Consider the following 72,089-nt stretch of genomic DNA (forward strand, 5'->3'; position numbering starts at 1 on the left):
ATACGTCGCTAAGTAGTGACGATATAACTCCGTCGCTAAATTCCGTCGCTAATCAACTGTTTTTTTGTAGTGGATCCGACTAATCGGAATTGTATGTGGTATTGCTCTTTTCCCATCCAACTGCAACTCCAAGTGTGAATCTAGATTGGATTCATTAAGGCTTATCCGAACAGAGTCCAACCCATTTGCATCCCTATGATCCTGTAACCAATCGGTTGGGCACAAGTAAAAAGAGACCCTTTAGGCCAACAAACGTACCCTAAACAGAAAACCAAGAAACTGACCCTTAGGTGTGTATGCTAGGCCTGTAACGAACAATCAGTTGGGCACAAGTCAGGCTGAGTCCATTAGCTCATTATGTCAACATGAGTTTTGGGTCTGCAAAAGAAAGCAGAAGCAAAAAATGTAATGAAACTAACCTTTAGTTGAATACAGCTCAAGTAAAGGCGAAATAGATAAGCATAAATGCAGTGGAACTGATAGTCAGTTGAGCATAACTCAGACTGAGTGCATTTATCTAATTATATCAAAATGAGGTTTTAGGTATGCCATTTGATTATATAAGTGAAAATGAAATGAAACTAACTTTCAGTTGAGTACAACCATAGTGACAAATCTTGCGAGATTTACGAAAATTTTGCAAAATTATCGTGAAAAATTACCTGAAAGTTAGAAACGGCAATTTCTCACTTTTTTAATCAGAAACATAAATATCACATTTTAAACACAGTATTTATGTTTTAATTGGCTATTTATCATAAAAAATCACATTTGTTATTTTCATTTATTTATAAGATTTTTTTTATATTTTTATTGCCAAGATTATGCCAAAGAATGCAAGATTTACAATTTTTTTTTAATATTTTTCACGAGTTTTTTGGCTGCCGAAATTTTGCCATTTTTTACTTGTCACTATGAGTACAACTCAAGCTCATGATACTTAGCGCATTATATATCCAATAAAGCCATAAGTTTGCCAGTTTAGTGAAACTTACTGTCAGTTGAGAGCATATAGCTAGTGCATTTAGCTCATTATATATCAATTAGTGGTGGCTTTTTATCTCTGCTACTTAAGTAGACAAGCTTAAATGCAGCACCAGACCCAGTTTAGCAGATAAGCATAATGAATAGGGATGGCAGTGGACTCGGGCCCAGCACATATATGTACCAACAAAAAAAAAAAAAACACCGAAAATCCAATAGCATGTTTCATTTTCCCCCGTCCAAGACATCTACTTGTCCCTAAACAAATTAATTTGCAGATATTAAGCTTAACTGGCTGTACCAACCTTAAGGACAACTGTGAATAAAGAAATCAAGGGAGATCAACCGTCCATCTCGACATGGAAGGACATGGTTGTCATGGGGGACTAAAAAGAAAAAAAAATAATGGAAAATTAAAATGGCCCTACTACCATGTGCTCTATACTTGTGACCAATAAAAAAAAGTGTTCACATTATATGAAGTGTTACAGCATGGTGGGCATGCAGCAACCTGCCTACATTCATCCATCTTGGCATTTCTCGAGATGAGAGCAGTTTTCACCTCGAAAAATGTTGAGATGGATGGTCACCAAGTAGTGGAGCTGCATGTGGCCGCTGCATAAAAAATGACCTCGTACAAAAATTAGGAACATAGGAACAAGGAATTGATACCAAGTACAACCAATTATATATTTTTTGAACTTCTTTAACCGACAAATTGCCATTATATATTTAAGTTAGCACTATAAGTTGGTTGAATCTGACCTGTGTCTGACCAGGTGGAACCAGCTTGAACAGGCCCAGTAGGTCCAATAAGCTTTTTTTTTTTTAATGTGTAAATAATGATTCGAAGGATTTATCTGGTTCAGTAAGATGCATGCAATGTTTCACAAGGATCCGAAACTCTGACCCACATCTGACCTATTTGGATCATTGCATTAGAGCTACTAGCTGTTCAGGTCGGCCCATATAATATTTGGGTTGGCATTTTTTGTGTCCATATCTGAAAATTTGGATTCAGGTGAGGTAGGTACCTGACAGATCTGACCCATTGACAGCTCCTATACTGCAGCATGATCTCAAGTTGACAACAAATCTTACTATTTGTCTTAGGAAAAGGCAATCTGCTGATAATTTATAGTCTGAGGGAGACTTTAGTTGATAGATCATCTCATTCTTGACTTCATACCCAAAGAATCCAATGCAGTGATGTCCCCACAATGATGCAATAAAAGCTTTAAAAATATTATTTTTTGGCATTGGATGCCAAATAAACCAAATCTCATGTGGGAATGGGCAAATTTTGTTTTCACCACCAACGGCTTTTTTTTTTTATATAAACGAGGAAATTATCTTGCCTACTCACAAGCGCATTAGTGTAAACCTCAGGTCCCTCTTGCCCAGCTTCCACCTCAAGGGTTTTACCAACAGGAGGCCACCAAATGTGTGGTCGGTGATGGGGGCTTTTTCCCTATCTCCTCCAAAAAAAGAGTACACTCAGCTTCTACCTCGCAAAGGAACTGTTACAATACCATATCCGGATCCTCTATCTCGGTCCAGATCTGGTACCGAGAAGATTCAAGATCATGCTCAACAAGAAATCCGGGTTTTACCAACCGGAGGCCACCAAATGTGTGGTCGGTGATGGGGGCTTTTTCCCTATCTCCAAAAAAAGAGTACACTCAGCTTCTACCTCGCAAAGGAACTGTTACAATACCATATCCGGATCCTCTATCTCGGTCCAGATCTGGTACCGAGAAGATTCAAGATCATGCTCAACAAGAAATCCTCGCCATCAACAAGTCCAAGGAGTTTAGGAAAAGCACCAAAGACCAAGATTATGTCAAAGAAGAAACTATGAGACTCACATAAGGAAGGTCTCTCACATAAGAAAACGTCTTAATGGGACTTTCAAAAAGGTACGTTCATATGCCCGATGTAAGATCATTCAAATCAGAACCACGTTAAAAATTGTGTTCATTATACGTTCATATTTTCATGCTCGTTTATCAACATATGCCCGTGAATGTCCCTTTAGTTTAGTAACATTTATGAGTCACCCTTACCAGATGAGTAAAGCCCTTGTGGGCCACAAGAACTGCTGTTAGCTTTCAAGAAAATGCAATATTCATAAGATTCAAGGGCATGCTGGAGATTTTCAAATGTAGGCAGAGATTTTAACTATTGAAACCTCTTATAGAGGTACCAGGTTTATTGAAACTTTTGTGAAACTTCACCCAAGAAATGCTTTGTTCTCATAATCTGAAGCAACACGTTCCATGATCCATGTTCATACTATGACTTCTACAATTAAAATTCTAAATTGAATCTACATAGAGCAGGAAACTTTCTGGTTTGGGTGAGAACCTTTTCTCCTTCTAAAGTACACAAGTGTGAGAAAACAAGCTGGTTTCAAATAGGGATGCAAATGGGTTAGATGCATGATGGAGTTTTTGAAATTTTTTTGCTGTTCCAGATCTTATTCCGCTCAGATCCCCATACAGTTTGCATCCCTATTTTCAAATTTGTGATGTTCCTTTAATTTAGTAATGTTCATAAGTTGTCTATAATCAGATGATCTGGTCCTATATATATATATATATATATATATATATATATATATATATATAGAGAGAGAGAGAGAGAGAGAGAGAGAGAGAGAGAGAGAGAGAGGGTTCAACCATAAAATGATCTCATGTGAGCTTTTCACCAACGGACTCGGAATCCGATTTCAAATCTGTTTAGCCAACATTCAATTTGTTGATGAGTACACAAATATCTTATGGGCATTTCAGGCATGCACGAGGCCTACTCTTATTGTCCGACCAACCTCATATACCTTAGCTAGCGAGGGGCTCAACAGTGCATGTCAAGCGACGGTGAGTTCTCTTGGTTAGAAAGTTTCACTGCATCACACTTGCAACTAATTTTCACTGGGGGCCGAAAGGTCTTCTTCAACGTAGCAGAGGGTTTCTCATGGGTTGCACTCTGCGTTCTGTGAGACCCGCATGTCTCAAAATCAATATGCTACTCGTTTGGTGCTTCTTGAGAACTAGATGCTCACTTCAATATTTGTGCAAAATCAATATGCTTATTCGAACACATAGATGACTGTAAGACTCTTGATTTTCACAGAAAGGCAACACACATCTTTTGTTGGCTTGGATACTCATATGCCAAAGACTTTGTCTTCACCCCCATACTATCGACCTGTAAGCAAAGAGCTAGTGATGGCCAAAATGGAATATCATATTTAGTATTTTCTCGGATACAAAGCTCTTGACTTGGATGGATTGAGGAATGAGTGACCTTCCGCTTAAACGCTCGACATGCAGTTTCGTGGAAATGCCCGGCAAAAGAAAGGGCGGTAGGTGATGGCATGCTTATTCTACTTCTTATCTAGAGAGGGGTGCAAAGTAGAAATCATTTCTTCCTGGGTTGCTGGTATAGATGGCTAAAGGTAGTTCATTGGAACAGGACCCTGTTTGAGATATCAGTTGTCTTCATGTGCCTGCCTGTTAGGTCAAGTGTAGACTACTTGACAAGCTTCTCCTGCACCTATGACTTTTTCAAACTCCCTATACATAAGTGATACACGATAAACAACCTCCTACAATAAAGAGGGAAACTTTTGATCTGATTATATACACTACAAAAAAAATGTTATTTAGCGACGAAAATTTACGACGGAAATAATCCGTCGCAACATTGCGGTGGATTAGCGAGAGAAAACTATCCGTCCCTAAAATTAGAATTAGTTGAGAAATTTATGATAAAAAAATTCTGTCGCCAATGCTGTTGCTAATTTACGACGGATTAGTGACGTACAAATTTAGTCTCACACTCCGTCACAACTTCGTGACACCATTTTTTCATCGCTACTCCATCGTAAATTTGCGACGACATTTGCGATGAAAATTTTTCATCGCTAATCTGTCGCTAAATTTCCTATAAAACCTTAATGCGAGTCCCTTTCTTTTCTCGTTTTGTTTCATTTTGTCACCTGTCGCCCACCGCTCGTCGGCCGTCACCCGTCGCCCATCACCCGCCGCTCGCCGCCCTCTCCTTCACCTCCTCTTTCTTCCCTCACTCCATCTCTCACCGCCGCGTGCTGCCCCCGATGACCCCCGAGCACCGACGCTGCCGTGTGCCGTGTGTCGATGACCTCCAAACACCTTGATTCGTTGACAACACCTCATGGTGCGACAGGGTTCAGACACGACTGGGCTCTCACCCTCTCCAGCACCCCCTTCCAAGGGACTTGGGTCCAGTCTGTCGGTGAAGACACTTCTATAGACTACAATTCGGTAGGCGAAGCCTACTGACTCTCAAGCTGAGCTATTCCCACTTCGCTGGCCGTTACTAGGAGAATCCTTGTAAGTTTCTTTTCCTCCGCTTATTGACATGCTTAAACTCAGCAGGTGGCCTCACCTGACATGGGGTCGCTAAGCTGAGATGAGTAATCGCCTTTAGAGTTCCAGCAAATTCTGATGCTTCATGCGACCTGCAACAATCCACCGCACACAGAGTGCATGACTATGGTAATCCCCCGCTTGCCTCACCACATCGTGCCGTGAGCCTACATTTCAACCAATGACACATTGATAAAAAAGGCACCACAGGCCAATCCTCCATTTGTACATTTGTGCTTTGCAGGTGCGTAGCTGAGCTAATTGCTTGATGCTTAGTACTAAGCATCGCATGCGGCTAAAAATGCCATGAAAAAAGAAATAAGAAAAATGCAAAAGCAAAAGCATGCAAATCGGGTAAATACTCGGGGTGAGTAAGTGATGCAGGCGCATCACAAGTTATTTAATTTCTTGGATGCAACACTTTTCTGTTTATACACGCACTTAGTTGTGGATATCTAGGACTGCTTTGATGGAATTCAGAGATCATGCGGAGCATGCTTTGAATATATGAAAATAGAAGTGCTATTATTTTTGGAGTTCGGATTCCATACTAGTCATGGTAGTAGTTAGCGGGATATTGAAGTGTGTTTGCTGCAGGTACATGTTTGACATTACTTTGATATGAATGATTTGAATGCATTGTAATGTTTGATGTGACTGTATCCATGCTTGCATGAAGTTATTTTCAATTTGATTATACCTTTCATGTAAAATTGTATCATGAAAAATGCTTCAAATGAATGTATCGTATTGATGAATGTGATTTCATGATTCTAAATATCTTTGTGATGAGTATAAATATGATGTGATGGTTTTGCACATGAAAATATTAAGTTATCAACGTTTTCATCATAGTCCTTGTGATTAAATGACATTATATTTATGTATATATATGATTGTGTGTGTGATATATATATTAAATCTTTACATCCACCATCAATGCATCATAAATTAGATATTTTCTTCAACATAGCATTCTTATGATTCTCTTTTAACTGGTTAGGATAATATCCGTAACATCATAAGACAAAATGGTTGCAAACCGTGAATGAATGTATCGTAGGATAGTTGACAATAAGGTATCGCTTAAATATATAGATGGTGTTGACAGTTTTATTGAATTTGCAATGGCAAATGTCAGTATAGTGGATCCCACTGATCGGATCAGGTGTCTCTGCACGATGTATAAGAACAATCAATTTGTAGAACCTCATGGCGTTAGGCATCACCTATACAGGAAGAGTTTTGTGGGTGATTATCAGAATTGGATGCTTCATGGTGAAGAATTTTAGAATAATTTTGATGCACAGGTGGATGTGGTGCACAATAATTCATATGTGAATTTGATATGTGATGTCGCAAGATTAAAACTGGGTTCTGCTATAGGTCATAGTGATGTACCAACTTGGGTAGAGGAAAAAGTAGCAAACGATGCAACTAGTAGATTTTATAACTTACTTAGAGATGCTGATAAGCTACTTTGGAATGGTTGTGAGAGTCACACTATCTTGTCTACAGTTCTTCAACTATTGAATTTGAAGTCCGAGTATAATTTGAGTCAATCATGTTTTGACAGTTTGTGCTCTATTGCGAAGAGTATGTTGCCCAAAGATGAGAAATTGTCACAAAATTTTTATCGTGTCAAGGTTATGGTCAACACTCTAAGTATGGGGTATCAAAAGATATATGCTTGTCCAAATCACTGTATGTTGTATTTCAAAGTACATGCTTGGACCAGATCAAGTAAATCAGGTATGTCAATGGTTGAGACAATTGAGATTTTCAGATAGAAACGTCTTTAACATTGCTCGGGCTGTGAAGATAGATGAGAGATAATTATATGGGTTGAAGAACCATAATTGTTATGTCATTATGCAACAATTGATTCTCCTAGCATTCCATGATATGTTAGACAAACCTATATGGGGGGTATTATCTGAGTTGAGTAAATTTTTTAGAACATTGTGCGCATCGGAAGTTGTAGTAACTGGGGTAAAGAATCTCAAGGATTCTGTCATCAATACTATTTGTCAGTTAGAGAAGATATTTTCATCAGCATTTTTTGATGTTATGGAACATGTGATCATACATTTGCCATATTTAAACCACTTGGGCATGCCCTTGGTAGTTGCTGGTCAAGACTCTTGGAAGATCGAGAGCAAGACGCAACATAAATCTATATCCTTTTTAATTGCTCAGCGATCGACCCCTACATCGAGTAAGTATACTTAATATGTTACACTAAGTTCTCTACATACACACATGGTTCATTAATATAATTATTTGTTAAGTGCAGACGATTTGATCTAGAGTTGCGAAGGGAACTTCCACATCTCACTGATTCAGAAGTACAAAAACAACGTGAAAATAAGTTTGTGGCATGGTTGAAAGAGTTTGTAAGAGCGATGACATACATTCTTTTTGTGTAAACAACAATAAGTTACTTAATTGGTCGTGATCACAGTCATTGTTTATGCTTGTAGGTCCGCCATGATGATGTTAATGAACAAGGAATATCTGATTTACAAAATGGTCCAACCAAAGTTGTGCAATGTTACAACAAATACATCGTAAATGGTTATCGATTCTGTACAAAAGACTACAGTGTAAACAAGTCAATGATAAATAGTGGCGTGTATGTCAAGGGTAGCAGCTACAATGAAAATGAACATGACTACTACGATGTTATAGAAGAAATAAGGGAGTTGACTTACTTAGACATAAATAACAGGGTAACTTTATTCAAGTATCATTGGTTTGATCCCACAACAACAAGAGTCGACAAAGCCTCAGGCATTGTGGAGGTGAATCATAAATCAAGGTTTGAAACATATAAACCATTCATGTTAGCCTCACAAGCTCAACACGTTTACTATACTTCATATGTGAATACAAGAAAGTCAGATAGAAATGAATGGTAGGCAGTTTGCAAGGTGAAGTCTAAACTATACCCCAAGTATGATAAGTTACATGAAGACAAGATTGTTGAAGATGGTGATTACTATCAATCAGATGATATGTATGAGTTCTCTTATGATCACGATGTTGCATATGGTATGTATGTCATATCTCCATTGTCTGATGGTACACGTATGAAAGAATGTGATTCAAATGATATACCAAGTAGATGGGCGCCCAAAGAAAAAGAAGACGAAGCAGACAAAGAGGAGGAGGGGGAAGAAGAAGAATATGAAAGTCAAACAAGTGACGAGGAAGCATACTCGAGCTAGTGAACTACATCTTATAATACATACCACATCACTTTCTCATATGCTCTTATGTTTGTATTTCGGAGACTATGCTATTCATGGTTATAGTTAGCGAGATATTGGAGTGTGCTGTAGGTATATGTTTGACATTATTTTGATATGAATGATTTGAATGTATTGCAATATTTAATGTGACTGTATGCATGCTTACATAAAGTTATTTTTGATTTGATTATGTATCCATGAAGATATAGAGTTGTGTAACTGATCCAAATAAAATTTTTATTTATTAGAATATGGTTTGTGGATGTCACAATGGTCGAGCACCTAGTGGTAGTCAGTCTCAACCTTCATCTTCACAGGCTGCTTTGATAGGTATATCATTTAACTAATTGTATACTTGATTAGTTTAAATGTGCATTATATGAATTTCTAACTCATTTTTCTATAGATGATGTTTCGCCTGCACATGACCCACCTACACCAGCTATTCATACACGTCATAAGATAATGTCGGATGTAGTGTCTTCTCAGTCTGATACACGATGACTCATTCAAATAGTGTACATCGATAGTCGACCATAAGTATTTTGTTTTCACTTATCCAATACTTATCTTATAAATAGTATATATCGATAGTTGATTGTTAATGTATACCAATTCATGTACAACATGAGGTTCGAGCCACAAGAAGTAATACGAGAAATTAGGCAGTCACTAGTTCAACATCTTCCAAGATCGGTCGCTCAATGAAAAGAGTACCCGAAGGAGGTGTTAGACAGATTGTGGTCCTCATTCATGGTATATAATTATTTATCATAGCTAATATATTTCATATTTAATTTTTTGTTATAGTCATGTGTACTAACTTTCTAAAATTATTTATAGGCTTCAAATTTCTTCACGACTGCGAAAAAGAAGCATGATACAAGGCGGGTGTGGCAGAAGGTGACTGCCAGTCGATTTACAGACATGCTGCATAATATGAAGACTGCAACAATAAAAGTATCTGGTGGGATAGATGATCCACTGCAGTGGAAGGGTCATGACCTTCCTACTATCAGGTCAGATTATTGGGATGCAATGTGCAACAAGTGGGCGGGCCATGAATTTCAAAACCGCTAAGCAAAGACTGCATAAAATCGAGCGAAGATGCCCGATGCCCATCTATATATAGGTGAATTTAGGACTTTTAAGAGCCACTTGAAGACAATGGCAGCTCATCAATATATATTATCAAATTTATAAGTATTGTTATATACTTTTTATTTGATTTTTTTATCATTTAACCTCACAGAAAGCAGAAAAAGAAGATATTGTACCTTACAAGAATGTGTTTGTTGAAACACATAAACGTAAGAGCATGAGAGAGTTCGTATCAGAGAAGGCGAGAGCGACAATGGTATGCATTTATTATATTAATAAACATTGTAATAGACAAGTTACCATGAATATTGTAATTCTTAATTATTAATCTATACTGTAATCATTACTTTGTAGGAGTCATACGAGCAACAGATGATATAGTGATATGACGATGACTCCATTCAGCATCCGTCTTTTGATCCTGCAGCATGGGTGATTGCAACCGGTGAACCAAAAAAGGGTCGTGTGTTCGGGTTTGAGAGTAATATGAACACCACACCAGTCATTGCCTCCTCCAGCTAAGGCTCTCAGAGTTCTCCCGCCAACATCAACTTTCAGTGTCTGATTGACCCTGCTAATTCTTAGGATGGTGTCCGCCAGCTTATTAAGGACACAGTGTGTGACTATTTACATGAAGACATTTTTGACGTTGTCCGTAATGAGTTGTGCAACTTTTTTCGGGACATGAGAACTTTGTCTGCAAGTGTCAGTCAGGTATGAAAGTTTCATGTCATTTGTTTCATGTCGTTAGATTTCAAGCTAGTATATGCATGATTTCATCACATATGAGCATGATTTCATTATTATGAAAGTTTTTTGATTGCCTTATAACACATATATGCATGATTGAATCACTATAAAAGTTTTTTGACAACCTTAGAACACATATTAGCATGATTTCATCATTATAAAAGTTTTTTGACTGCCTTAGAACACAAGTATGCATGCTTGAATCACTATAAAAGCTTTTTGACAACCTTAGAACACATATATGCATGAATTCATCACTATGAAAGTTTTTTGACTGCGTTATAACACATATATGCATGATTGAATCACTATGAAAGTTTTTTGACAACCTTAGAACACATATATGCATGATTGAATCACTATGAGAGTTTTTTGACAACATTAGAACACATATAAGCATGATTTCATCACTATAAAAGTTTTTTAACTGCCTTATAATACATATATGCATGATTGAATCACTATGAAAGTTTCTTGATAACATTAGAACACATATAATCATGATTTCATTACTATGAAAGTTTTTGTTTGTCTTATAACACATATATGCATGATTGAATCACTATGAAAGTTTTTTGACAACCTTAGAACACATATATAAGCATGACTTCATCACTATGAAAGTTTTTTGACAACCGTAGAACATATATATAAGCATGATTTCATCACTATGAAATTGTTTGACTGTCTTATAATACAAGTATGCATGATTGAATCATTATGAAAGTTTTTTGACAACCTTAGAACACATATCTGCATGATTGAATCACTATGATTTTTTTTACTACCTTATAACACATATATGCATGATTGTAATACAAAACACATTTATTTGACAACCTTATAAACCATATATGCATGCTTGAATCACTATGACATTTTTTTGACAACCTTAGAACACATATCTGCATGATTGAACTATGAATTTTTTTTGTCAGCCTTAGAACACATATCTGAATTCTGTTAATGTCCTTCACTTTATTGCTAGCTAGTCTACATGTAATTCATTCATGTTATTTTGATTGCCTTAGATTGGGTGCATTGCATATAATTTGTTTCATTATATTTTGTTTATCAATACTAACCTTTCGGTTCTCTTGTAGGATGCTAGAGATAATCAACATAGAGGAGTTGATGGAGGCATGAATGAAGGGGCAAATCGAGACAATGAAGATGATGATGCTCAGAATCTTGGCGATGATTAGATTCATGTGTTGAATTTGTTGCACCTTCTTATTGTTTCAAAAGAAACTCTTTGTATATGTTCACTTGTAAATAATTAGAACTTGGCGAGGATTATAGTGAATCGATATTTTTTTTCACCTTGTATCTTATGTTAAATTTATTTCACCTGCTTTGTATATGTATTTTTTATGTGTACTTTATTTTTTATACACAGGATATATAAATTGTATAATGAAATTTTTTTTCTCAATATTTATATTTCATTTTTTTTTTGCGATGGATAATATCAATTGTTAATTAGTATCGGCCTCCAATTTAGTGACGGATTAGGGACGAATATTTATCCATCGCAAAACTGAATCGGCCAATGTTTTGCAACAGATTGTAATCCGTCGTAATTCCGTCGCTACAATAGCGATGGAATTAGCGACGGATGTGTATTTGTTTCAAAACTAAATCTCTACGGATTAACGACGGCCTCACGATGAATCATGGCATTCGCTAATCCGTCGTAAATTAGCGATATATATATTCTGTCGCTAATTAGCGACTAAAAAATTATGATGAAAGTTATTCGTTGCTAATCCATCGCTAAATTATTTAGCGACAAATTTGTGATGAATTATGACCGTCATTAATCCACAGATTTTTTGTAGTGATAGTTATTGCTGGCTTCAAAACTTCAATTTGGTGATGGACACAAGTTCTAATTAATTTAATATTCTGGTTAAAGACCAACATGCAACATGAGAGAGGTCACCCAAGTGGCAGCCAGCTTGATAAGAAGGTGCTGTCATCCCATGTTCGATTCCTACTGTGTACGGGTGTCCGATGGGCTGAGTAAGGGCTTGGGTGTTGGTGACCTGAGATTTACCTTACAGGAGAGCATGCCCATTAAGTGACTCTTTTTTGATAAGGGTTCATCGTCAACAAAACATAAAAAAACAAGAGAGAGAAGGAGATTGGTAAATCCTTTATAATCGAAGGAAAAAAAAAAGGATTAAAATAATATCCTGGTTCAACAGCTGAGCAACAACATGCAGATGCATCATGTTTCCATTATTAAAAGAGATTTTTCACTGGCAATATTCATTCAGTCCGGGTCCTCCAAAGCACAGGCTCTCCTCATCATACCCATAGCCATCTACAGCGTAACACTTGGGGTTGGTCACAGTGCCCGTACCTGGAACAAACTTGGTGGAGCCATCACCATTGATGTAGCGAGGGTTCCACACGCAGGCCGTCCTCTGGTAGTTGCTGCTCTCACCTCGAGGGAAATTGCCGTTGCCCATTTGGGTTGTAGTATGGCGACCATCAGGAAATGTGTTAAAGACCTCCCCGCCATACATTGTGGCATTGGCCCAATAACTCAAGTACCTGAACAGTCTGTTGGGCCAATACCCCACTGGTTCATCGTCCAACTTCAGCCACCAGTCCCCACTCTTCTGGTCCTGAACAAGGTTTTAAGCATAGTCACAAATCTCATTCTCTTAAAAATCTTGCCATACTTTAAAAAAATATTGGTTTTCCTTGAAAAATCTCCTGAAAATGTTGGCATCAATGTCATCAGTATCGTCGGGAATCGGCATATTAGTAACGTATCACCGGAAAATCGATACAAAACTGACCTGAGCAGGCTTGTTTTTCAAATAAATCTTAAAAATAATCAAAACTATTTTTTCATATTTACACAAAGAAACGACTCCCGAGATCAGAGACGCTCTCCTGTCTGCATAAAACTCTGTGGGCTTACCCTCTTGTCCCCAAAGAATCACTACACTTTGGCTTGCACAAGGCACCAAGGGGTGACCCTCATGGAATTTGAACCTAGACAACCTGCCTGGCAGCCTTGGCCTCTTTCCACTGCTTCAAACCCCTTTGGGCCGGTGAAAAATATTTTTTAAAATATTTTTGTGACCATGTACCTTTTGTGGTTAAAAGTTGGCCGATTCAGTCCTGAATCTGAATCGCTTGATTTAGGGAATCGATTTGAAAAAGATTCAGGGTCCGATTCTTACAACATTGGTTGGCATATGTAAAATAAATAATAAAATACATAAAAATATAAGTAATATTAAAAACCCCAAAAAATTAGTGATATTTTTCAAAATAAGCGATTTTGAAAATATCAGTTTTTTCTCAGCATTACTTTGACCTCCCACGATCTCATGATAAAATCACGATATTTTAAAAAGTATGCTGATATTTGTGCTATGATTTAAAGACGATAATGTGAACATAAACTCAGTATGAAACACCGAATATTCGTTAAAAACAGTGATACATGATTAATTAAAAATTAATGCATGAGGGTGTAGTTCTGTTTTCAATTTATAGGACGAGAACCCCCCCCCCCCCAAAAAAGGAACATGTCTATGAGCTTTCAACACAAATATGCACTATTTTATTAATCAGGATTGGTCTGCTAGGAAGCACTAGTTAACTTAACCATAGTAAGAAATCTGGTTCCAAATGTTTGTGTCAGCAAATCTAAATTGAACATAATTGGAGAGAATATTGTGAAAATCTCAGGACCTTTACAGTTAAAGAAATATAAGAAGTATAATAATAATATGGAAAAAAGTAAATTAAAAGTACAGAAATCACGATCTCATCTTGCATTGGGATATTTTCAAAATCTCAATGATGTTTATGACTAGGTAATGCTTTAATGATAATTAAAATTATGGCTAATAATGGTGCACAAGATGCAGTAAGAAATATGTTAGGGAATGACTCAACACCCTATCTATAGGTCACACTATTGATATATCAAATACACAAAAAACTAAAAGAAGCTAATGAAATCAATCACACAAAGAACAAGAATTTTACGTGGTTCAACAAGAGTTGCCTATGTCCACTGCCGCCTTGAGGTCCACTGTTGAGATTGAGATACATACATTTACAAAAGATGAATTGCCCTCTTTAAATATAAGGAGTCTAGAACCTATTTAGGGTAAAATTCTAAAACTACTTTTCAACAATTTTAAAAAATAAAAAATTTATATCAAAGTAGAAATCAAGCTTCCACACTCTAACAAAAAAACATCATTAAATACCATATTCACAAATATCAATCTCAAGATATTCTTGGCAAGGGAAAACCTTGTGATAATTTTGGTACTAAAACTATTGAAAAAATCCCAACTAGCTGCAAAAGTTCAGGAAAATAATATCTAATAATATACAAAATTAAAAAACAAAAATCATGATAACATCAAAACAAGATAAATCATGATAACATCACAACAAGATAAACATGAGTATGATTTTGGAAATTCTCGCAGCATTGCCAGGACTTTTCAGAGCTTTTAAGTAGCTGGAGATGCAATATATTCAAAATTCCAATGATAGTTACAACCAAGGTTAACACTATGTTTTTTTTATAATAAAGCAAAACCCTCACCTAGAATCGGGTCACTTAAATGGGCCTGCCTCCTTGTGAGGTAAAACCAAAGCTACTGGACTCTTCTTAGGTAGGTGAGAATCACACTTCTCAAAAACTCGCTTTGAAAGCATGATACTCTTCATTTTCAAAACTTCATGGGAATCTCGATTCTCCATGCTTCTTTTATGCTTCACATTGTTCATGCTTCTTATATGTTTTTCTCACATTTCTTTTCAAGTTTTTCATGTGCTTCTTTTCATGTTTTCACACACTTCCCATGTGCTTTCTTTAAATTGGTAACCATCATCTTTAGATTTTAACAAAACTTTAAATTTTTTATTGAAAAATCATAAAATATAAGAAAATTCAATTTTATTTTACTTTTAATTTGCTTCTTGTTCAATTCCTATTTAGTTCTCATATTGCTTTTTTTTATTCTTGTTTTACTTGCAAATTGATACTTCGCTTCTTGCTTCCTATAAATTTTAAAATATCCTGCTTGGCACTTTTGCTTCACACTTTTGCTTCTCGTATTATTTCTCATTTTCACTTTCTAATCGGACAACCTAAGGTAAAAATCCATTGAGGATACAACCACCGAGCCTTACGTGCCCCAACCTTGAACTATGGTTAACAACAGCATAGCATTTTCATAAAAACATGATGCACAAGCAGGAAGAAAGAGAAGGGTAAGTATGGCTGATCACCTTAAACAATTGGAAGCGAATCCGAGACTCTGTTTTATCAAATACTGAACCAGGCAGTACTTGACCAAGGACAAACTTGGTGCTTACTTGCATGAAGCCTGGGCATTGGGTGTTGTAGCACTTCTGGTTATTAGCTCCCTGAGGAACACCAAATTGTACCAATTAAACCATAAACAGAATCCAATACCTTTGATGGGAGGACAATTATGGGTCTGATTAAACGGTATGGATTAGGTTTGTACTCAGGCGTTACTGAATCCAACTGGATCGTGTCTTGCCGAATTGGATTCCGATATAGATTTAAATAAGAAAAAGTAATTCCTAATTCGGATCCAACTGGCCAACTAATCAGTTAGAATCATCCAGTCAATTCAGATTTGGATGTAAAACTGCATAGAGAGCCCAAATCTGACAATGGAACCAGATTTGGTGAATATCCGAATGTATATATATATATATATATATATATATATATATATATATATATATATATATATATATATATATATATATATATATATTGAGAGAGAGAGAGAGAGAGAGCCGAAAGTAGTTCAACATTACCACTCATGAAGATCAACAAAATGTTGAACCCATGAACTGAACAAGAACAAAAGCCAAAACAAATAAAGAAAGCACAAGAGAAAAGAGAGAGAGAGAGAGAGAGAGAGAGAGAGAGAGAGAGAGAGAGAGAGAGAGGGATGCTTACAGCCCAGAAAGTATAAAGTCTGGTTTGGTAATCACCAAATAAATCTTTGTGGACCTGTAGAAATCAGAATGTATACAGATGGTAAATACAACCTCCAGTTAGGGATCACAATGGATTAGATTTTATCTGATATCTGACCAAAACCAACTCTTTTTAGTCAGACTTGGTAAGCTAGAACCATATCTGATTATAATAGTATGTGGATACGGTTTTGATCTTTTGCTACTGAATCGGATGGATATCCAGATTTGGTGGATTTCCGAATCCAGTTACATGTAAAAAATGGGATATGGTATGATATTTTCACCGTTGGAATTCAAATCTGAATCTGAATCCGTTTAGCCAATATCTGATTATCTGACCACATCCAACCGGAACCCGAACAATTTACATCACTACTTCCAGTAGTGCATCAAGATGGACTGGAAATGAGTTCTAAGGAACCTTGAACAGAAAAATGGGTTAAAAAAACTGGACCTACTGGAATAAACACTAGACACAAGAATGAACACCCAAGACCTACAAGAATAACTGCCCCTCCTGTAAGATAGGATCCACCAGTCTTTTCAATGCTGTTCAAGCTTTTGATGAACAGCACGAACAGCAAAATTGGCAGCCACAAATTCACTCAGACAAGAGGGTTTTTTGGGTGTAGTCAATACACACACATATATATATATATATATATATATATATATATATATATATATATATTAGTAATGATATGGTGCTCCGGAGTACCTACTGCCACCTAATAGAAGCTTCGATTTCTAAATTTTTGAGTTTTTTTGTTGATAAGACCTTATAGATATGATCTAAGAAAACAAGTTTTGGATCATGTGATTATGGCATACACGTAGGTTTTTTAAGATATTCAAAATCGATGACTCATAATGTACCAAAATTTTATCACTTATAAAGACTTATTTTTACATAAAAAAAACATGATTCTTATCAAATAATCTATGTTGAATACATCTATAAGGTCTGATTGAGAAGATGTTTATTTTATTTTTGAAAGACAAGCTGGGGTTAGGCAGACCCCTACCAGTTATACAACTATAACATTGGGATTTGAACCTACAACGTTCCAACACAAGATGACATGCACTAGCTGCTCCTATCAGACAAACAGAGCACCCGTTGGTACATTCCAGACCATTTATCTTACAGACCGCCCAGGCAAGTTTAAAAAACATGCTTGTATGTGTTTTTTTGCTTTAATCCAAACCTTTAGATGTGTTTATCATTGTTTATTCACAAAGAAATGCTTTTGATTGAATCAATTTAACAGGGATTTATGATATATATATATATATATATATATATATATATATATATATATATATATATATATATATATATATATATATATATATATATATATATATATATATATATATATATATATATATATATATATAAACCTAGTGCGCAGCACCATAAGTTATGGGGTATCACGAAAATTACTGTTTTTCTTATGCTTCAAAACATGGTTGTTTTAAAAGTAGTTCTGGATAAGGTGTTTTCCAACGTGTAGACAGACTTATCGAGGGCTTAAAAAAAATCATTGGCCAACGAAAGAGAACTTCATTGCCTAAAAAAATCACATTTTTATACTTGAAAAAACATGAAACAAGGTGCACCCCTTTGGCAAACAAACCATGCTCACCACACCTATGCAGTCAAATGGAGTTAATATAGCTTACACCTTTGATTGTAATTGAAATGGTGGCGAGTGAGAGAGAGAGAGGAGAGAGATGGGTTTTTAGGATAGGGGTGTGCGCAGTGAGGTAGGAGAAACCAGAGAAAATTGAGAGAGAAGGGTTTTTTGTAAATGGCCTGCTTCAAGGGGGGTGTGTACTATGGCTGGGGCATAAATAGCCCTCCCCTGGGTTGCCTATTTTTCAGCCTTTAATGGGATATTTCATATCATCCGTTTTTGTGTGAGTTACAAGCCCACCATCGTGCAGCTCCATGGATTCTTTTGTGAGCCCATATGATTACATTGGATCCATTACCTTGGTCCAACAAGAGAGAGAGAGAGAGAGAGAGAGAGAGAGAGAGAGCACGTACAATCCATCCAGCTTCAATACTTTCATATTCTTTGTTTGCATCACCGCTCAAAACTGCTATCTTGCTTGCACTGAACTCCTGAGGAACTTGTGCTACTTGAGGATTCCAAACGGATAGATCTCCAACAGCCCCAAACACTCCATAATCTCGTTTGAATGTAGAAGTTAGCATTACAAACTGTTTTCACATAAAAACAAAATCAATCCATTATCTTCATATATGTTTTTTTTTACCCCACCGAACCGGGACAGAACCCAGCTGACCCAGGCCGTACAGTTTTAGGTGAACCCAATCAAGATCTCCCTGACTAAACTCAGTTCGTGGCACCTTGTAGTCAGCCTCAAATGGATCCAAACGGTCCTGACCCAGTCCATTATCAGCCCTACTTACTACTGCTACTAAGACTATTCCTAAACCAAATCTAAATACTTTGAAAGAAATTTCTTTTTTGATATGCTAAACTAAATCTAAAACAAAATGTCATATTCAACAAAAACAGATTCCTTTCTCTTTTTGCATATCAAGCCTTCTCTTATATCCAAAATCTTTTTTCTTTTTGATATTTACACGGAGAAACCACACCAAGAATCAGAGACCTAGCACGCTGCTCCCAGGGATTCCTTGTAGTCGCTGTTCTGGCAACACAAAACTCCATGGGCTTACCCCTTGCTCCCAGGGAGTCGCCACACTTTGGCTTGCACAATGAGTAACACCCATGGGATTTGAACCTAGACCACCTGCATAGTGGCCTAGATCCCATCACTCTACGCCAAACCCGTTTGGGGCATAGATCAAAATCTCGATTCTAATTTTTCTTGGTGGGGTTCAATTTTCAAGCCAATCTTCATCAATTTGGATCTAGTGGGCTGGATCCAAAACAAAAGGCAGCAAATCAGCCAAGATATGGTTAATTACCTCATGAGTAGGAGCACGGGCATCCACATGGAAACCAGCAATTGCATATGGAGATGGGTGTGAAATGGTTTGGGGGTCTTGAGGTGGTGTCCTTAGAATAGGAACAGTTCCATCTGGACATCCCCCACTCTTGAGCCATGCATATTGAACCTGTGTCTCTGCTGGAGAAGCCATTCTTTTCAGACCTTTTGGGATACCACTGGGCCTCATCTGTAACCATTTTTATCATGTAAGAAAGATGAAACGGTTCGCAAGGGCATGCACACACACACACACACGCACACACACACATACAAAAAGAGGAACCATGTTTCATAAACATTATTCGTGCTGCATGGGAGGTGCGCCAGTAAAAGGGTTATTTCTTGTAGTGACAGATGGGTAGGGCTAGGAAACTGAATGAGTCGAGCTTGAAGCATTCAATCCTGGCTCATTCTTGTTGCAAACCAAGCTCAGTGTAAGGTCATAATCAACCCCATCTAAATGAGCTGAGCTCTAACTGGCTTGTTTACAAAAAAAATAGTATATTGTTTTAGAGTTGGAAGTAATAGGATTGCAAAAAACAGTACATTATTTCAGAGCTGGAGGTAATATGATTTTACCTGTAAACCTATTGCTTGCAAATGGAATACTTCAATAATTTGTTCTACACTATATCATATGGTGTAAAATATACTTAAAATATATTTATTACCATTTAACTAGCCTAGATGAGACGAGCTCAGGTGACCACCCATTGTTCATGTTTGGCTTATGATGCAAATGGATTGCCCGATTTGCGAACATAATACACTACTGTTTATGCTTATACTGCCAAACTACCAGAGAAAAGGGTTTATAGAGAAAGGGAAAAGGTAATCAATCAAGTTTAGAATAATCAGTCATCACACCTAATTACAAAACCTCAAAATAAAGTATTTATACTAACACACAAAATCCTAGTCATACAATGGATCCTGAATAGTTCTGATATCCAAAGTAAAATCCAACTAAAACAAAAAATAAACAGGCCTAATTTAAATTCAAATGGAACTCAGATCTAGTACTCCTATCCGAATCTGACCTCGCCTGTGCATTAGCTTACCAAGCCTATTTTACAAGTTCAAACCAGATCTTTATGATCTGAACCATGAGCAGCTCGGCTTGTTTCCCAGCCTTAGTGATGGAAAACAGATTAAAGAAACAAAAAAAACCTGGATTTTGTGATCTTTAAGCACAGGATGATCAAAAGCTGGCTGACTGTAGATATCTACACAATCCATCACATCCCCGTCTTCGCTCTGCAAAAACCAAACATGATGGTGAATGATGATGATGGTTTTGACCATAATGATGAGATTATGATGTGATTGCATTTTTAATCTAAAAAAAGAAAAGATGATGGTAAACCTGAATGGTCTTTACTGGAGTCTCTTTAGGCACCACAGACCTGTCCAAACTTGTCAGTGTTGTCCTTCCTTGTGCTACATGACATAAAACCAATGAAATCACTGTGAAAATGGACAACCTCAAGCCTTCTTCCATGACCATTGAACTGTCTCAAGCTACCAATCTATGGAGAAGGGAAGCAAGACTGTATATATAACAAGTCTGGCAGCATTTTCTTTTTTATCCTTGCTCATGTTTCTAGAAGAGGAAATGAGGTATTTCCTTTTCTAGAAAAGGAAATGATTTATTTCTCTCAAAAAATAACAAGAAAAGGGAGTGATTTATGCAAGACGATTTCAAAGGAAACGGTCATGAATTTTGTTGAATAATGATTTATTCCTGCAAATGCACGCTGTCTTCGTGTGGGACACCTTTCCTTCCAAAATAACACTTAATGATTTTATTGATGTACTAATATTAGCATTTTAATAAGTTCTTCTTACCTGTCTTGGGGAGAAGGTGCTGATCCCTTCGTCCCAAGATCGACTCCCACCGGGTATGCATGGTGTCAACTGGTCAGGTTTGGTTTGGACCCAAGTGAAACCATACTTGGACTCGATTATCTGGTATGATATCGGGGTTTAATCGGGTCCATTATAAGAAAAACCATACTTGGACCCGATAAGAACTACATGAACCAGACCCGGTAAAACCATTTTTTTTAATCATTTTTACATTGAAAAATTGCGGGTCTTAATCGGAACTCAGGTCTGGTACGAATCTGGTATAAAATTTCACAAACTATACCCGGGTCCATCTATTAATCGGACCTTCGGATCTGGACCCGGGTCTTAATCATGTTTTATTACTTATCACCATACCCGGACCCTATAGGGTTTGGTTTGAGTCGGGTCCGAGTAAACCTCACCCATTGACACCCCTAGGTATGCAGGTGCCTTTACCTGGTGGGTTCAGTAAGGGCTTGGGTGCCAATTATCCCACCCCAGGGTTTACCTCACAGGGGATGGGCTTGGTTCTTGATGAGGGTTCCTCGTCATAAAAAAAGAAGAAATACTGTACAATGAGCAAACCGCTTCCCTATGGACCATGCTCTGATTTTTTCGAAATTGTATCATGAAAAATATTCTAATTTTAGAAATTCTGATAAAATCATGATAGGTTTAAAATATCATTTACTTTAAGCACATTTTGAATAATTTTAAATCATATATGAGACATTTTATCATAGCATGATATACAGAGAAAGTCCCTCTATGAGATGTGTAATCATGCTACTAAAGCAAAAACTACAAAATAAAATGGTAATTCCTTTATTTTTGTTTTAAAGTGCAATTCCTTAAAAAAATAAGAAACAGGATAAAACTACGAGCTCATGAGGAACATCAGCTATATATGAATGATTTTAAAGCAGCCACCTCCATTCCCAAAATAGGCTAACCTGATTTATGAGACTTTGAGTCTGGGAGGATGGAAGTAGTACTGGATTTTGATGGCCCAAGCCTATTCATGAGTGCACCATTTTTTGATGACGAGGAACCCTCATTGAGGACTGGGTCACCCCCCCCCCCCCCCCCCCACACACACACACACATCCTCGAGGCAGATCACTAGTGGGATCACGATTCACGGACACCCAAGCCCTTATGGAACCCACCAGTTAAAGGCACCCACATATTTGGTGAAAGTCGAACCTGGGACAAATAAAGGGGAGTGCACCATTTGGTGAGCTCACAAAACTAACTCACTATATTGGTCAAGTCAGACTTAGATGATTGGCTTCAACTTGAGGATCAGGTGACTTTTGACTGGCTCAACCTGGCCCCTAAAGATTGGGACAGCTTGGTGAAACTTTCAACAGGTCTGGCTCAGTTAGAGTTTTGGATCTGGAGTTAGAATGTATGAGAATACAAAGAGTATTAGGAGTCTTTGAAAGAGGGGAACTTTGGGAAACCCACTTCCAAAATTTGGGAAACTCGATTCTCTTTAGGGGGCAAGTTCGCTTCCTCTTCGTTTTTCAAATCGATTTTCTTTCATTTCCTTATCGTTTCTCTCTCGCATCTTATCACTTTCCATTGGCTTCCCCCTCACTTCCTAGTTTCTTATGTTTCACCCTAAAACATCCAGTTGCTAAATTATTTTGAAAACCGAGATTAAGGCACCATTGGATTCTTTGATTTGGGTGGGCCCACCAAGAGGAGATCACAGGACCTCTTAAGAAAATAGGTTTCACTTATCCCTTATGTCATCCCTATCTCCATACCCACATTGGGATTACATTGAAGTACATTGAAGCCAATTGTTTTGATCAAATCTGATGCCATAGATGTGACCTACATATTTAGGGAATATTGACATCTAAATCGCCTAAACCCAACTTCTATGCAGGACTTTTTGGCGATTGAAAAATCAACGGTTGACAAAACACAAAAAAAAAACAATTAAAAATCATATTTTTTATTAAAGAAATATGACCCAATGATCGTTTCAAGTGGGCCATGCTGAATCCATCTGTAAGGTCAGATTGACTTGGGCCGTAAGATTTAATAGGGGAACCGAACTGATCTCTTAGTATTCCTTATGTGCCTTAAACCAATCATGTGACGGCATTTCATAGGCCCAACAGAAACATAATGCAGGCTCTACTCAAAATGCAGTCAGTGATTGGTTGTAGCACATAAGGGATCACTTAAGAGATTCTTGGATCCCAAATTGGTCCCGCAAGGTAACCAACCCACCTCGCCAACCATGATTGGCTTAATTTTGGCAAGCTCAGGAGATGCATTGGATTGATTGATGTTAAAAAGTAGGGGTGGCAATCGGGTTGGGTTGGCGGGTCGGGTCCGCAGGTTGGTGGGTCAGCATACCTCAACACAAACCCGACCCGTTTATTAAACGGGTCGGCTGTGGCAAACACGAACCCGACCCATTTATTAAACAGGTAACCCGACATGACACGGTTAACCTGTTTAATAAACGGGTCGGGTCAGGTAAACGGGTTGACAGACGGGTTGGCGGGTCAGGTTCGGGTAAACGGGTTGGCGGGTTGGGTTCGAGTAAATGGGTAAACGGGTTGGCAGGCGGGTCGGGGTCGGGTAAATGGGTTGGGTTTGGGTAAACGGGTTGACCCACCCGCCTAACCCATTTATTAAACGGGTCAGCCAAGTTGGCATACCCCTAACATGAACCCAACCCGTTTAATAAACGGGTTAGGTGGCCGGTCGACCCGTTTATGACATGAACCCGTTTAAGCCAAACCCGAACCCGGCTAAGAAGTGGGTTGGCGGGTTGTGTTAGATTTTGCCACCCGAAAGTAGTGATTGGTAAAGCGCTCACCCAACTGCATAAGTTCACTGCTCTTCACTTCTCGAAGAATTTCTCGTGCCTCAACCTTTGAGAGGGTTTAGATTGGTCTCTTGCCACTCTAAATGTGAATCTCAATTGGAGGAGGATCAGGTGCAATGTGATTGCACACTTTTAGTGTGCTGCTGCACTCTATCACCCTTCATCTTTGGAATACAACTCGGGGCCCAAGTAATGATGGAGGGTGATCAGGTGCGGCAGCACAATAAATTTTGCAATTACATTGCACATGGTCCTCCCTCATCCCAAGTAGCAAAAATTACTTTCCAAAGATGGAGGGTAATCAGGTGTAGCAACAAACTAAAAGTGTCCTCAGTGAAACCATTTACTTGCCCTCCTATTAAGCTTGTGCCCGAGAGTTTGAGAGACATGTAGGCCAAGACCCTAACCCTATAGGGTCAGGGTTTGGTGATAAATAAGGTCAGATTAGAATTTGGGTCGGACCCAAAGAGTCCAATTAATATATAGAGTCCGGTATGGTTTGTGAAATTTCATATACCAGACCCGGGCCAAACACTAGTACGGACTAAGATCCCAAAATTTTAAATGTAAAAATGATAAAAAATATTATTTTACCAGGTATGGTCAGGGTCTGATTCATGTAATCTTTATAGGATCCAGGTATGGTTTTTATTATATATAGTGGACCAGATTAGACTCGGGTCTGGAGCTGGTACTAGCATCTCAAATCAGGTCAAACCCGACCCTTTTAACACCCCTAAAGAGAAGTCTCTTTTATGGGAAGGGCACATATTTCTAAAAAAATGCTAAAGCCTCCATCAATAAACTTCATTTTTTTCCTAAACTAGGATGCATGCTTTTGCAATGCAAGATGATTATTGGATTTTTTTCCAGCTTGCTGTGATTGCAAAGCAATTATAAGTATTTTTTCAAGTTTAAGAAACATGAGAAAGTGCGAGCGCTGTGATTGTGATTTCTAACTTGAGGAATACTCGCTCTCTTAAAGCGTGTGAAAATTGATCACAAGACCGACCTTATAAATCTTGTGATTGCTCATCCCACTTGTGACCAAAGCAAAGAAGAGAGACACCACCTCCGAGCTGGTATCCCATGTGGTAAGCGGGGTCCTGTGTCAAGCTGAAGGCCCAGGATTGAATCCCTCTCCCACTTGGGGCGGCTGTTGTTCTAGTAGGAGTCCTCCTAACCCGAGTTTGTCTTTCAAAAAAACAAAACAAAACAAGTAGAGAGACAACAAGGGAAATCAAAAGGAGAATTGGGAAAGGAATCCTCAAGTATCTTCCATATATGTTATTTATCTGCTTTGGACTCTATTCCCAATCCACAAAAAACACTATCTTCCTTCTCCTCATGATCAATGAATTCCATTTTATTGTTCCAAAATCTGCAGCTGGTTTGTCCCCTATCATCCCAAATTACCTTTGCAATCATGTAGAGGATTTTATACTTTTTCTCTCATGTCTCTTGTTTATGCCACAGTACTCCTTTTCTGACCCTTTTTCCTTGTATTCTCTCATTTGATCAAGTCCATGTGTGGCCTGTTTGATTGTTTGTCCAAGCTTGGATAGAACAGACAAAACACATGTTTGGTCTAGAACTGTGTTAACAACTTCAATAATTTGAATAATGGATCAGATAACTTCGTTGATCGCATGACCAAATCCATCATATCATATGAAGGTTTTAACGTGTTTATTATGGCTTTTAACTCCATATATGGATCTCGCATTGGATCTAGATACTAAAAAATGTTTAAAATTTGAGTAACTTGAGAAAAAATAAGAATTACTATTTTTTATATATAAATGCTTCGGTATCATATTAGATCTAATTATGAAAGTTTGTCAAAAAATTATGGATTTTAACCTTGAATATGAATATCAAACTAGGTCCAAGTACAAAAAATTGTTTAGATTTTGGGTAATTTGAGAAAAAAATAAGAATTCATATTTTTTGACATACAAAAGCAAAAACCATAAGAAAACCATAAAACCCTAAACCAAAAGAAAATAAATCATAAAATCAAAGAAACTATCAATAAAAAGAAAAATAAAACTCAAAGAAACCATAAAATTAAAGAAAAATAAACATAAATAAACCATAAAACCCTAAAATGCAAAAAAAGTAAACCATAAATCTTGTAGATACACAATTCATGCATAAATCAACCATAAAGAAACCAAGATTGCAAGACATGTAGATTAACATAAAATTAAAGTTATAGTTTTATGGTTTATTAGATTATTTATAGAAAAATAAACCATAATTTCTCACAAGACATGTAGATTAACATAAATCTTGTTTACAAGAAAACAATTCTCGGTTGAGTTCTCCCACTTCTACATTAAGTTTTCTCGGTTGCTTTTAGTTGTCCAAAGGTCCCAAACAATTCTAGACACAAGTCTCCCCCCTTTTAGTAACTGAACATAACCTCGAGCGTCCTCATTAGCTACAGTTTCAAAAACATACATGAAGATGAAGATCAAATGCTGAAATCTATGAACAAGGGCTATATTGAACCACCAGGAGAAAAGAAAAAGGATGAGGCTGGATTGTGGTGTTTCATTTCCTTTTTTTTTAATCAGTGGGGGTGAGAGGTAGCTTCCTGATGGATTAACTAAATAGTCAAAGTTCAAAAACATAACCAGCCAAGTATGATGTCACTAGATTAGGGTGGTGAAGAGGTAACAAAGAGAGATGGATGAAGCTGGCGGAATGCGCTAGGACAGATTAAACAGTTTCAATGGAAAAATCTGAATAAAAGATTAGAGACATGGATGAAACAAGCTCTACTTAGGAATGCGATCAGGGAAGCTTAAGGGGCATGTGAAGGATCGGTAATTTCAATGCCAATTTCACAGAAAGTGTTAGATATGATACCTCATGTAATCAGAGATACATGGGAAGTAGGAGGAGGATCACAACGTTAGTATAAGTTTCATGATAAACAAATTTGTTGCAAGATTCTACTGTCATGTACCTTTGTTTTGTTTGATGTAGTTTACCTGTGTTGGTTTTCACACGTGATGAGTCTTTGCCACTTGTTTTTGACATTGTAATACAGTATTTTGGTCTAATTTTTGATGTTTACTTACAAAAATGTTGCACATCATGAAATTAATAATTGCAATATATTCTTATTTTTTTTCTTGTTTACTTTAAACTTTAAATGACATCAATTTAGCACAACGGCTAATTGCTTATTGGGGATCTTGACGTCATAATTGTGTTATACCATATCTCACTAAACACATTTCTTTTGCTCTCTTGATGGTTCAATAATCACAATAAATTATCATAATATCTTCTACTGTTTATTCTTCTAACCCCTTATGTATACAGTATAGGATTGGACTTGCATTTTGCTTTTAAAAGTTTTTTGTTTCACATCAAACCCTTTCTAATTCACAACGTGGCATGTTCTTTATATCATTATCAACAAATCCTGTTCTAGCACGCAAGGTGATAACTTTTCTCATGACTTTTGACAACAAATTTAAAACTTTTCTCATGACTTGCAACAAACCATAAAACTAAACCATAGATAAAACATAAATAAACCATAAAATTAAAGAAAAACAAACCATAAAACTATAAATTGCAAAAAAACTAAACCATAGATAAAACATAAAATTAAAAAAACAAACCATAAATAATCCATATGATCAAAGAAAAAATCATGCAAAAACCCAAGATTTAAACCCTAAAATCAGTCACCTCCTATTCAAAACAATAAAATCTTAAATTTATCCTCAATTTTAATCCTAAATCAACCCAAAATGCATTTCTTTCACAACAATCAAACCCTAAAATGCAACAAAAATATACCATTCAAAAGCCCCAATTTCTAACCCTAAAATTGTTCCTCATCACCACCATCTTCATTTTGTGCCTTACATGTGTCCCAGTCGAGAGAGAGAGAGAGAGAGAGAGAGAGAGAGAGAGAGAGAGAGAGAGAGAGAGAGATGAATGATGGGGAGTTGCGGTATAACCCTCCAGTTTGGTTTTTTAGTTTTTCTTTTAAATTTATGAAAACATTTTTTTTGAAAGGCAAGCTAGGGTTAGGCAAACCCCTACCAGATTCATTCAATAATAAAAATGCTTTACTAAACTATAGATCCTTCTTCGAAGGAAACCAATCTGAGGGGTGATCTTTTCAATTCTTTCCAAGTCCCCCTGGCTATGCAAGCTAGTAACCTAGCAATATGACTAGAGCCGAATTTGGCTTTTTGTACAATAATCCTATCAAAACTATACAGTTTAATCTTCAATTGATCCGAGATATACCTTCCAAAAAATTTGAAAGTTTACTAAGTCAAGCCAACCTGATTCAATGATTACCTTAGAGTCCTTCTGAATCAAATCCAAATTCTATAACCAGCCGCTCCATTCCTTTTCAACCGCTGCCATAGGTTTGGAGAAACAGCCTGCCTGAAGGAATTCTCTCGAGTGGGAACGAACGGTGAAGCCAAAGAACCAAGTATCATTGGCTATACTATTAATCTGAAGCAGAATCCAGCCTTGCTTTGGGGGACACCAAAGGATCAAAGATCTCCACTTGATCTTTAAGAAAACTGATAACATGTTGCCTGACCAGTAGCATCCCTTCATTACAAATCTGAGAGGAGTTCTTTCTGCGACTCCCCAAAAAATTGTTTGTTGCTCCGTCACCATATAGACCATATAAACGTGTGAAAAGCCGTCTACCAGCTTATTTGGATGCCTTTGTTCTGATGCTTAATGAGAACCACCTATAGAGATCTTGCATGATGTCTCTTGATGGTTCCCATTTCAGGCCAGAAAAACTCACTGTTCTGGTCCATAGACGGGTGACAATGGGGTAGGACCGAAAAGGTGATCCCTATCTTCTGACGCATTTTCACAGAGTTCGCATCGACTGGGGAGTTGATGACCCCCAGTGCCGGAGATTCTCCTGGGTTTACAGTTTGTTTTCCATGGCCCACTTGAGTGTAATGGCCGCTCTTGGTTACACCTGCTTTGTCCATATTAAATTGTAGATTCCATCCTTTCGGAGTTTAGCTCTCATGGAGTTTCGTGCTGATTTAAGAGAGAATTCCTTTGCTAGAATCCACATTAGCTCATCCCGGCTGAGGGGGTCCCAGGTTTGGCCATAACCTCTTGACAGTTTCAGGGATTCTGAGTATTTGCTCCCTAAGTTTGCAACTCGACATTTGATCAGGATCTAATAATTCACATACTTTGATCCCTTCGAGACAATGGTACATGACTTGATGCGTGTTGTTGTTCCAACCTTGTGATAAAATGGATTTCAGAAAAGAGATCTCAAGCCTAGAGGCACGTTCTTAAGATCACTATCTTAAAAACTTCAATCGCCCCACTCCAAGAATTCTGAAGATGCGAAAAAGGGTTTTGTTACAACTGAGTTCCCAGGATACAACTAGGCTTGAACCTCAAGAGTGACACTGCTTCGCAAGAACAAATAACCTCTCTCACACATGAACTCTGCAAGCCAAAACCGGAAAGAAAGAAAGGAGAAAACTGGAGAGTCAGAAATTCTGATGATCCAAAAGACGAAAAAAGAAGAGATTTATAGACTAGCCATGCCAAAACGTTTTGAGATAAATAAGATTAATGACCATAATTCTGACGATTTGAAAATAGGACGAAAATGTTCTTGAATGGTCACCCACCTTTGACTGTCAATCAAAGGCCTCCAAAACCGTCCAACAGTCGCAAAGCGCTATAAACTCAATATAAATGCTATTAAAACCTTTCAAACGACCAAATATCTCAAAATCGAAAAGTCAAAATGGATATTTGTGCCTCATATGCACCTCGCACCGCTGCGAGTGTGCGAAGTGCGCCATCAAAATGCCACATTGCGCCTCAAGCGCCCTTGCGCACACACGCATGCGTGCGCGAGAACGACGCGTCCGTTGTTGCACGATGCACAACAACATCCGCAAACCACCTAAAGACTCAAGGCTTACCAAAGTAAATAATATATAACAAACTCTCTATTTAAACCTCTTGAAAAACTTTTCTCTCTTAGATATGAGACTAAACTTTTTCAAGGCACTTTTAGTAGTAAACAAAATCACCAAGATATTAATTTTAAAACTTTTCTCACAGTGTTACATTAGAGGTGACGAATGAGAGCCCCACTTGTACACCAGGGGTCGAACCAAAATTTGATCTTATCGCCTTTACCTATCTTCTAGGTAATGAGACCCTGCATCCTTTTTGCAGTTTGTTGGAGTCCCTTCCAACCATATGAGCCTTGTTCTGGAACCCATAACGATTCTTTATCTAAATATTTAGATTTTATGAGGATCCCAAGCCGAATGTTGCTCTTTAAACAGATCCCACATATGCTTTCCCAAAAAAGGTCTATTCATTTCACTCACTTCGGATACCAAGTCCTTTGTACAACAGTTTGCATATCTGCTCCCAGTGTAGGAGATGAGTAGCTTTATTGGTCACATTATCCTGCATAGCCTTTTCCATCCTCTTGGTAACATTGGCTGAGATTTGAAATGCCCCCATCTAGTAAATTGGAAGGGATTGGAGGATGGACCTGATCAGGGTGAGTCTGGTTGCCATAGATATTCTTTTGCTATTCCATTTGTCTAGTCTTGACTGAACCTTTGCCAATAAACCCTTATATTGAGTATGACAGAGCCTTCCCTTGAACAGTGGCAGCCCGAGATGGGTGATAGGTAGACTGGCGACCTTCCAGCCACATTTGTTGGCAAGTATCATCGTTGTTCCATGAGCGAGGTTGCATGGGACGAAGGATGACTTCTCTTTGTTTGTCTGGAGCCCAAATGCATTCTAGAACATCTCCATTTCATCAATGAAAATTTTTAGAGATTCCTTATGATTCCTAATAAAAAATATTGCATCGCGTAGAATGAGTGATGCCACCGAAAGGTACCAACCATGACTGGAAATACTCGGCCGATAGAGACCGACCAATTGAGACGTTTGGAGAGGTGCTCTATCATCAGCAGAAATAAGTATGGTGACAGTGGGTCGTCCTGGCGTATGCCCCTACTCTCCTAAAACTGATGATGAGTCACTTCCCCATTCACTATGATCACATATGAAGGGGTTCTTATGCACGTTATAATTCTATCTATCCAGAAGGGTCCGAAACAAAAAAAACTTCAGTGTTTCTTCCAAGAAGGCCCAATCTACTCTATCGTAAGCTTTGGTCATAATCATTTTAAATATTGCCCCCTTATTCTTGCTCGACATCATCGAGTGTGCAATCTCGTGGGCCATAAGAATGTTGTCCTGAGTACTTCTACCCCCCAAGAAGGCTTGTTGGTTGTGGCTGATGATCCCGAAGGAAATATGAAATAAAAGCAAAACTACATAGAAAAAAGGCAGCACAGTTAATATCAAATAACAAAGCAGTTGAAAAGAAATATTTCAACAAAAATTAATATTCACGAACTTGTTGTACCTCTACAAGCTAACTCAAAGAAGGACACCTATTTATAAGCAAAACCTTTACATGAAAACAGGAAGCCTAAGCTAAAAAATAGGAACACAATTCACGCACACCACCTTTTTGGATTTCTAGACTCTACAAAAAAAATGAATCCCTACAAACTAGGATTCTACAATACGTGGGCTTGGAGTGCTCTTCAAGCTTTAAACGTGAGCACTGGATGCTCTTACCCACTTTCTTTTACCTTAAGCACCAAGTCAAACGTGGGCATTGGATGTTTTTTCCCACAATCTTGAACATTAACCAACATTTTCTCTCTCTTAATATGAAAGTCCTTACACACCTATGGATTCTCTAAACATCAGAAATTTTTGAGGTGACAAGGCTTTTGTGAAACCATCAACAACTTGTTCATTTGTAGAGCAATGCTTCAACACTACTTCACCTTTTTCTACTGCATCTCTCATAAAATGATATCTAAGCTCGATGTGCTTTGTTCTACCATGAAAGGTAAGATTTTTAGCAATAGAAATTATAGATTGATTATCATAATAGAGCTTAGTTGAAAGTTTTTGTTTCACATGCAGGTCCTTCAAAACACGCTACATCTAGATTGCTTAACAGGTAGCAGATGTAGCAACAATATATTTTGTTTCTGAAGAAGATAACGCTATTGAATTTTGCTTCTTTGAACATCATGACACAACGCCTGAACTAAAACCGAACACAAAATCACTTGTGCTTTTTCGATCATCCATTGAGTCTGCCCAATCACTGTAAGTAAATCCAATGAAATTAAAATCAGTAACATGATTATAACAAAATCCATAATTGATTGTTGCCCGTATATAACAGAGAATCCTTTTTGCTGCACCTAGATGTTGCACAGATGGATTGTGCATAAACCTTAAAATCAAACTGACTGCGAATACAATGTCTGGCCGAGTGTGAGTTAAATACATTAATCCGCCGACCAAGCTTCTAAAATATCTTTCATTTGCTCTTGCCATTCCATCTTCCAAACTCATTTTCTCATTCGAATTCATCGGAGTTTCACAAACTTTGCAATTTGACATTTTTGATTTTTTGAGGAGTTCCAATGCATACTTTTCTTGAGACACAAAGATCCCTTCTTCAGATTGCATGATATGAAGACCAAGAAAAAAACATAGCAACCCCAAATCTGACATTTCAAATTCCTTCATCATACTATTTTTAAATTTTGCAATAAGCTTAAATGAAGAACCAGTGTAGATAATATCATCTACATAGACACTGACAATGAGCAATTCATTCCCATTTACTTTGACATAGAGTGTAGGTTCACTATCATTTTTTTGAAAACCATTTTGGTGGAAGAATTTATCAAGGCAACTATACCATGCATGCGAGGCTTGTTTTAGCAAGTATAAAGCCTTTTTTAATTTATAAACTTTTTCTTCCTTTCCTTTAACAACAAATTCAGATGGTTGGTCAACATACACGACTTTATTTAAAAAACCATTTAAAAGTGCAGCCTTAACATCAAATTGATAAACCTTCCATTTAAATTGAGATGCAATCACAAGAATCATTCTCATTGTTTCAAATCTTGCAACAGGTGAAAACGTTTCAGTAAAATCAATTCCATATTTTTGCAAGAACCCTTTAGCAACTAACCTTGCCTTATATTTTTTTACATTTCCACCAGCATCATACTTGACCTTATAAACCCACTTTACTCCAATTGATTTTTTTTGGGTGGCAAGTTGGAAAGCTCCCATGTGTCATTCCTCTTGATGACCTCCATTTCTTCTTTCATTGCATCTATCCATTTCTTATATGTTCATGCTTCATCATACAATGATGGTTCTATTACAACAAAAGTGAAAGTATATTTATAAATATCTTTTAGAAATTGTACCTTTTTTGGAGGAATGTCCTCATCAAGTGTAGACTCAATATTTTTTCTAAATTCATCTCCCATACTTGACGTTTCTAGAGATAATGCTTCATTCGTATGATTTGATTGTGGTGAAACTTCATCAATTTACAACTTCATGCTTTCACTGTTGGCCCATTCCCAACAAGCTTTTTCATAAAAAATAATATCCCTTCTTATAATCATTTTTTTTAGAAGGATTATAAAGACGATATCCCCTAGTTTCATTACTATAACCAATCAAGATACACTTTTCACTTTTCTTATCTAACTTGGTTCTTTCTGAAGAGACAATCAAAGCATATGTTATACTGCCAAATACTTTCAACATTCTTACATTTGGTTTTCGATTTCACCAAGCCTCATAAGGCATTTTGTTTCAAACTGCCTTTGTTGGAGAAATATTTAGGATATGTATTGCAGTGTTGATTGCTTCTACCCAAAACTCGTTAGGCACCTGCTTTTCACTTACCATGTTGCGTGTCATTTCTACTACTGTATGATTTTTACTTTCTACCACTTTGTTCTATTGTGGTGTCTTTCTTACTGTCAGTTGCCTGCAAATACCATGATCTTTGCAAACCAAACCAAACTCATCAGATAAAAATTCTTCATCTCTATCTGTGCATAATTTTTTTATAGTTTTTCTTCTTTTATTTTCCACAAGGAACTTAAGTTCCTTAAATCTATCAAATGAATGAGATTTATGAATAAGAAAGTACACCCAACTCATTCTAGTAAAATTGTCAGTAAGAAGCAAAATATATTTGCTATTGTTTAATGAAGGAGTTCTCATGGGCCTGCATATATCAGCATGAACTAATTCAAGAGGTTCTTTAGCTCTCCATGTTTTCCCAACTGGGAATGATAATTGATGTTGTTTACCATAAACACACCCTTCACATCTCATTTGTACAATTAATGGCTGGCAAACCAACCACCGTATTTTTTTGATGCAAGAGTTTCAAACCATTAAAATAAAGATGCCCATACCTCAAATGCCATAATTTAGATTAATCAGAACTATTTGCCATAAAGGAACAATCATCTATCTTGATCATTTCAAGTGAGAACATTTTATTTTGAACCATATCAAATTTTACAAGAATTGTACCATTCTTGTTTATAATCTCAGAGACATCATTTTCAAATAAAAGAGTGTAGCCCTTTTTAACCAATTGTCCTACACTCAGTAAGTTCTGAGCCAAACCAGGAACACAATACACATCTTGAATATAGCATTCATTACCTAATTTTGTCTTGATTGCAACTGTTCCTCTGCCATTGACGTCTACTTTATTATTGTCCCCAAGCCACACATTCAACTTCACGGTCTCATCAATATTTTTAAAAAGGCTTCTATCACTAGTCATATGATTACTGCAACCACTGTCTACAAACCACATTTCACTTTTGCAACTGTTAGTATTCATGCTTACAAGAAATACATTTTCATTTTCATCTGCAAAATTTGCTTGTTGCTTTGCCTTTTCAAAACATCGAGCTTTAATATGACCAAATTTCTTAAAAAAATGACATTGTTTTCCTCTAAAGAATAGATTTTGATTACCTTTTTTTGTTCCATTATTCCTTTGAGAGGTATCATAAAACCTTCCTCGATCTCTTCCACGTCCATGAAAGGTTCCTCTAAAACCTTCTCGTCCTCGACCTCTACCTTCATCCCTTTGATCATATTGATTATTCTCTTCTTTTGGAATTTCAACTTTAAATTGAAAGGCTTGTTCCAACGTTTTTTCTGAAGACCTGTTTATGCGATGCTCATGGGTTAAAAGAGACCCCATTAGTTCATCAATAGAATACACAGATAAATCTTTGGACTCTTCAATTGCAATAACAACGTGATCAAATTTAGAAGGTAGACACCTTAAAACTTTTTCTACTACTTTTTGATCATGTAAAATTTCACCAAAAGTCTTCATTTGATTTACAATAGTAGAGAGCCTAGAAAAGAAGGTTTGAATTAACTCACTGGTTTTCATAGAAAATGTTTCAAACTCTCTTCTTAAGGTTTGAAGTTTAACAGTTGTAATCTTTTTATCACCATGGAACTTTTGCTTCAAGAGTTGCCAGGCTTCTTTTGATTTTGTAGCACTGTTAATAGTTGGAAAAATGGTTTTAGACATAGCCTGCTGTGGTACTAACAATGCCTTTGCATTCCTCTTTCGGGCTTCTTTTACATCGATTTTTTTGTTGCCTTTGTTCCTTCAACATCTATATAACCATTTTCAACAAACTCCCAGAGGTCTTGTGAGATAAAGAAAATCTTCATCTTAATATTTTAGAATTCATAATTCTCACAATTAAAATTTGGCACTAATGATTGAGACAAGTTGAGAGAATTGGAATTATTTGCCATACTAACCTTACTCAGAAATTATCCTTCAAAAAATTTTGAGTCAATAGAAACTCCTTGCTTTGGCAATGCTCCTATTGCATTTTTCTTGTAACGTCTAGCTTTGATTGCAATCTGTCTCTGATACCAAGAATTGAAGAAAATATGAAATAAAAGCAAAACTACATAGAAAAAAAGGCAGCACAGGAAATATCAAATAACAAATTAGTTGGAAAGAAATATTTCAACAAAAATTAATATTCACGAACTTGTTGTACCTCTACACGCTAACTCAAAGAAGAACACCTATTTATAAGCAAAATCTTTACATGAAAGTAGGAAGCCTAAGCTAAAAAATAGGAACACAACTCACGTACACCACCTTTTTCGATTTCTAGACTCTACCAAAAAAATAAATCCCTGCAAACTAGGACTCTACAATACATGGGCTTGGAGTGCTCTTCAAGCTTCAAACGTGAGCATTGGATGCTCTTACCCACTTTCTTCTACCTTGAGCACCAAGTCAAACATGGGTATTGGATGCTTTTTCTCACAACCTTGAACATTAACCAACAGATCCTAGTTAGGATACTCCTCATCCTATTAACAATGATTTTGAAGATTAATTTATAACTAATATTGCATGGACCAATAGGCTGAAACTGATAAAGGGAGAGCACACCTTCGCTCTTGGGGACCAGAAACACATGAGTGCAATTGCTTCATTTCAGAATTTTGCCTCATTGAAAAAAAAAATTGATGGCTCTCATGACGTCCTTGCCCACTATTTCTCAGTACCTCTAGAAGAAAAACCCTAAAAATCTGTCAGGTTCAGAGGAGCTGGGCTGAAAACCACTTCTTTAATCTCCCCATTGGTAGCTCTGCTTGAAGTGAAACATTGTCATCTGGACTCGCTCTTGGTTCTTTCATACCCTCCAAGATGCTCGAGTCAGACAAAGTTTTTTTAAATAACTTGCTGAAAAACTTGACGGCTTCTTCTTTGAGGTCCTGAGTCTACATAATAGTGCCATCCTCTTTAGTCAAGGACAAGATACAATTCTTTTTAAGGTTTTTTTGGAATTGCCTATGAAAAAAGGTTATGATCCAGTCACCCACTTTGATCCACTTGAAACAAGCTTTCTACTGCCATATTTTAAAAAACATGGTGAACTGCGTCCCCATAAGCTGAGAACCTACAATAGCAATGAATAGACTCGGGTCAGACCCAATACCATACTTGAAAATGGGGTGCAAGTCTGGTTCTAGACCAAACCCGACTCATTGACACCCCTAGTATGGATCCCATCATTTGACATAGGATAGGTTTCATCCTATATTAAATCCTAGCCACAACCAATGGCTAGTATTGGTCCACACTCTCACATGGATATCGATTGATCCTAGTTGTCTAGATGCATGGTCTGAATGGCTAGGATCAACATAGGATACTTTGTAACCTACGTCAAAAGATGAGATCCTTTTTGCAACTCATGGCACCTCATATGATACGTTATAATGATCAAGGACAATATTTGTTTAATAGTTTTTAATAACATACTTTAATGTAAAATATTTTAAATGTTAAAATATCAATAAAGTACTCTTTTATTTAAAAATCCATGTCCTATTTTTCAAAAAAATTTGCGAGCTTGCATCTCTTACTTGTATCAAGTTCCCATTTGTGTCATGTTTTTGTGACAACTTGCACCATGCTTTATTGACATTCTAAAATGAATATACATTAAGGGCTTGTTTGATGGCTAGTCCAGAATTAGATGAAATGAACAAAAAAAAATGAACAAAACACTGGTTCTATTCATTCTGTAACAACAGGACCAAGTTCAATGTTTGTTTGAACCATACTCGGATCATGTGTTCCAAATGTTTGTTGTTTGGTGATGATGTGAAGACAACTAGGACATACATGAATAATGAGTCAGATTACTTAGTTTTGGATCATATGACTTGATCCATCCATCATCTTACATGTTTTGACAAGTTTATAATGGATTTTTGCATCGAATATGGAACGAATTACGAACATATGTCTAAAATAAAGGATTTTTGCCTCGAATATAGATCTCAAATTGGATCCAAATACCATAACATAAAAAGCGTATGTAAAACAAATAAGCAATAATTTTTTTAATATCACGATCTTATAACTGGTATTGAATATGGATCCAATTATGGACATATGTCTAAAATCATGGATTTTTGTCCCAAATATGGATCTCGAATTGGATCTAAATGCCATAATATAAAAAAATGTTTAAAATCTAAAATCTTTGATTGGATCTAAAAATAACAATTGATATTAATATATAAATAATTTCATCAAAAGGTGAATCTCATCTTCTCCACTTGAAACTAAACCAAACATTTATACTTCTTTAGATCATAAACATCCTAATAGGATGAATTTGCAGAAAATGAAGAAAATGCCAACCAATTGAAAACCATAATCAAAGTAACTCAAAACAAGGTAGAGTTGGCATTCTAAAGAATGAAGATTCCAAACATCCAACCACCACAAAATAAGCCACAAAAATGATTAAACTCAAAATTTTCAATAGAAAAGAAATTAAAATACCAAAAATTGGCATGCGATGAAGATAAGAACAAAAATCGCCAATCTTTGATTCTATCATCAACCCTTCGAGATATACCACAAAAAATCATCAAAACCAACATAAAAATTTCCTATAAACAAAACCTAATTTTTAGATGAGAACCAAATAAAAAATGGAAGAAAATAATATGATAAATTGAACAAAAAATCACAAAATAATAAAAGAGGAAGCACCCTTCAAATCTTTGCTATCTACCAAACTAAGAAATGGAGAATCTGAAACGATTCTACCTACTAAGAGAGAGAGAGAGAGAGAGAGAGAGAGAGAGAGATTGTTTGGCAGGGTGAGGACGAAGAATAAGAAGATGGGGGGAAGAACGAAGAAGGGGAAAGAATGAAGAAGAAGAAGAAGAAAAAAAAAATAAGAGAAAAGAAAAAGGGGAAGAACGATGAAGAAGGGGGGAAACGAAGAGGAAGGGAGGAGTATCCCAAGGGCAATCGATTCCTTCAAGAGGCTCCAGTGTCCCCTCTTTCGGGTAGATGCTTCATTAGATGAGGCCGACAGATGGCCATCCATCTATTGCGAGCCTTCCTTCTTCAACCTTGATAAAGGAGGACTCCATTGCTTTAAAGAGAGAGAGAGGACTCCATTGCTTCAGAGAGAGAGGTGTCAAGCACCCCCTTTGAGGCAATTTGTTTTTGTTTTTAGCCGTTTCACCAGTCCCTGTTATTTTTTTAGTAAGGGGAATGAAAAAACATGGTATTCTGGATAAGGCGGATCGCGCGTCCGCTGCATCCCATGGTTGTTAAAAATTGTGGCAAAATGGCATTTTCATCTTGCGCGATGCACAAGACACAACATCAAACAAGCCTGAAAGATGCATTCAACATGATCAATTTACCAGGGAACAACACTTGGATAATGTTTTTCGATAAAAAACATGATTTTTTTAGCCTTGAATATTTATGAAAACCTTAGAAAATTGATTTTTAAACCTTATAAAAATCTTTGTGTATCAAAATTGTATGATCCATGAGTCAATTCCTATAAAATCAAGCATGCAAAACATATTTGTACTGTCGAATTTAAGAAAAACATAGAAAAATCTCTTAAAAAGCCAGGTTAACTGTAAAAGTAGTTAGTATATATAGGGGTGGAACCACACAGTATCCACGATGGGTTGTGCCCACCCTAGGACCAAACCCATGTGTAAATACATATGCCCCCCGACCCCAACCCACACCCTGATTCCCCCTCCCTTTGTGAATGCTCTCTCTCTGTACTCTTGGAGTGCAACAATGTCGGGCTAGCTACATGGTGATGATTTTCTCTCTTTCTCTCACTCACTCACTTGTGGATCAAAGGTGAGGACTAAGGCATGAGTCATGTCCATTGTTTTGCCGAGTGCCTTGCCTTTTTTTTAATTAATCATTTTCGATTTTACATGAATGAATGTTTGATAAGGTTTTGATTTTAGTTTTTTTTTGTTTGTTTTCAATTAGTATAATGTATGATCCTTGTTAGGATATAGGGTTTTGATTTAATTTTTTATAAATAACATGAATTTTAATTAGGGTTTTATTGTTTTTTGTGTTTCTTTGTCAATTGGCATTAGGGAAGATTCTATGCTAGAGTTTCATTAGAGTACTAAGAGTTTTGTTTTTTTTTTCATTAACATAAATTAATGATTTTTTAATACTTAGGATATTTATTTAGAATTTTTTAAATGACATAAATATTTAATTATGATTTTAGGGGTTTTTTGTAAAAAAAAATTAATTATCATTAAGGATGATTTTATTCTGGATAGATTTAAGTTTTTTATTTTGGTTTTTTAAATTCCATGAATATTTAACTAAACTTTCTAGTTATTTTTAAGTTTTTGTTTTTAATCAACATTAAACATGGTTTTATGAATGCATGCTTAATTTTAATTAGAATTTTATGTTTTTTTTCAATTAACATATCTATAAATAATGTTTATTAGGATTTGTGATTTTGATTTGATTCTTTCGAATTGGCATAAATGTTTAGTAACGAGTGTTTGATTTTGGTTAGAATATTAGCAATTTTTTTTATTAATAGGAATTTTGCTGGGATTTAGGTTTTTGATTTGCGTTATTCAAAAGACCCAAATGTTTATTTAAGGTTTTAAGGGTGGTCTATTTTTTTAATTAACAATTATCATCATTTTATGCTCAATTTATAGTAGATTTCTAGTGTTTTTTTGTGTAATTTGTTTTTGTCGTTCATATAGCTATACTTAAGCTTTAAAATAACTATTTAATGTTTTTTGAAAACATATTTTTAGTATAGCTTTTCACTATGCGTCTGTGCCCACCCTAGATTAGATTCATGGCTATGCCTATATATGTAAATGAAAATCTCTTTAATGGAAAACCCTCCCAAACCTCCCCAATGAACATTTTATTGGATTTTTGGTATTTTTTTCAAAATTTTGACCATCCAGATGTGATCTATATGCTTGTTTTTTTAGGAATTAGTTTTTGGAGCATTTGATTATGATGTATGGATAGGTTTTTATAAGTTTCAAAATGAATGACATACAATTTCTAAATACCATTTTTTTAATCCAAAATTCATTATCAAAGTATCAATTTATAGTAAATGAATCATGATGAACACACATATATGGTCAAAATTAAAAAAAAAATACAAAAAAATTCCATTGGGGAGGTTTGGGAGGGTTTCCATTGGGGAGGTTTTCATATATATATATATATATATATATATATATATATATATATATATATATATATATATATATATATATATATATATATAATTTTTAAAAAATAAATAAATTCATCATTAAGTGAATTTGAACTCTATTGATCTTGAGCTAGATATGGATATGATCAAAAGTCCAAAAGCTTGATCCAAATAAAATTTAGATATGGATATTTTGTTAGATTTGAATACTGATATGGATCTATATATAAATAGTGAACTGGATTCTTTAAACAAATATGATATTATTTAAATGGATATCTTTAATAAATCCAGATATGTTTAACAAATCTGAATATTTATCTGGGTTCATATTTTAAAGGTACACTTGTAAATATTTAAAATGTATAAGGGCAAAATGATAATTTATCACTCAAAGGTATATTCTATTAAATATTTAAAATATTAAAGGACAAAAAAGTAATTTTATATTCAAGTGGCAACATGGTTATTTAAAATTAGATCAAGGTTAAAATAGTAAAACTAATAGTATTTTTGTAAAAATAAATAGGATTTATAGAATTAATAAAATAAATAAATAATAGAAATAATAAAAATTACAAATTTTCAACCTTTTTTAGAAAACAACCGAACTTTAATGGTTTTTGTTGATTGATTTATAAAACTAAAAAAAAAAGAGGTATCAGACTTAGTTTTTAAGGAGGGCACTTAAAAAGGTGGCACTTGGCAAGGAAATGGTGAGTGACCCCCACGCCCCCCTTTGGTTATAAATACCCCCTAAGGGCTCTATCTAAAACTTGACCCTCTCATTTTATCTCTCACTTCCTCTTTCTCTCTCCTCGCTTTCCTCCTTTCTCTTTCCCTCTCTAAAACTCAAGTTGTCTCTTTGGATTTTTTATCCTAGTCCCTGATATTTTTTTAATTTGTTCTTTTAGAAAACTTTATGACCTCTGCCTCTACATATTGATCATTTTCGTTTGTTTGGGTGGGTTCATGCCAAATAAATTTGACTTTTGGAGCTTGGCTAGAAGAGGTTCTACCCAATTCAATGACAGTTTTGATATAGCATCGCGGAAGCGCTGCTAAAATTTTAGTAGAATCAAGTATGTACCTATAGCATTCGTTTGATCTTTTGTATGTGCTTGTAGGATTCTCTAACTCTCTCATGAACTCTTAAGATCTCTTTTATAGATTGAGTTGCGACAGTTATGTCAAAATTTTAGTCTATTTTTGCTCCCATATAGGGGAAGTTCTATCAAAATTTTTATAATAATCCTTGAATTTTTGAACTACTATAAGACATGTACTGTCCAATTTTTTATAAATTCACAAACAGTAGTACTCTAAAATAGATCAGGTGGTGTTCAAAATTTTAAATAAAATTTGAAAATTATAATCTAAACTAGCATATGTTCTACCTAAATTTTTAAAAAATCTCGTAATTATGACTTCCATAAATAAGGTAGATGTCTCCTATCATTTTGGAAAATCCCAAAATAGGTTAAGGAATTCTCATAATGATTTATATAAATTTATTTATTTTAAAATTTTAGAATTCTAAAATATTTAAACTACAAAACATAATAAGTAATTCTATTATGTTTGAGTTTAAAGAACTCAAATTGAATTTAAATGAATTGATTCTACTTTTTAAATTTAATTCTATGTTGTATGAATTGGTTGAGCCATGAGTGCTAACCTAGGACTCTAAGATTATCTTAAGATCCATTCGTGGTTGAATAATTGAAAACATATAAATGATGTGTTAATTTTTGTTAATGCAAATGTTGCATCTTTCGTGATAATCAATTTTGTTTGAATGATTTGAACACCTAGGACTTTGGGATTATCTTGAGATCCATTCATAGTTGAATAATTGAAAATATATAAATGATGCATTAATTTTTATTAATGCAAATATTGTATCTTTTGTGATAATCAATTTTGTTTAAATGATTTGAATTATATAATGCGATGCATAAACGTTTGAAAAAGAAAAATTATGCTTTAAATGTGAATCCATGCTATTTAAAATTGTAAGCATGTTGATTTTGAAAATGCATATTGATGCATGAAAAATGTTGTGAGTATTGACTCAAAAGTGCAACTTATTGTAAAATTTTGAGCATGCTGCATTTATTATGAAAATAACATGCATTGCGAAAATATTCTAAAAAAAGATAAGAAAAGTTGCACTAATAATTTTGAGTTTGTCAATTGAAGATGAACGAGTCAGTTAAATGTGAACCGACATCAGCACCAATCTTGTGGATTTTGTTTTACCCACGAGGATAAAAATTCAAAATTGGGATCTTTGTGAGGATGAAAATCCAAAAATAGATAATCTAAATAACATTGGATTCTTTCACTCAACCACGGTAGATTAGGGGGATTTTGAGCTTGGCTGAAAGAGTTGGTAGTCCCCCCATGTATGTGTGTTTAGCAGTTGCACTACTATCTGTCATTCACGAGAAGCCTTGATGAAGGTTTCTTAACTTTGGTGTCGTAATGTCTAATAGACAGAAAAAAATATATAAATGAAGGTATGAATGAACACTCCTTAGAGGTATAAACGCACAAAGTGGATTGAGATAGTCACTACAAGAAACCTGTGGATTAGCGACGACCTAAATTCATCGCTAATCTGACGCTAATCCGTCGCTAAACAACTTAGCGACGAATTAACGTCGGATTAGAGACGGATAACTTTCATCGCAAAATTTTCGACCCTAATTAGTGATGGAATATATCTGTCACCAATTTCGTCGCTAAGTAGCGACAGAATGTATCTGTCGCTAGTTCTATCGCTAAGTTGCGACGGAATAACGAATGCCAACATCCATCACAAGGTCGTCGTTACTATACGACGATTTTGGTGTTGCGACGGATTTATAGTCGTCGCTAATCTGTTGCTACATTCAACACTAATAGTAATTAACGATGGATATATCCATCACTAATCCATTGCAAAAAAGGAAAAAAATAAAAAAATATTTGAAAATTAAATATCGAGAAAAAATTTCTCGTGATACAATTTATATTTCCTGTATAATTTATATTTCCTGTGAATAAAAACAAAGTACACATCAATATACATATAAAAAGAAACTAAAACAATTAATCGATCCACTGTAAAATTTGCAAGTTCTAATTATTTACAATTCAACATTTACATTTTTGAAACAAAAAGAAGGTTGAACAAATTCAACATATGAATCTAATCATCACTAAGATTTTGTCGGTCCTCTTGTTCATTGTCTTGATCTGTCCCTTCAGCTCCACTACGCTGATTATCGCCAGCAACCTATACGAGACAAGAAATGTCAATATTGATAAACAAAATATACTGAAATAATCTATACTCTATATGTGATTCTATCATGCTCATATGTGTTCTAAGGCAGTAAAAAAAACTATATATATGATTCTATCATGCTCATATGTGTTCTAAGGCAGTAAAAAAACTGTATATATGATTCTATCATGCTCATATGTGTTCTAAGGCAGTAAAAAATCTGTATATGTGATTCTATCATGCTCATATGTGTTCTTAAGGCAGTAAAAAAAATTTATATGTGATTCAATCATGCTCATATGTGCTCTAAGGTAGTTAAAAAAATGTATATGTGATTCTACCATGCTCATATGCGTTCTAAGGCAGTAAAAAAACTTTATATGTGATTCAATCATGCGCATATGTGTTCTAAAAACAGTAAAAAAACTATTTTTGTGATTCTATCATACTCGTATATATGTGCTCTAAGGCAGTAAAAAATTTGTAGATGTGATTCTATCATGCTCATATGTGTTCTAAGCCAGGCAAAAAACTGTATTGTGATTCTACCATGCTCATATGTGTTCTAAGGCAGTTAAAAAACTTTATATGTGATTCAATCATGCTCATATGTGTTCTAAAGGCAATAAAAAAACTTTATATGTGATTCTACCATGCTCAAATGTGCTCTAAGGCAGTAAAAAAACTGTATATGTGATTCTACCATGCTTATATGTGTTCTAAGGCAGTAAAAGAAATTTATATGTGATTCTATCATGTTCATATGTATTCTAAGGCACGCAAAAAACTGTATATGTGATTATATCATGCTCATATGTGTTCTAAGGCAGTAAAAAAAAACTGTATATGTGATTCTATCATGCTCATATGTGCTCTAAGGTAGTAAAAAAACTTTATATGTGATTCTATCATGCTCATATGTGTTCTAAGGCATGCAAAAAACTGTATATATGATTCTATCATGCTCATATATGTTTTAAGGTAGTCAAAAAAACTGTATATGTGATTCTACCATGCTCATATGTGCTCTAAGGCAGTAAAAAAACTGTATATGTGATTCTATCATGCTCATATATGTTCTAAGGCAGGCAAAAAACTGTATATGTGATTCTATCATGCTCATATGTGTTCTGAGGCAGTCAAAAAAAACTTTATATGTTATTCTATCATGCTCATATGTGCTCTAAGGCAGTCAAAAAACTTTATATGTGATTCTATCATGCTCATATGTGTTCTAAGGCAGACAAAAAACTGTATATGTGATTATATCGTGCTCATATGTGTTTTAAGGAAGTAAAAAAAACTGTATATGTGATTCTATCATGCTCATATGTGTTCTAAGGCAGTCAAAAAAACTGTATATTTGATTCTACCATGCTCATATGTGTTCTAAGGCAGTCAAAAAACTGTATATGTGATTCTACCATGCTCATATGTGTTCTAAGGCAGTAAAAAAATTGTATATGTGATTCTATCATGCTTATATGTGTTCAAAGGCAGTAAAAAAATTATATATGTGATTTTATCATGCTCATATATGTTCTAAGGCAGTAAAAATATTATAGTGGAATATTATATAAAAGGTCAGTATTGATAAACAAAATATACTGAAATAAATTATATGCAATGCACCTAAGTTAAGGTAATCAAAGTTATATGAAATCTAACGACATGCAATACATCATATGAAACTTTCATACCTGAGAGGCACCTGCAAGCAAAGCTCTCATGTTCTGCAAAAAACTGTTGAACTTATCCTAGAGAACGTCGACAATTGTTTCATGGAAGTAGTCACACATTGTGTCCTTAACGATCTGGAGTACATCATCCCAAGAATCAGTCGGATGCTTGAAGCTGATGTTGACGGGAGAAGTCTCTGAGTCGTGACTGGAGGAAGCAATGACTGGTGAGGTGTTCATATTACTCCCAAACCCGAACACACGACCCTTTTTGGGTTCACCCACCCATGTTCCAGGATTAAATGATGAATGCTGAGTAGAGTCATCGCCATATCGCTCTACCATCTGTTGCTCATATGACTCTTACAAAATAATGTTTACAGTATGAATTAATAATTAAGAATTACAATGTCTATGATAACTTGCATATTACAATGATTATTAATACAATAAATACATATGCTCCAGGATTAAATGATGGATGCTAAGTAGAGTCATCGCCATATCGCTCTACCATCTGTTGCTTATATGACTCTTATAAAATAATGTTTACAGTATGAATTAATAATTAAGAATTACAATGTCTATGATAACTTGCATATTATAATGATTATTAATACAATAAATACATATTGTTGTCATTCTCGCCTTCTCCGTTACGAACTCTCTCATGGTCTTACGTTTATGTATTTGAATAAACACATCCTTGTATGACACAATGCCTCTTTTTTCTGTTTCCTGTGAAGTAAAATGATAAAAGATTTAGTTAACAGGTTTGCAACAATACTTATAAAATTGATTTGTTTATATATTGATGAGTTAGCATTTTCTTCAGGTGGCTCCTAAAAGTTCTAGATCCATCTGTGTGTAGATAGACTTCGGGCATTTTCGCTCGGTTTTGTGCAGCTCTCGCTGAGCGGTTTCGAAATGCATCCCCAGCCCACTTGTCACACATTGCATCCCAAACATCTGACCTGATAGTAGGAGGTTCATGGCCCTTCCACTGCAGTGGATCATCTATCCCGCCAGATGTTTTTCTTGCTGCAGTCTTCATATTGTACAGCATGTCTGCAAATCGATTGACAACCACCTTCTGCCACACCTTTCTTGCATCATGTTCCTCCATCGTAGTGGCGAAGCGATTCAAACCTTACAAATATTTTTAGAAAGTTAGTAGACATGACTATAACAAATAATTATATATGAAATACATTAACTATGATAAACAACTATATACCATGAATGAGGACCATAATCTGTCTATCACTTTTTTTGGATACTCTTTCATTGAGCGGTCGGTCTTGGTAGATGTTGAAGTAGTGAATTCTTAATATCGCGTACTATTTTTTATAGCTCGAACCTCGTGTTGCACATGAATTGGTACACAATAAGTAGTTATTTGTATTAAAATATAAGAGATTGTGAGATGCAAGCAATTTTTCATGATTATTAAATTATTTATAATTAATTAGATTCATTAAATTTCAAGAGACGACTGTGAAAATATGTATTAATGAATGCATAGTTCGTTTGTGATTGTGAAAAAATATATAATTGAGATATGTCTGATTGATGTGTATTTTACAATGTCACATATGAGAGATGTGACATATTTTGTGAACGAAATTTCATACATATTAGAGATCGGATAAAGGTCTGCTAGTAATAACTGAGACATTGATGAGTTGTCTCACTTGTTTTCTTAAAAAAATTTAGGTACTAAAAAATGATTGCGTGGACTCTATTTTTGTTTAGTTTAGGATAATTTGAACTGTCTCTAAGTCTTTGTGTTTTTTGTTAATTTGTATAAAATCTGATATTTATTCAATCAAATTAAATATTTTTGAAGTAATTGTTATGGTTTGGTTTTTATTTTTCAACCCCTGTGACAGTCCCAAAGATCATCACTTTCGGTTTTAAAAAAATAACTTGAGAGAGAGAGAGAGAGAGAGAGCATCTCAACGATTGAGTCCAACAGAACAAGTTCCATGTGTGAATTTATTAATCACGAGTCATGACCCACATGCAGCAAACCAAGCCCGCAAAGTTGATGCTGGTCGCCCAACGGACCAGTAGAACTATATTTGAATCTATTGATTACATTAACCAAAACAGATTTTATGATGTTCACGTGAAGCTGGGACTATATTAAGGCTCTAACTAATGGACAACACTTTAAAAGATTATTTTCTTATAATAATCTTTCCCATTAAAGTATGAAAAGGTCACTAGTAATCCTTTAATGCCAAACGGTTTGGAGTGCCACAGTGATCGTAACTACGGCAGGCAGAGCCAGCGTCTCTGATCTTGAGGACAGTTTCTCCGTGTAAATATCAAACAAAAATAATTAGGATTAGGGCTGTGTAGGGTTGAATATCATAATACTCATCCATTTAGTGAGATGACTTGAACTGCTAATTGACTGGATTCCGCAAATGAGATTTGTGTTTATGGTTTACAGTGCAGTCATGTTCTCATCCTCTGTTTGGAAACTGGTACTCCCAAAGAGTCTATGGATTTGAAAAAGTGGAGGTTGCCAAATCTTGGATTTGATACTACCAAATTCAATCTTTAGTACAAGTATAAACGGGAGACAATCTCACTTCCTCTCTCAAATGCATAAACTCCCATCCAAGCTACCAGTTTCCAATCACCCACTATGTCCTGACTTATCAGGTAAACATGACATGTGGTCACGCCACATGGTACATTATGACAAATATGAACAATATATATATATATATATATATATATATATATATAGAGAGAGAGAGAGAGAGAGAGAGAGGGAGAGAGAGAGAGAGTAATGGGTCCATGCTAAATGAGTTTTTCAGATTTTTTCCTTTTTAATTCTAAATTCTTAATATACTGATGTGATCTATGTACTTGATTTTATAGGGATCAGTTCTTGAAGTGTTCAATTCCCAGTTTTTATAACATTCAACAAATCAACGGTCCAAAATCTTTGTAAATTTTTTAGTTCCAAAAATCCATTTATCACGTTTCATTTAGCACGGAACCATCTCTCTCTCTCTCTCTCTCTCTCTCTATATATATATATATATATATATATATAAGTTTAGTCTAGCTGTACTGAGCAGAACATCCTATGTTCGTGCTCATTTAGGCTAAACGAGCTGCTTGTGGCTCAGCTCACCAGCTGTATGAGCGGATCATGAACAAGCTCGTGACAAGCCGAACTAAACCTAGTCACGAGTTGTTAGGTTCACTTACCAGCCCTAGCCTGTTCGGGATTGGACATCGATCGTACTAAGATACACTTGATCAGATTACTTGTTCTGCTAACAGACCTGATTAGATCAATGATTACATCTCCTAACTAGCAAGGGTTTGTACACTGGTAGGGATGTAAAAGGGTTCAAATTTGGATATTTGTCGAATTTGGTAGTAAAAAATTAAAACCATATCCACATCCCATTATAACCGGATATGGTTTTGGCTTACCAAATGCAAATAAACAAAATCAAATTTGGTAGGATATCGGATAAAATCTAATTCATTGACATCCCTCACAATGACCTAATAAACCTAATTAAGCTATCGTATGTGTAAATTTAGAACCTGTAATCCAGAGCACGACAATCGTAATCAGCACCTAGGAATGAAGCAAGTTTGGTTCAGATCTGAGTCAAGCCTAACAATGCTACTACCATGTAGGGGTGTCAATGGGTAGGGTTTGACCTGAACCCAACCCATACCAAACCCTATAGGATCAGTGTTTGGTGATAAATAAGAAAGCCGGATTAGAGTCTGGGTCAGACCTGAAGAGTCCGATTAATATATAGAGCCAGGTAGGTACAATTTATGAGATTTCATACTAGACCGGGGCCCAACCTGAGTTTCAATTAAGATCCACAAATTTTCAATGTAAAAATGATACAAAAATATTATTTTACCGGCTATGGTCAGGGTCTGGTTCATGTAAACCTTATAGAATCCAGGTATGGTTTCTCTTATGATGGGTACGATTAGACTTGGGTCCAAACCTGGTACCATCATCTCAAATCAGGTTTGGGTCTGGCTCCACCAGGGTCCTAACCAAATCCAACCCTTTGACAGTCCTACTACCATGTTAGATCACCACGTAGGTTTGGTTCTCGCCTATATCCAACCCAATGTCACAAATCTCGGTCTTGGGATTTTCTCGTCAAGGAATCTAGCAATAAACTGAAATTTTTTGTTTTGTGGGAGAATTGTCAAAAAAATGTCTGTTATTTCAAGATTTAATAATTTTCCTAAATATCTAAAACATGATATAAAGTAACATGAATATGCCATACAAAACCTGTTTGTATAACGATAATCATGATATTTTGGAAACATTGTGATTTTATTGATTAAAAAAATGTCATTTTTTAAAAAATATTGCTGATATTTGTGACCGATCCAACGAACATGACCTATATGCCTTCAGGCTTCTCTTTAACTGATAGGCAAGCTGGGGTTAGGCAGACCCCTATGGCATAGTGGGGTGGGGCTTAATTAGGCAGTCAGACAGGTGGTCAAGGTTTGATTCTTTTGTGCATAGCCCGATGTTCAGTCATGGAGGTGAGGGTCCTAGCTTAGAAGTTTTACGCCTTTGGGCTGACGAATGTAAGTATGGCAAGCGGAGCCAGGTTTTCAAGCCTAGATGTGGTTTCCTCGAGCCATAAAAAAAAAAGTGATTGGGTGGGGGCTCCGCTTGTCTGGTAGGAGCAGCTAGTGCACGTCACCTTGTGTTGGAACGTGGCAGGTTCAAAACCCAATGGTATAGTTGTATAACTGGTAAGGGTCTGCCTAACCCCAGCTTGTCTTTTAAAAAGAAATAAAATAAAAATAAAATCACTTTAAAAAAGAAAAGAAAAGAAAGAAAGAAAGATACCTATATGCCTTGATAGACCAGTTTTCCCCATTATCCTAGATTACCTTTTCGATCATCAAAAGATCAGATCCTTAATTTCCTCTATATATCACCCTTATTTACATTATAGTGACAAGTATGCACCATTTTTTAAAAAATCTTGTGATTTTATCATGAGATTTTTTTATAACTGATAATCTAAAAAATTGTGATATTTTAAAAGTATTGCCTGTTGCATTTTTATTGGATTATTTTCCTGATATTTATATTTTTATATTTGATTTATTTTTTTATAGTCACTAGAATATGAGAACAAGGAAATATAAGAACTACCTTGTCAACTGGCCATTTTCAGCATTTTTTTTGCAAATCCAAACATGTAGATGCGTTTGGCATGGTGAATTTGATAGGAATTAACTATTGCATCATGTATTTTCGATGAAAAAATATGTTTTTCAGATGCTTAAATATTTATGAATATTATGAGTTGTTGATTTTAAATTCTTAAAGAATCATGTTTATACATCATAATCAGATGATTCAAGAGTTGTCCTTATAAAACCAAGCATGTAGATCACATTCATATGGTTAGATTTAAGAGAAAATAAGAAAAATATATAAAAATCCCGGTTAACACGGGTCAGGCCACATGATGCATTATGACAAATAAAGATAATAATTTTATTAATAATTTTATTAAAACATATTAAATTATCAATTATTTAATTGATTAATCCTCATATACTATTTTTCAAAAAATCTACAAGCTCCCATATCATGCTTGTATCAAGTCATGAGCATGATGTGTCTTTGTGATCTATCTTTGCACCTTATTGCAAGATCCAGGATGTACTCCTTGGATCTGAGATCGGGGATCTAATGGGACACAGAAATGTTGATGTGGCGTTGGACTTCAAATCCTTGAATCGCATTCAAATACACCACAAGGGTCACTTACATGTATGAAGCTCATTTCTCGGGAGACCGTTTTCAAGATCGGAAACCTCATGCTTTTGAAACTTATGGGAAACCTCTAAAAATGCATGGGAAACCCGTTTCCCATTGAGTGATAAACCCACCTACATCTACGAAGCTCATTTCTCGTGTATTTCTTGCAAGTTTTTCCTAAATAAGAAATTTCTTTTTCACCAATGGGGGGCTCCCCTTGTCTATCAGGAGCAGTTAGTGCACGTCAACTTGTGTTTGGACTTTTTGTATATGTGGTAGGGGACAGAGTAACCCCAGCTTTCTCTGTAAAAAAACAAAACAAAAACAAATTCTTTTTCGATGAAAAGTTGAGTTATATGTGTTATATGAAATTTTAATTATTTTATTTTAGTTGTAATCAATGTAATCATATATTTTATAAAGAAATTATTAATTCTTATTTATGTATCATAATATTACCATTGTGGTGGTTACCCATGTGGCCAGCAGGGGTAGTGTGTCAATATGAATACACAGGATCGAATCTCACTCGCACATCGGGGCTGCTATTGCTTTATCATGATTGAGTCATGTAACGATAGGTGGTCATGTTCTCAACCCAAAGTTTTACCTCGCAGGGAGGCGGTCCTATTAAGTGACCCAGTTTTTGTTGAGGGTTTTTACTTGTTAATTATAAAAAAATTATTTATTTATTTATAGTAAAAACACAAAGTACATGTAATTAAACTTATAATATTCTTTATGCATATTTTTGGCATTTACACTCACTCTCTCTCTTTTAGATCGTGGCTGTCTTACTCCTATGTTTCTCTCATCCAAGTAATGTTGAATCCAAGTAATGTTGAATGTTCTCTTTCTCTTTATATATATATATATATATATATATATATATATATATATATATATATATATATATATATATATATATACAAAAATGCATAGGTGCATGATCACTTCTGAACATGACCGGAATGAATTCGCGATGAGTGTCCATCTCAACGCAAGTTTACATCAAATAACACTTTTAGCAGTGACAAAAGGCTCGTAGTTTGAATCCCATTTTTCACTTTATTTTAGTGGCTCGTAGATCGAATTCCGCTTTTCACTTTTTCTGTTGTTAATAAAGAGAACTTTTTCAATGTCTATAATAAATGATTTGGCTTAACGGTGGGTCACTTAGAAAACTTGAGAGAGGTTAAAACTTAAAACCCACCATAAACAATATTTTTAAAAAATAATTTCTTTTAGAATAACTTGAAGCTCAGCTCGGTTCGAGCTCAAAACCGAGTCGAGTCTGAACAAAGTCAGCTTGAGCCGAGCTTGAACAGAAATACTTTGTACCGAGCCGAGTTCGAACAGGTCATGCTCGGCTAGTGTGCATCCCTAAATTATATCACATGATGAGTCATGACCCACATGGACCTCACCAACCCCAAACCAAACTGATGCTTGTTGCCCCCCTGCGGCCCACTAGGACCATGTTCGAATCTGTTGATTACATTAACACAAACAAATTATAAGATGTTTACGAGAAGGTAAGACTATTCACAAGTCACAACCTAAAGTATGCAAATTAACAACTTAATTTTAAATCTTATGTAGTGCCAAACCGTTTGGGATATCAGCGGTACGGATTAGGGCTGTGCGGGGTTAGATGTCGACTCGGATCCATTTAATCAGATTACTTTCCTTTCCTTTCCTTTTTTTTTTTTTCTTTTTTTTGTTGAAGACAATTTAATCATATTACTTGAGTCGCTAAAAAATCGGATTAGATCAATGGCTGCAACTGGTAAAATGTAGGCTGTGTAATCTGACCTAATAAACCTAATTATGTTATTTTACATGTAAATTTAGACCGTAAAATCTGCCATAGGGATTGGGATTAGGATCCTTAACAGATCTGGCGGAACAGCCAAAATTTGCAAAACCTCAATCTTGGATTCGAACCATTTGCATCTCTAAATTGGCAGCGAGGCAATTGTATTCATGACCTAGGAATAGGGGTGAGCAAAAAAACCCCGATCCAACCAACCCGGACCGGACCGTACCCAACCGGCTAATTTTGGATCGTAACCGATGGGTATGGTTCGGTTCTTGGTTCTAATTTTTTAAAACCAACGGGTACCGGTTCGGTTTCCGATTTCGGGTGAGAACCACCCAACCGAACCGGTCCTATATATAATATGAACTTATATTTTTGAAAATGAAATCATTTGCCCGAAGGCCCATCTCTTCATTCCAAAAGAAAAGCAGCCCAAACCAAAATGAAAAAACCCTACCCTCAACTCCTCAACCTTGGCTGCAGCCTCCTTTTCTCAGTCCTCCTCTAGTCTTGAGTCTCAGCTAATTCTCCCCGAGGTTTATATGTCAAACAGGCTCAAGGCCTTTGTGTACCTGTGGCCTGATCTTTGTGAAGTTTCAAGATATTATGGTTTATATGTTATGATTTTAGGATGTTCCATCTACAAAAAATGTTCTATTTCAAGATGTTTTGGGATGTTATGGTTATAGTCCCATTTACAAAAAAAAAGGTAAAACATAACTTCTTTGCAGAAAATTGGGTAAGTATTAAGACTGTAATCGGGATCCAATCGAAACCAAACCGGACTGGTGGTTCGGTTCTTGGTTGGATCCATGAAACGAGCGGGTGGTTCATGGTTCGCAATTTGCGAAACCAGACCCTAACGGATGGTTTTTGGTTCTAGGATAGGAACCATCCATCCTGAAACCGATCACCCCTACCTAGGAATATAGCCCACAGGGACACTGCTCATATGGCAGAGACGACTTGTAAACATCAACAAGCTGACCGATTACCATGAATTTGAAACCCATGGAAGGTGTCTTTTGCGGCAAAGTCGAAGTTGGGTGTACACGGCTGCAAGTTAGGAGGACCTCAAGGGTTTTACCGGTTGGAAGCCTAACAATATGCAGTCGGTGATTCGGGAGGGAGAGTTCCCGGAGCAGTTAGTGCACGTCAACGTTGAAAGTTCGAATCCGAATGGTATAGTTGCATCACTGATCATAGTGATAGGGTCTGCCTTACCCTCAGCTTTCTCTGTAAAAAAAAAAAAATGTGATTCAAGAATGAATTACAATCATCAAATTTTCAAAACACTGAGATTTATTAAGATTTTATTAATTTTTTTAGAATATATCGATGAATTTTAAAATATCGCCGATATTTGTAACTATGATATTTCAACAAACCCGACCCGTATACCTCCGGTAGTATATCAACATACAGGGCACGCACTCATCACGTGACCACTCACACATTCATAGTAAACAAAAACACTAAATTATTTTTGCCCAAGAAGGACAGCGTTATTGGCACAAATTCCAGAGATATCCTCCCAAATCGTGCTCCTCGATCACCACGTCACTCTCCGACGTCAACCAAAAGCGGGGCGGGCTCAGTAGCAGCGCCTCCGCCAATTCCCTCCACAGCCACGGCGAGTCGGCCGGAGACTCATCGGAAAACTGATACAGGGATTCGCTCGCCGGAGGAGGAGCATCATCCACCACCGCGTCGTCGGTCTCCAGCCGGGAGGCGGCGGGGGGCGCGAGTCTGAAAGCGGCCTGCAGGGCTGCGAGGCGGACGTCGCTCGGATCGGAGCTTGCCGGACGCGGGAGCCGTCCGGCCATATCCGGGAAGTTCAGCCGCGCCGAGCAGCCGCGGAGGAAGAGCGCGGCGGTGTCGTGTGCCGCCGCGGCCATCTCCGGCGTATCGAAGCTTCCGAGCCATATGCGCGACTTCTTGCGGGGCTCTCGGATCTCCGAGACCCACTTCCCCCACTTCCTGCGCCGGACTCCCCGGTAGTTCGCCCCCTCCGCTGAGGAATTGCCTCCGGCGTCTCTCTTGTCCATATGGACTCTCTCTTTTTCTCAGGTGTAGGGTGGAGTTTCCGGTGGGGTTCCGTCGCTTCTCCGGCGGGGTGATGGCATACTTAAGTAAGGTTTTTGGCGGGGGTATTTGAGAACGCGAGGGAATGGACGAGGCATGCTTCGAGGTAAGTAGGCGAACGGGGGGTAGTAGCTCTGAGTGTTAGTACAATTACTATTTTACCTCATACTGTATTAGTCAAGGACCTAAAAGGATACCCAGTTTTGTTTTATATTTACACGAAAAACCGCCTCAAAGATCAGAGACCTAGCGGCGCTGACTCAGTCTATGAGACCCACAGATCCGTATCCAGATGGGGACCCACTTTTGGACAGCCATATCAGAACTGTTTTCGTCTCTACCTACCGTTACCGGAGAAAGACCATTGTAGTGATTTGGGGAAGCAACATGTCTTTGACTTAAATCACCAAGGATGATATAGTAATTTACACCGCGTTTAAGTCCCACTGGCAATATCGGTTGTGCTGGTTGAGTATGGGCATAAAAAGTATCGACCCGAATAATATTCAACCCGAACCCGACTTCAACAAGCGAGTTTGGGTTATGATTTTTGCTGGTTAACGAACCTGACCTTATATATATATATATATATATATATATATATATATATATATATATATATATATATTACTATATATGATTAATGGGTAAGTGCTAAATGAGTTTTTTTAGGTTTTTTATTTTATTTTTAAATTTTGATCATACAGATGTGATCTATAAGTGCTAAATGAGTTTTTCGTATTTTTTTAATTTTATTTTCAAATTTTGAACATACAGTGTCATTTATGTATTTGATTTTATAAAGATCAGCTCTTGAAGTGTTCGAGACATGGGTGTGTTTTATAGCGTTCAAAAAATTAACAGTCCAAAAATTTTTGTGGTTCTAAATATCATTTTTTTCATAAAAAACACACGATTCAGTTGTAGATTTCTCGTAAATCGACCATGCTCAACACATTTATGAGGTCAAAACTACAAAAAAACATACCAGAAAAGCAGAAAAACTCATTTAGCATTTTTCATTTTTGCACGAACCCATTACTATATATTTATATATATAGGTAATCTAGGGTTAGTCTGACCCAATCCTATATACAACCATACCATTGGGTTTTGAACTTGCAACGTCCCCAACACAAGGTAACCTGCACTAACTGCGGTCCTGTTTTTATATGTATTAATTTTAAGTAAAAATAAACTTCTAAAATTATATGGATCCCGGTTTGGGATTTCATTTTTGTGACCCGGCAAAACTTGAACCCGGCACTTTGTTATTTGGGCAGATTCGAGTACACCCTGATGGGTCCAATTCCAGCCGAGCCTGCGAGAGGCTGAGAGTCATTGGACATAGCTCTTTTTCATGAGTTGCTATGCTCAGCGTGTTATGGACCCTCTCATTTTCCATTTGAGTCCTGGTTGGTTTCAAACCACTTACTGCCATGTTCCCAAAGAATCAAAAGTGTGGATCATGATCTTAGATCCAGCCCCTTACTTCAGCTGCTACTCGTAACCCGGCAATCGGGACTCGAAGAATGATGTTGGATTTGGACCTAGTCCGCATACAGATACATATTGATTATTTATGGTGATGCAAATTGGTCGGAGTAGGTAAGAACAAGATTCCATCCATATTTTTGGATCCCAATAGTAAATATCCAAATCCTGGTCATATTTGGAAGATGGATACAGTATTGGTCAAGAATGACTGGATCCAAATCTGACCCGTTTCCATCAGTAATCATCTAACTAGAACAATGATATTCACTGGAACCGGATCCAGCTCCGGCTTTTGGAAAAGGTTTTTCATAAAGCCTTGGACCATAATTATGGACCAATTTGGCACTTGTTTGTTAATGCTAGTAATCCATTGCCACCATATTGCTCCTCCATGCCATCAGTTGTAATCACATTGCATACTTCTATTGTGTCGATTAGGGATACAACAGCAGATGGAGGGTGATCAGGTGCAGCGGCACACTAGTATGCAATATGATTGGGCCCAACAGGCCTGACCCATGTCTTGTCCCGAGGCCCGAGCCCTGCTTGGTTTAGTTATACTCGAGCTTGGGTTGAGCCTTTTAGGCCTAAGCTAGTTAACAGGCCGAGCCTGTTGGGTCCTGTGTAAATTATACAACGGCCCGCCCAACTAGATTCGGGCCTGGACTGCAAAAATGCTGCACGAGACCAACCCGATATGGGTCAGGTGCCCAACCCAAACTATCACCATTTATTGTGAAAAGATCAGGTGCAATCACATGGCACAAAAATGTGTGCATGAAGCACCTTGGCACAGGGCCTGTCAGGTGTGGGGCTCAAGACCTAATGGAGGGCGATCGGGTGCTTAATGCACAAAAATTATGACATGTGATTGCACCCGATCCGGACTCCCATTTATTGGGTACGTAATTCACTCGTGCATCACAAGAATACGGACACGGAAGCGAACTTGGCTCATAATTCACTAATTTTGCAAAAAATACACGTGTAGTGATGTGCATGCATGTCATAGGCATATTGACAATTCTCGCGAGATTTATGAAATCTTGAGAAGATATCGCAAGAAATTACCCAAAAGTTAAAAAAAACGGTAATTTTTCGTGATATTTTCAATTTCTTGAGAGTTTTTCATCAAAAACATAAATATCATGTTTTAAAAGCGATAATCATGTCGTTATCAGCTATTTATCATGAAAAACCATGTGGTTTTATCTTTTAATATTTTAATATATATTTTCTTATAAAATTTAATTTTTATTGCCAAGATTTTGCTGAAAAAATACAAGATTAAAAAAAAAAAATCATTTTCTCCCAAGTTTTTTGTTGCCATATCTTGCCGTTTTTAACTTTTGTAAGTCATGTCATAAGGGACATACAAGGCTCATTTTAGCTTGGCTAGTAGGAGAAAATTAATAGTGATAAAAACACTTATTAAAGTTTATAAATTTGGTTATAATTAAAAGATATTCATATAATTCCTGTTTTTTTCTGTTGAATTGTAAGTAGGTGGCTTGTAATTGTCCAATCCACATACGCAACAAAAGAATGAGGCCAAGCCAGCCGAAATGGGAACAGTGAAAGCTCACGTTTTTCACAAATTTTCGACCCTTTTTGTAACCTTTAAAAAAAAAAAAACTTTTAAAGAGAATTATTTTTTTGCTTTGTTGCCATGCTAAAAGCTTGTTAAAGCTAACCTTGTGTTTTATTCAACTTTTTCTTGTTGCACATGTCCACATGGACTGGACTTGTTTTTGCCATTTGTAGATATTTTTTTTTATAAGTAAAATCTGAATATATGCATATATGTGCATATATAAGCATGTAATATAGTGAGAGTATATACGAAAAATAACACAGAGTTTTTACACTGTAGTGACCATAAGTACGGCACGCAGAGCCAACGCGGCTAGCTAGGGTCTCCTGGGGTGTGGTTTCTCCGTGTAAATATAAAAAAAAATGTAACTAAAACAAGCTCACCCTGTGTCACAAAGTTGTATAAATGGTGTAAACGGGCTCCATTAATCTATTGATAAATGTCACCAAATTGATGGGATGTCACAAGTTTGAAACACACGGCATAGTGACAAACGTTTTAAACGGCAAATTCTGGTTTTTTAAAAACTCGTGAGAAATTGAAATTTTTTCATAAATCTCGCATTTTTTTCGGCAAAATCTCGGCAATAAAAAAATAAATTAAAAAATATAAAATTTATTTTTTATAAGAAAATATTGATAAAAATTATTTAAAAATTAAAATACACATTTTTTGTGATAAAATAGCTGTTTAAAATGTAAATATCGTGTTTAATTCACGATATTTATGTTTTTTCATAAATCTTGCGAGATTTTGAAAATCTCACGAGAAATTACCGTTTTAAACTTTCAAGCAATTTATCGTGATATTATCGTGAGATTTTCATATTTCTCACGATATTGTCGTGGTTTTTTGTATAAGCTGAAAGACATAATATGCAATGGAAAAGGGAATGGTAGAGACATTTAATTAAAACGATTGAATTGTTAGGATGAGATAACTTTCTATGTGATCTTTAGTTGTGGTGACATGAAACATATCGAATCATGGGTGTTTGCCCAGTTTTTTTGTTTCTCAAAATTTTAAATGATGATATTTCCTGTTAGTGGGGAAACACAACCTTTTTTTCTTCCCTTTGAAGTTGGACTATGTAAATCAAATTTGCTTGTTTAAAGTTGGATCAATATTTTGAAATCATATGAGCATGATAGAATCACATATAAAGTTTTTTTACTGCTTTAGAACACATATGAGCATGATTGAAGCACGTATAAAGTTTTTTGACTGCCTTAGAATACATATGAGCATGATAGAATCACTATGCAAGTTTTTTTACTGCCTTAAAACACATATGAGCATGATTGAAGCACATATAAAGTTTTTTGACTGCCTTAGAACACATATGAGCATGATAGAATCATTATGCAAGTTTTTTTACGGCCTTAGAACACATATGAGCATGATTGAATTAATATGCAAGTTTTTTATTGTTTTATAACACATATGAACATTTTGTTTATAAATATTAACAATTTGGTTCTCTTGTAGGATGCTGAAAATGATCAGCGTAGAGGAGCTGACGGAGGTATGGAGGGAGGGGTAGATCGAGAAAATGAAGCGGATGATGCCCCGAATCTTGACGACGATTAGTTTCATGTATTTAATTTGTTTAACGTACTTGTAATTAATTATAACTTGGCAAAGACTGTATTTTATTATTTAACTTAGAACCTGTGTTAATTTTGTTTCACCTGTATATGTATTTTGTTTTTTATAAGCAGGTTATATGAATTGTATTACGAGAAATTTTTCTCGAGTTTCATAATTCAAATTTTTTTTTTAAATTAGTGACGGATTATTTCCGTCGTCAATTTCAATCAGGCGATGGTTTGCGACGAACTTTAATCTGTCGCTAACTTGCCGAGAAAAAGTTAGCGATGGAGTTTATCCGGATATAGTTTGTCGTCAGTCTGTCGCTATTTAGCGACAGATTAAAGTTCAACACTAAATAGTGACAAACTGGTAACAAATAAATTCCGTCGTAATTTAGCGACTAAGATTATGTGACTGGACGCTATCCGTCGCTAAACACGTTAGCGACGAAATTTACGCCGGATTAGCGACGGATAACGTCTGTCGCGAATTGGCATTTTTCTTGTAGTGATGGTGCATGTCCCTTGCCGTGAGAGTGTACTTAATATCAAAGAGAACTTGGAGTTTATGCTAATAAACCGATGAGCCAAGCAGTTTTTCTTGCCACAAAAGGGATTGGCGTAGTGGAGTGGAACCTTGGCTGCTAGACAGGTAGTCAAGGTTCGATTCTCATGGGCTCACCTTTCTCCGCAAGCCAATGCATAGCATAGGCCCTAAGGACAGGGGTCCTATCCTCAAAGTTTTATGTTGTTGTGGCATGATGACCGTAGGTATGGCAGGCCGAGCCAACACAGTCAGGTCTTCGTGTCGAGTGCGGTTTCTTTGGGTTCAAAATAGTTTTTCTTTTATAAAAAAAAAACATACCCTACATTGGTTTGTGAGGCATGAAAGGTAACAGATAAGGGTAACCATGACAAGAAAATTGGGTTTGGAACTCAACGTGATTACAATAGGGTTGTTGTTGTAACAGTTGGGTGGTTCCCGTCCAATCAGACTCTTATCCAAATACGGGACAGATTAACTAAGTGAAGCATGGGATTCCGGTTTGAATAAAATAAATGTGCTAACATGTTAACATGCTTGTGATGTTGTTTAAATGTATGTTTTGAAATTTTATAAAATATGTCATATGAATGTGTTATTATTGCATGGCATTGGTTGAATACTATTACTGAATTGTAAATATATGAGAGTTAAAGTGTGTATCATGTAACAATGTATAGATGCATGATGTTATTCATATTTCAATGCTTAAGATGAATGTGTAAATGAAAGTTAATATTTTATAATCAACATGCATGACAAACATGAATACGATAATGACATTGAATCATATATGCAAGGTTCTCAAAATGAAGGCATGAATCCTTGAAATAGATTTATTATGTGTGTGCATGAAAAGTAATAGGATTAATAAAATTAAAGAATAAAGCATGAACATTAATTATATTGATGCTTACAACGAGAGGGCAAGCGATACTTAAAAACTAATTAGTGAAGTCGAATATATCATGGTATAGGTGTTGGGAGTTCTCTCTCCACAAGTTCGTCCCTCACTTAGGACTGGTAACTGGTGTTCAATCAGGGTTAAGTAACAACTTATTTGAAAATATATAACCCTCCTGAGTCATTATCCTAAGAAGTGAAACAATAAGTGTATGTGCATTACCCTATTCATGACATGCATAATGCAAAATTAAAACTTAATTAAAGGAAGTTAAATTCACTCATGCATGAAAAAACTATTGTTCTGCATTGATAAGTGTATGCATTATCTATCTACTCATGCATAAAGTTAGTATTTATTTTTTAATTTATTCATACTATGCAATTATTATTATGCATAAATTTAGTATTTGCTTTTGAATCAATTCATGATATACAATTGTGATCGAAAGAATGTTTAAAATAGTTGTCTACTTAAATGATTGGTTGTAAGTGAATAAAGCATGTTTCTAGTATATTGATTTAAATTTACTTGTGTGATTTTAGTACATTTTACTGGGACTCAATGAGTCATACCCCGAATATTACATGCAGGTACTGAATGAGGATGCCTTTAGATGGCGAGATGTTGTGACGTGTCAAGAGACAAATGTTTTTCTTTCCCAAGCATTTCTCAGTGGATATCACTTTTGATTGGATATGATTTTGTTATTTTAGATATTATATGGACTCTCATATTATTTTAAATTAATAGGACTGAATTAAGTTATTTATGCAATTGATAAATATAATTTAATTAAGTGTATGGTTTGATATTTTTGTAACTCACCCAATCTTGTTAATTGAATTTATTTGTAAGTGATTTTTATTGTTATTTTTAAAAGTATTCGAAAATGGATTCTAGCTTAATGATAATCTTTTCTTGAATTTGATTTCAAAGAGCTATTAAACACCAATGTATGTGAAGGTTGACTTTTTAGAGCTTCATTCGATTAGAGAAATACTATATAGAAGTTCTCGCATTGAATTACACATTAAAAAAATATCTCTTGATTTTTTGAGTTAAAATATTAGGGCGTTACAACTTTGGTATAAGAATATCAACACAAAATGTGAATTTAAATTCTGAAGAGGCTTTATTTCATGCCCTTTCCTGTCAAAGAAGTTCTCTTTTACTTTTTCTACAAAGAGTTAAACAAATATGCCTATAGGATACACATAATAAATGTAAAAAAACAACTTTTCTATTAAAGTGGATTCATACCTCTCTATTAGGTATAGGTATGGCATTTTCCCATCAAAATTACTCTTTCAAAAGTAGGAGACTTTCCTTAAGGGCACGCCTCAAAGTAAAAAAGTTATAAGAAAAGTGATACAAAGTGAAAAAATTCGTACAATTTTTTTGACCCTTTCAAAAGAGAGAAAATTTCTCTTTCAAAAAGTTTTTCTAAAAAGTATATTTTTTGATAAAAAAACATTCATCCAAAAGGGAAGGTGGAGGAACGTTGCCTACCAAGAAAAAATGGTGAGGTCCACCACCACCACTCATTTTAGAAAAATTATCGTATGAAAACTTTTCATAGGCACAATTCTATCTTCCTATTAGAATTTTTCTCACTTTCAAACGTGACCTAAGTGGGAGTATAACAAACAACCCCCTAAAAGAGTCTAATTGTATGTATGCCTTTAATCATATCTCAAACAAATTTGGATCAAACAAATCCCTGAAAGAGTAATTGTGCATAGAAGTCGGAATCCTAACTGAATCACATTTGGATCCTATTAAAGGCCTGACCAAATAAGGATTAAGAATATATTTGATTATAAGGATCTTTCAGCAAAGAAAAAACTGGCAAAAGTGAGAAAAAAGCCCTTACTGATAAATGTGTTTTCTTTTCATTTTTTTTTTTATGAACAAGCTGGGGATTAAAGCCCCTCCTTTACAATAGACAACCCCTACTGATGGCAACTATCACATCACATGGTGACTGGCAAAAACTGCTCCTACCAAATAGAGACCCCCCCTTTGTTTCCTACTGATAATCGGGTCCATCGTTTAAGAGAATGCAACAACATTGATTTCTTTTTTTTCGACAGGGAAAGCCGAGTTGGGCCGACCCGGCCCTAGCAGTTATACCCAACACAAGGTGACGTGCACTAACTGCTCCTGCAAGACAAGCCCAGCCCCGTTGGTAACAACATTCTTTTAAAAATACAAAAGAAGAATCCATTTGGGGCCCAAATGTAAGATATTATTTGGTTCTTGCATCGAAAAGCCTTTGTTGTTTTGTGTAAATAGCAAAAGAATCTTAACATTCATTTTTTGATAAAAAGTCAAAATATTGGTGAAATTTGCATTACATAAATGCACATATATTCCACAAAAACATATGGACACCATACTAGCCGGTGGAAAGATCAGGTGCAATATGATTGCACAAATATTTGTGCATTAAGCACCTTATCACCCGCCATCTTGGGGACAAGGCCTGTCAGTTGTGGGCCCAAGGCCTGTAGAGGGCGATCAGGTGCTTAATGCATAAATATTTGTGCAATAATATTGCACACCATCCGGACTCTAGCCTCGCAGGGGAGGAGGCCCATTAAGTGACCCAATTCTTGGTTAGGGTTCCTTGTCATTAATAAAAAGAAAGAAAGTCGTTACTAACTGGATTAGCTTAGCCAAAAAGAGTAAAATTTGATAGTGGTTAGGTATTGTCCACATGATGGACAGCCCTTGTTTAAAGCTTTTTATTCCTCTATGATATGCAAAAAAAAAAAACTATGTTACAGGGACGGACAAGTCATTTAAAGGAGTCGGACATGACAACGATACATACGAACATCAATTTTTTTAAAATATTTGAATAATGTTTTTATAAAATTGTTTATATATTGGGATATTTATTGATTAAAAATTAAAAAACCCGGCTCACGTCCTATTTTTTTAACACTTTTTTTTTTTGAAATCAAATTAAATGAAACTCGAGTCGCGTGCCAGGTTGTAACCGTGTCTCTGTGACGTTGCAAAAAGGGATTTAGGTTCACCATTGCACAGCTAGCATGTGAAAGAAACCCTTTTGACCGCATAAAAATTCTTCCTCCTAGTGCAAGCGTTTCTCCAACTGCAACTGTCAAGCACACGCACGTGTGTATGTAAGGAAGCAGATTAGTTTGAGCTTTGACTCATTTATTAGACCCATATCGAGAGATCCGTAATGTTAGATCTGGTCGATTTGCAAGGAATTGACATCTGGAACATGTGTTTTCCATGAAAAGAATGATATTTGAAACCTCAAAAAATTACAAAGATTTTGAACCATTGATTTTTCAAACCTTATAAAAGCCAATACATATGTCGGAATCGAACACTCCAAGAGTTGATCCCTAAAAAATCAAGTACTTACATCTGTATAGTCAGAATTCGAAAATAAAATGAAAAAGATCGAAAACCCCATTTAGCATATTTTGTTTACTAAGTTTGCATCATATATATATATATATATATATATGAGAGAGAGAGAAGGGGATGGTCCTACTCATTTTTTTTTTCTAGAGTCTCATTAGGACCCTCTAAAGTTCGTACTTTTTGTTTGATCTGAACCATCTCATTGCTTATTTATTAAGAAACAAGTTTTCTTTCAAATTGATTTGATATAAAAATATAAATATTTTATCATCAAATTTTAGTATAATATCAAACATTGATATTTTTACCTTTTTAAAATACACATTTGAAGATAAAAAATATTTAGTAAAATACATGTTTCATATTCAATAAATAATAATAAACACATCTAATAGTGTAAATTGAGCAAAAAAGACTTGCAAGTATGGTTTTTGGAAGGTTCTAAGAGGATATCATTATAGCTTATGTTGGCACACGCTTGATTAACACAAATCTAAGCTCCATAAGCAAAATCTAGCCATTGGATCACTTTTAGTATATTTTACTTATGAAATTCAAATAAGATGTTTTATGTTATTTTTAAACCACTCTTATTTTTATGAATTGTGGGACATTGGTTAACAATATCTTACAAATAAAATCTTATGATGTATTAAATAAGATGAAATCATTTTATACTAAATAAATCATGTTATACACATTTGTATGCTTAGATTTACCATTTGGTGACTAGATCTATGCAAACAACAATGTGTACCACTATATGATGATCATGGTACAAAATTACCATAATTTTTTGCACGCGCGCACACACACACACACACATATATATATATATATATATATATATATATATATATATATATATATATATATATATATATATATATATATATATATATATATATATATATATATATATATATATATGAGAAACTATTTCTTACTAATGAAGGTAAGGAAACAAATGAACTAAAAATCATAAGTGCAATTTCTATTGACTCAATCTAATCACGTAGATGTTTTGAACTCGCTTACTTTGCTAAGCATCAAGTCTTGGATCATGCTTATGATATAAAAATGTGATCTTTTGAGTTATGAAATTTTGGGTCATTGATTTTTGGACCTTTTAAAAACCTAATTACTGGTTATAATCACATGATTCAAAACAAGTTTTCTATTAAACAAACCATGTAGACCATATCGTTGACATTTGATCTACCAAAAATAAAATAAAAAAATTAAGAAAAAGGTGATTTCTACTTTACCTTCAATAATGCAAATATTAATTTTATATATATATATAGGGAGAGAGAGAGAATTTGGATTTAGGACAGACCAAGTCGGCAGCAAGCAGCTCGGCTGAATTTAGCACACTTTGATCGTCTCGGTGAATGCTGGCAATCTACCACGTGTTGACTAAATGTTCTTGAGGTGTCAGTTCGATCACCTACAGCTACGGACTCGTTTACCATCTAGGCTTTCGTTTGGCAAAGCACAAAATGCAACTGAAATCATGAAAAGCACGTCCATTGCAACGTTAAGGTACTTGGGTTTGTGATCTTAGTCACATTCACATGATGCCAAAGGCGGCTGTCGTGTTAAAAGTAAAGAAAAAAAAAAAACACTATAAATCATTCATCTTTGACTATGATCATCCACCTTATCCTTACATTATCAAGCCTTGTCTCACCTGCGTGGAGACATGCGGACCCCACAGAAATACCTAAGGGTGTCAATGGGTCGGGTTTGATCCAGACCCGACCCGTACTACACACTATAGGGGATTGGTGATAAATAAAAAGGTTCGAATATAATTTGATTTGAACTCGAAGCGTCTGATTAATATGTGAAACCGGGTATGATTTGTGAACTTTCATGCCAGACTCAGGCCCAACCCGAGTTCTGAGTAAGATCCATAAATTTTCAAGTAAAAAAGATAAAATTAATTAAATTTATCGGGTATGGTTCATGAAATCCTTAAAAGATCCGGGTATGGTTTTTCTTATGGTGAGTTCGATTGAACTTGGATTTGGATCTGGTACCAGCATCTAAAATCAGGTCTGGGTTTGGTTTCACTTGGGTCCGAACCAAACCTGACCCGTTGACAATCAGATACTCATATGCTGCAACTCATGGTTCAAGCAAAACGAGTATCAAATGTCTTCTTAATCTTTTTATATGAAAAGTGGGCCTGGCCTTGGCTCTCATGATGATGGGGTCCAACTAATCTGAAAAAAAAAAGTAATAAAAAAAAGATCTTGATTTCATTCCAAAGGTAGGTTTGGAAAACAAGCTGAGCAGCTTGTGGCTCGGCTCATGTTCAGCTCGTAAAAAGCTTATTCAAACTCGTAAAATAGGCTTGGTAAGCTAAATATGAACAATTGGTACTCGTTCAGCTTGACTTATATATAAATGTTTGTTAAGTAGTAAAAAATATATTTTAGATACATTTTACATTATATAGTATATATAAAACATATGGTTGAACTATTTGATTTTCAGAAAATAGGTTTAGTGGTAAAATCCTTTTGTTTCTTGCTATGTAACAGTGCATTTTGTTTTTTTTTGTAATTCTATTTCTTCCATATATAAAACATTTTTTTTTAAACAAGCCAGCTCGAACTTGGCTCGTTTAACTTGAGTTCATTATGACTCAAACTTGGCTGAGCTCACCACAAGAATGAACCAAGTTTGAACACTTCAATCTTGACGCGTTCAGCTTGGTCATTTACCAGCCCTAGTCAAAGGTCCATGTTTTACCGGACCAGACACGATACCAACCCGACAATATTAGAGCCTAGAACTATTAATGTACGTCTTATTAGTTACTTGGTTAAGACCCATGTGGACTAGTGTCCAGTTAGGAAGTTTATAAACAAGACTAGAAGCTTGAATTCTGATTAATAACCAAAAGTTTTTATACTAGGATTGGTCCTAGCTAGGGGTGGCAATTTCTGACACGACCCGCCAACCCGCTTCTTAGCCGGGTTCAAGTTTGGCTTAAACGGGTTCGTGTCGTAAACGGGTCGACCCGCCTAACCCGTTTATTAAACAGATCGGGTTTGTGTTATAAGGGGTATGCCAACCTGCTAACCCGTTTAATAAATGGGTTAGGCGGTCAACCCGTTTACCCGAACCCAACCTGCCAACCCGTTTATTAAATGGGTTAACCATGTCGTGTCGGGTTACCCGTTTAATAAATGGGTCGGGTTCGTGTTTGCCACAGCCGACCCGTTTAATAAACAGGTTGGGTTCGTGTTGAGGTATGCTGACCCGCCAACCCGACCCGATTGCCACCCCTAGTCCTAGCTATCGGAACCCAGAACGGGATGTGGACTTGGCTAAGCCAGGTCGATCAGGACTTTAATGCTAGCACCTCAGGGCTGGATCTTGAATCATTACTCACATGGGTCTGGAGATACAGCAATATTGAAGAGACAATTATATCATACCAACCGGGGGGGGGGGGGGGGGGCTCAGCTTGTTTGGTAAGATCTGTTAGTGCACGTCAACTTGTGTTGGGATGGGGGGCTCAGCTTGTTTGGTAAGATCTGTTAGTGCACGTCAACTTGTGTTGGGATGTTGCAAGTTCAAGTCCTAATGGTATGATTTATAACTGATGGGAGTCTTTCTAACTCCGGCTTGCAATTAAAAAAATTTGTCTCATGTTCAAACATATAGAGTTGGTATATCTAGGCAGGTTCACTAGGGGTGTCAACGGGTCGGGTTTACCCGGACCCGTCCCAGACCAAATCTTATAGGGTTCGGGTATGGTGATAAATAAGAACCAATTAAGACTCGGGTCTGGACCCAAAGGTCCAATTAATATATGAATCCGGGTATAGTTTGTGAAATTGTATAACAGACCCCGGCTGCCCTGAGTTTCGATTAAGACCCGCAAATTTTCAATGTAAAAATGATAAAAAATATTATTTTATCGAGCATGGTCCGGGTTTGCTCCGTGTAGTTTTTATCGGGTCGAGGTATCATTTCTCTTATAGTGAACCCGATTAGACTGGGGTCTCGACCCGATACCATACCTAAAAATCGGGTCCAAGAATGGTTACCCTTCCAACCCAACCTGTACTTCTGAGTTACCAGCTCATTTTTTCAACATGTAGTTGGCCAGAGATCACGTTATTCTCCCATGCCTTGGGAGCTCATAGTTTCATATTCTATTTCAGTTCTAGCCCCAATATCCCAGGCTGGTAGCCGAGCTTGGGTTGTTTAGTCTCGGTTTATTAAGGTATGTTTGATGGCTTGTCCAGTATTAGACTGTAAGAAATGAACAAAAAAGATGAAAGACAACATTGGTTCGGTTTATTCCATAACAACTGTATCAAGTCCAACGTTTGTTTGGACCGGATGTTGTGTTTCAAATGCTCATTGATGTGCGAACAATTTGGACAATCAGGTAGGATTACTTTATTTTGGATCGTATAACCCAATCTGCCCAACCACAAGAGCGTTTTAATATGTTTATTATAGATTTTAACGTCGAACATAGATATCCGGTTGGATTTAAAAACTAAAATAAAAAAATTTGATTTGGGTAATTTGAAAAAATAATAATTGATATTTTTTTTATATAAGAATGCTATAATCAGTGTCTTATTAGATCTAATTATCAAAGTTTATCACATTTTTTTATATACAAACCAAAAACCCTAATGCATATTCATATTCATTTTATATACAAACCAAAAACACTCAAGAAAATAAATCATATTCATATCTTTTGTACCAAAAACCAAAATGCAAGAATTCATGATGATAAAACCAAAAACTGAAAATTTACGCCATACCACAGCTCTCTACAGCAAGCACAAACAAAGACAGAGAATTTCTACATGCTGGTAAATTCGCAATCTTAATCGACCAAAAACCTTAACTAAGATAGCGATAACCATCCAAAATTACAAAACATTGGGTTTTACAGACTCCATTTTGCAGAATAAAATCATCCAAAGCTGAAAAAATGGCGAAAAAGCATTCAAAAGAAATGATGGCAAAAAACAAGAATTCTGCAGTTTCACGGATTAAAATTTGGACTTCTGAATTCAATAACACTTTATTTAAAACATCAGATAGAAAAGAAACAAATGCAGCAAACTCACAACCATATAATCTCAACAATGAGAGTAAAAGAAGTGGTAAAACACACATTTTCTGGCAGGCAGTATCCATGGTCTATAGGAATCAGAACGGTTCTCCCCTCATCCCCTTTCTTGCTGATCAAAATGTTTCAGGGCCCATGTCTTCGCAGCTCCCCTAGTTCTTCACAGAATCACAAACATCTGCAGAGACCCAACTTTGACGTTCTTCGCATACCCGTCGGGATGGTTAAACCCTCCGTGCAAGCGCCGTCCTGGAGGAACACCGACGGGATGGTTCCTCATCGATGGGCTCGAACAAAGCGGCGTACCTGCTTCTAGAGGAATCACACATGAAATAAGCACTGCCCTGCTGCCCTGCGAGGGATTGAAGATGATTGGGCGAATCAGGCGACAGAAAGCGAGGGAGGAGGGATCTCCGGAGGAGACGACTCGGCCCGGAGAGTCGCCCGAATAACCTTGACGGGAGGAGGGAGGCCTCCGCCCCTCTGCCCGCTGCACAGGAGAGAGAGGGGTCGGGCGCTTCGTCTAGGAGCATTTTGCGCGTCCGTCGCGTTCAACGTTTCTTACAAATTGCATGTTTTTGTCATGCAGGGCGAGCCTTCAAACATACCCTAAAGGCCTGCTCAGGCTCGGCTCGTGAGCTTGTTGGGAACTGAGCTTTACGAGCCGGTCAAGATCAGTCTTTTTCTAAATAAAAAATAAAAAAAAATTGTTTTTTTTAAAGCTTGATAATATATAAAAGATATGTATAAAACACATCATATCCATTATATACTTATATATATGCATAAAATATATAACATATAAATATATAATATATAAAACGAGCTTATAGGAGCCAAGCTAAGGGAAGTTTGCCATGTTTATATGCAGCTCACTTGCCTAAACAAGCTGGCTCATAGCTCAGCTCGCTGAACTCAATTTTAGAGCTGTGCCCCCACTTGCAAGCTGAGATGAACCGAATGGCAAGCTGCTAGTTTTGTTTCCCAGCCCTACCAAACCAGTGGAGTAGACATTTTAAGCTGCAGGGAAAAAACACGCAACGGGTCCACGTCGTTAGGTTCGGAAGATCGACGATCCATGTCATAAGATCAACCCGATGTTCAAACCATAAGCACACACACTACACTTTGCAGTTGTCACTGCCGGGCATAAAAGTAAGCATCCATGCATGCTTCCTTTGAAAAGCACCCCTCCCTTTGAGATTCAACGAGTTCAACAGTTCCATAATGGACAAGGAGGACAGCTATATTCATACTAGCCAACTTCAAACACAGTCAAAAGAAGCACTTTGTCTTGTCCCTCTTACAAAGGCCTTGTCCCCCTCTTACCTAAAGAACCTATTGGTGACATCATTAATTCCAGGATTTGTTGGATTAACAAATTTTATTTATTCAATGGCTTCCAAAATTTTGCTGAAATCCTGAAATTTCCTGGATTCTCGTGACTGAAATTCAATTTGTATGTGATGGTAAGCATAATATAGTGATACAACTACATTATGGTGGAGAATTAACTTGACCAAGTC

General features: G+C 36.1%; 1 protein-coding gene and 1 pseudogene across 1 annotated transcript; both read right to left on the minus strand.

The window, feature by feature from the left end:
• Positions 1-12,762: 12,762 nt before the first annotated feature.
• Positions 12,763-35,255, minus strand: LOC149847489 (protein neprosin-like). The gene is made up of 8 exons (XM_089994134.1): positions 35,186-35,255; positions 34,824-34,967; positions 20,874-20,947; positions 20,678-20,764; positions 19,485-19,694; positions 18,570-18,746; positions 15,785-15,922; positions 12,763-13,137 (listed from the first exon to the last, which is right to left on the minus strand). The coding sequence occupies exons 1-8, from the start codon at positions 35,253-35,255 to the stop codon at positions 12,763-12,765; spliced, it is 1,275 nt and encodes a 424-aa protein (XP_089850260.1).
• Positions 35,256-55,322: 20,067 nt separating this feature from the next.
• Positions 55,323-55,865, minus strand: LOC149847490 (ethylene-responsive transcription factor ERF039 pseudogene; annotated as a pseudogene).
• Between the last annotated feature and the right edge of the window lie 16,224 nt (positions 55,866-72,089).

Source organism: Nuphar pumila, chromosome 2 (genome assembly GCF_984573655.1).
Source record: "Nuphar pumila chromosome 2, dmNupPumi1.hap1.1, whole genome shotgun sequence".
Taxonomy (NCBI): domain Eukaryota; kingdom Viridiplantae; phylum Streptophyta; class Magnoliopsida; order Nymphaeales; family Nymphaeaceae; genus Nuphar; species Nuphar pumila.

What these genes read in the sequence shown, in the direction of transcription:
- LOC149847489 (XM_089994134.1), bottom strand. Translation starts at nt 35,255, where the DNA reads ATGAAGGTAGAGGTCGAGGACGAGAAGGTTTTAGAGGAACCTTTCATG. An exon ending in CGTGGAAGAGATCGAGGAAG is followed by an intron (nt 34,968 to 35,185) that starts GTTTTATGATAC and finishes TGTGGTTTGTAG; the next exon opens with ACAGTGGTTGCAGTAATCAT. An exon ending in TTCGCTTCCAATTGTTTAAG is followed by an intron (nt 13,138 to 15,784) that starts GTGATCAGCCAT and finishes AACCTTGTTCAG; the next exon opens with GACCAGAAGAGTGGGGACTG.